The 58,019-nt window shown below is 45.2% G+C and overlaps 2 protein-coding genes across 5 annotated transcripts; one reads left to right on the top strand and one right to left on the bottom strand.

Annotated features, from left to right (window-relative positions):
- Window positions 1-2,266: 2,266 nt before the first annotated feature.
- On the bottom strand, window positions 2,267-17,896 carry PDPN (podoplanin). 4 transcript variants are annotated; one of them, XM_089534487.1, is made up of 5 exons: window positions 17,483-17,896; window positions 10,337-10,413; window positions 8,603-8,687; window positions 5,070-5,230; window positions 2,267-4,081 (listed from the first exon to the last, which is right to left on the bottom strand). In XM_089534487.1, exons 1-4 carry the CDS (start codon window positions 17,550-17,552, stop codon window positions 5,115-5,117), a joined length of 348 nt encoding a protein of 115 aa, XP_089390613.1. In that variant the 5' UTR covers window positions 17,553-17,896; the 3' UTR covers window positions 2,267-4,081; window positions 5,070-5,114. The 4 variants fall into 4 exon arrangements, with proteins under 4 accessions (XP_089390613.1, XP_089390611.1, XP_089390615.1 ...); XM_089534485.1 differs by having other exon boundaries at window positions 2,267-3,444; window positions 5,119-5,230; XM_089534489.1 differs by having other exon boundaries at window positions 5,125-5,230; window positions 17,483-17,895.
- A 10,976-nt stretch (window positions 17,897-28,872) lies between these two features.
- LOC149307840 (leucine-rich repeat-containing protein 38-like) lies at window positions 28,873-52,662 on the top strand. Its single transcript, XM_089534484.1, has 2 exons — window positions 28,873-29,707; window positions 49,685-52,662. Exons 1-2 carry the CDS (start codon window positions 29,080-29,082, stop codon window positions 49,933-49,935), a joined length of 879 nt encoding a protein of 292 aa, XP_089390610.1. The 5' UTR covers window positions 28,873-29,079; the 3' UTR covers window positions 49,936-52,662.
- The last annotated feature ends 5,357 nt before the right edge of the window (window positions 52,663-58,019 follow it).

The raw sequence follows: 58,019 nt of genomic DNA, 5'->3' as shown, positions 1-58,019 counted from the left end.
GTGGACCATTGTGCCAACAACCCTTGAACGGGACGCGCAAGACGTTTACTTTGCAAACTGACTAAATATTGTCAGCGGGGTGACAATAAACACCCAATTTTGGTGCAACCTGTAGTGGGAATGAATCCTAAGGCTGCATCCACACTGCAGAAATAACCCAGTTTGACACCACTTCAGCTGCTAGGGATCCTTGGAACCAGGATTTTGTGAAACGTTTAGCATTTCCTTGGCACAGAGCTCCAGTGCCACGACCCCAGAATCCCACAGCCTTGAGCCATGGCTGTTCAAGTGACGTCAAACCGGATTACTTCTGCAATGTGGAGGCACCCTGAACTATTTGCAATGGTCCCAGTCCATTGAATTCCTTTACAAAGATCAGCATTGGAGCAAACCTTGTGCATCTTTAGTGCGCAGACATATAATTTTTTCACAAACGGCATAAACGTCTCATGAAAAGCGAACGAGGACTCTGTCCGCAGGCTTTGGTGCTTGCAAACTCTGGAGGGAGAGATCTTGAAGCATTGGTAGCATGTGATCCATGGAGCTGCCAAGTGAGAAAGACATTTGCAATGGAAACATCATGTGAGTCTGAGTCGCTTCATCTCTTGATGATCTGGGTACAGATCATAGCAAGGAGAAGGAAGCCAGAGGCATTCCCATTGCTTTCAGATGATGCATGCATTTGTACGGCGAGTATCATTCTTCCATCCGTGAGCCAAATATGACAGCTACCTCTTGAGATTGCAGTCCCCAGCATCCCCAGTCTACTTGTGTTTCGTTGTTGCGGTGAGCCTTCAAGTTGTTTTGGACTTATAACAACCCTAAGGCGAACCTATTGGGGTTTCCTTGGGACTTTTTGCCATGTTCCTCCTCTGAGGCGGAGAGAGTGGGACTTGCCCATTGGCTGAGCTGGGATTTGAACCCAAACCACACACACTCAGCCCCAGAAAACCCCGTTATAGGATAGTTTGAGGATTGCAATAAATTGGAACCAACTTAAAGGCGTGCAACAACTACAAACAACCGGATATGAAGCTGGGCTAGAGATAATAAGGATATATAGTATTAAGGAATATGGAGAAGGTATGGATCTGGGACTCTGGGTTATGAATACAGGATGCCAGCCATTGCTAGGACTCTTTTCCTTCCTTTGCTCTTGAAATGGAGATGTATTTTGTTTTATTTATGGCAATATTTCTATCCTGCCCTTTATCCCGAGATTTCAGTACGATAAAACAAATCTAATACATGTAAAGAGAGCTGGCATGGTGCAGTGGTTTGAGTGTTGGACTAGGACTCTGGAGACCAGGGTTCGAATCCCAGTCTGACTAGGACTCTGGAGACCAGGGTTCGAATCCCAGCCTGACTAGGACTCTGGAGACCAGGGTTCGAATTCCAGCCTAACTAGGGCTCTGGAGACCAGGGTTTGAATCCCAGGCTGACTATGACTCTGGAGACCAGGGTTCGAATCCCAGGCTGACTATGACTCTGGAGACTAGGGTTCGAATTCCAGCCTGTGACTCTGGAGACCAGGGTTCGAATTCCAGCCTGACTATAACTCTGGAGACCAAGGTTCGAATTACAGCCCGACTATAACTCTGGAGACCAAGGTTCGAATCCCAGGCTGACTGTGACTCTGAAGACTAGGGTTCGAATTCCAGCCTGACTATGACTCTGGAGACCAGGGTTCGAATTCCTGCCCGACTATAACTCTGGAGACCAGGGTTCAAATCCCAGGCTGACTGTGACTCTGAAGACTAGGGTTCGAATTCCAGCCTGACTATGACTCTGGAGACCAGGGTTCGAATTCCTGCCCGACTATAACTCTGGAGACCAGGGTTCGAATCCCAATCTAACTATGACTCTAGAGACCAGGGTTTGAATCCCAGCCTATGACTCTGGAGACCAGAGTTCAAATCCCAGGCTGACTATGACTCTGCAGACCAGGGTTTGAATCCCAGCCTGACTATGACTCTGCATAGCCATGTAAACCCACTGGTTGACCATGAGCAAGTCACACTTTTTAATCTTTAGAGGTCACCCAGAGCAAACCCACTCTGAAGGAACTGCCAAGAAAACCCCGTCACCTGGAGCAGATTTAATTTCCCACTGACATAGAAGTCACCGGATGCTACTGAGTTGGGTATTGGTGAACAGTCAGGTTATTGTAGCATTTTATTTTGGGGAATCACTAACAAAGCATCCCTTTTAATTTCATTTAGAGAAAGAAATAAAATAAAAAGAAAGCCAAGCAATGAAAGCCTCTCTATTGTATTTTATTTTTAATAAGGGTAATGTGGCATGAATGCAATCAGCCCAACAAATTAAGTTTGGAATATTCAACCAGAGGATTAACATAAATGGATTTATCTTGGGATCAGCATCCAGGCAGATGTGTTTCCCTTGCAGAGGAACGTTTCCAGGCTCTGGTCCAGAAGAAGGGGAGAGGCAGGCGAATAAGGAGACTGAAGCATTGAAGAAGTGGAGAAGGTCCAGGTGGGTCTCCTGCCGAGGTGTGGTTCCTTGGCCAGGGGTCCAACCATGCTGAACTTTGGGCCTTTCACACTACACAAATCTAGTGCGACAATTCCAATTCAATGACCATGGCTCCATCCTGTGGGATCCTAAGAGTAGCATCCAAGTGAGGATGAGAGACAAGTAAATATGGAGGTTGAAATGTTGAAGAAGTGGAGAAGGTCCAGGTGGGTCTGCTGAGGTGTGTTTTTTTGGCAAGGTGTCCAACCTTATTGAACTTTGTACCTTTCACACTACATAAATATAGTGCGTCGATTCCACTTCAACTCCCATAGCTCCATCCCAAGGGATCCTAAGAATGTTATGCAGGTGAGGATGAGAGGCAGGTGAATAAGGAGGTTGAAGAAGTGGAGAAGGTCCAGGTGGGTCTCCTGTCGAGGTGCGGTTCCTTGGCCAGGTGCCTTTCACGCTACACAAATATAGTGTGACAATTCCAATTCAATGACCATGGCTCCATCCCGTGGGATCCCAAAATTGGCATTTTAGGGATGAGTACTTAGAATTAGAGCTCCAACGTGGCATAGAGATTTGAGCATCCATGGATTTTGATATCCATGGTGGATCCTGGGACCAAACCCAAGTGGATACCAAGGACCCACTGTGTATATAAAACAGAAATGGATATTAAAAGCCTGGCATGACACTTGCAAGCACTGTTTATTCTAGTTGTAGAATCGGAGAGGTCCGAACGTCAGAATTTTTGAATGAGGAATATAATGAAGATGAGCTTTCCCTTTAAAATGGTGGTTGTTTTCGACTCGATTTAATGCATGCTGTCTCTCTCTCTCTCATAGGAAGACTCCTACACTTAGGATGGAGATATGTATTTCTCCCAAACGTAGAAAGCCAGTCCTGTTGGGTTGGAGAGCTCTCTTGTTTCTTTTTTCCTACCTTGACGATGCTGTGACACTGGAAAGAAAGCAGAAAGGACGCTCCAAGTTGTGAAGCCATCTTGCTCTAGGCCAGTGATGGCGAACCTATGGCACGCGTGCCAGAGGTGGCACTCAAAGCCCTCTCTGTGGGCACATGTGCCGTCGCCCCAGCACAGAGTTTGCCAGAGTTTGTTACTAGAAAGCCAGAGAGACATGGCACTTTGCAATAAATAAGTGGGTTTTGGGTTGCAGTTTGGGCACTCGGCCTCGAAAAGGTTCACCATCACTGCTCTAGGCATTTCATGAAGCATCACAAGCCATTGTTTTAAGAAAAGGAAATAAGTTACTTGCACGAAGCACCGCAGAGCTACCCAAAAAAAGAGGCTTTCTTCATTTATTTTCATTTTTCCTAACGTAGACGTTTGTCCACTTAAAATAATAATAATTATTAGCATAAAAATTATCTATTCATAGGTGAGGAAAACGCCACGTTCGGCCCCATTCCTAAATGTCTCACTCCGGGAAACTATGGGTTGGGTCTTCATAGGTTGACCATAAGTCTCAGTATTGTGGCAAATCTTTGGCAAGTCCTTTTTCCCCGCAGGTGGAAGAGATGCTCAAAACGGAGGATCTGAGGATTTTGTCCCCCCACAATGGTTTTTCCTTGTTAGGGCCTGTCAAAAGAAATGGGCGGAAAGAGAGGTTATTTTGCAGAACCAATAAATACATCCATCTGCAAGTCGAGTCTCTGAAATCCTCCAAGATCCATGGAGGGCTGAGAGAGTCCCATCTTTGCTTTCGGATGGTTCGGTCTACACCAACTTTGTTTAACGCACCAATGTTTTAAAAACATTATGCTTAAAATGACCTCCAAGTGATGCTTATCCAAAACAGAATCCTAGAGTTGGAAGAGACCGCAAGGGCCATCCAGTCCAACCCCATTCTGCCATGCAGGAAATTCAAATCAAAGCATCCCCATTGACAGATGGCCATCCAGCCTCTGTTTGAAGACCTCCAGGGAAGGAGGGGGATCATGTTGAGACTTGGGTCCCATCTCCAAGATATCTCATTATGTCTATGAAAACATTCCCAAATCCAGTAAAACCCAAAATCTGAAACACTTCTGGACCCAAAATTTTTGAATCAGGGAGAATCAAACCTGTATCTATCTGTGCCTTTCTATTCCTCATATAAATTCAACTGAATTCTGTACAAAGCCAGCAGTTCCTTTTGCAGAAAAGAGCCATTTCTGGGCAGTTTCTTGCACCGAAAGCAAGATTCTGGCATTTTCTAGGTAGAAATGGTCTTTTCTGTGCAGAACTTGCTGTGCATGGCAAACATTTGTGTGTTCTGTTCTGTGCATGGAAATCCTCATGCACATTTTTTGCAGGCTATACCCTGAAACATGAAGGCTCTCCCTGCCTAACCTTCTTCTTTTCAAGGTTTTCTGACATTCAAAAAAGCAGTTTTTCAAGCACTTCTCCTCCCAAATCCTTGGGAATATTGTTTCCATACTTGCAATTGGGAAAAGAGGAGAAAGGTATGTGCCAGTGTCCCGCTCTGCCTGACCCTGGCATGCCCTTGCGTTCTGGACAGCCTCCGTAATTGGAGAAAACCCACCCAGGCTCAGGTTGCAGAGAAAAGGGAATATGGAGAACTGACCTCATGAGCCTCCTATGCCACCCTAACACCCGCCTTGCCAAGTACTTACGAGTACCTGCCCGACACCTTCTTCACAATGATAATGATGATCCCAGTGGCGACGCCAATTGCGACGATGATGCCAATGATAATCCCAGCCATGGTGGCCGTTTCCAGACCATCTGAAAGGGAATTGGAGAAGCATAAGTTTGGAAGAGACCTCAAGGGCCGTCCAATCCAACCCCATTCTGCCACAATCCAAGCACTGGCCATCCAGCCTCTGTTTGAAAACCTCCAAAGAAAGAGACTCCACCACACTCCAGGGACCTTATCGCACACATTATTTACACCGTTATGGGAATGGGAAGGGGACGCTCAGGGCTGCGCGCAACCGGGAAAAAAGGGATTTTATTGCAAAGCAAATCGTTGTCAAAATGGCCCCGTTTCGTCCCCCGGCACCAAGCCATCCCCATTCAGTGCTGAGGGGTGCCATTTTGCTCGGTTGGAAGACTTCTGAACCGAACATTTAACGCTCATCAGCACTGAATGGGGACGGCTTGGCGCCGTGGAACGGAATGGGGCCATTTTGAGGATGATTTGCTGTGTGGTAAAATCCGTTTCCCCCTAGTCATGTGCGGCCCCAAGAGTCCCATCCCCATAACGGGGAAAATAATGTGTGCGATAAGCTTTGAGGTCACCATCTTCCACCATCAAACAGCTCTTACCATCAGCAAGTTCCTACCAATGTTGAGGCGGAATCTCTTTTCCTGCAGCTTGCATCCATTGCTCTGGGTCCTATTCTCTGGAGCAGCATAAAACAAGCTCACTCCTTCCTCAGTATGACATCCCTTCAAATATTTAAACAGGGCTATCATATCATCTCTTAACCTCCTCTTCTCCAGGCTAAACATCCACAGCTCCCTACGCTGCTCCTCATAGGGATTCATGATTTCCAGACCTTCCACCATTTTGCTCTCCCTCCTCTGGACATGCGCCGGCTTCTCCACAACCCACTTGAATTGTGGTGGCCAAAAATGGATGCGGGTGGTCTATTGACTGTTTTCTCCTCCAGCACATCTGCAGGGCCAGCTTGTCTCTGTTGTGCGCCTTCCGGTCATTTCTCACTTATGGCGACCCTAAGATGATGCTATCATTTGAATTTCTTTGGCAAGTTTGTTCAGAGGAGGTTTGCCATTGCCTTCCCTTGAGTCACAGAGACTTGCCCAAGGTTTTGTGGCTGAGCGGGGAATCGAACCTTGATCTACAGAGTTGTAGTCCAACACTCAAACCACTATCCAATGCTGGTTCTCAACAAGGCATCCTCCCAGATGTATGCTGCAGCTAGATCCATGGAAAGCTATACTTCCCCCCTTACACAGCCACACAATATATATATATATATATATATATATATATGCACAAATATCCCCAAACACTCTCTAGGGAGTGTTGGGGGGCCATTTTTGGGGCATGTTTTAGCCCCTCTGGGGCCACTGCAACAATGGTCCCTCATCCTTAAATGGAGTATTTCAAATGGTGGATAAGGGAGACTCAACCTGTATATGAAAACATCCAAAAATCCAATAAAACAATCCAAAATCTGAAACTCCTCTGGTCCCAAGCCTTTTGGATAAAGGAGGCTCAACCTGTACTTTATTAAAGTCCAGTCATTGCTAAGGAATGTGTTAGGAATGCTTTGGGCAGAAACCGCCAAAAGGTACCAGCTTTCTGCCCTGCAAATAATGAAAAAACATTCCGTTCCAGAGCAACTTTATGCCCAAACCCAGACCTCCAAGAGAAAAAACAACCCACGAATAAACCAGGCATAGCATTGCTCCACATCTGAGCAGACAAAGAGAAGCTCACCGGGGTTTTTGTACTTAAAAGCCACCAGGAAGTTGCTTTGGAAAGAAGAAGTTATGAATTGTGGGATGGTTTGAACTCAGTCTTCTGATGGAATGCCAAAAAGGATGCATTTGGAAACTTAATATGGAAACTAACACTTTCCATCATCTGGTCAGTTATTAGACTTTTTAGCAGCAGAATCGGGGGCAACAATTTGGAACTACCAGACTATAAATTATGGGAAATAGGATTGCAAGGTGGTATAGTGGTTTGAGGATTGGACTATGCCTTTAGAGACCCGGGTTCAAGTCCTGGCTTGGCCATGGAAACCCACTGGGTAACTTAGGACAAGTCACACTCTCTCAGTCTCAGAGGATGGCAATAGCAACACTGCTCTGAAGAAACGTGCCAAAAAAACCCACAATAAGTTTGTCTTAGGGTTGCCACAAGCTGGAAATGATTTGAGGGCACACAACACACCCATACACACCCATACACTATTTTTGCACTTGGAACAACCACAACAGCAACAACAGCAACAACTTAGTTGTTGGAACTCAGTTTGCAGCAACTGAAGTAAGCTAAGGATGAAGGAGGGAGGAGGAGGGAGAAAGTGGGACTTTTTAAGAGCAATGGAAAATATGCCTCCATCCTGCACTGAAATGATACTGTATTTTTGTAGTTTCGTCTTATGGTTGCCATAAGTAGGAAACGACTTGAAGGCACACAACAACAAACATCATGGTGTTAAACAGTCTGCAATGACTTCTCCAAATGACTCCGCATCTGGCTTCTTTCCAGTCCGCACACCAAGAGCTTTTGCCACCTCTGGAACCAAAGTCTCACTCGTTAGCATGCCTATAGGTTCATATAAGGATTTATAGGTAACCCAAGAAAGCGACCTAAGCACTTGCCGCTTCGGTTAAATTCAGACATGACACGCGCCTTGTTTGAAAATCTACCCGGGGCCTTGGGTTTGGGTTGCTTGGAGTTGGACAAGGACCAAGGATGGGCCAAGGAGATGATAGAGCAATTTTAAGGACCTTGCTAGCTAATCCAGGCTGGTAACTGATACGATGGACCTGTTATGTAATTCTTAATTTGGGATAGGCCTGTAAACAAAATCTCAGCCGCAGGAGCCTTGCTCCAAATGCAGGGAAATCTGGCCAGAATGGTGTTTCCCGGGAATGGGAGAGAGGAATTTGCTTGCTGATTTAATTACTTAAAGAAATATCATTGCCTTTTATTAGTTTTGTTTTTACTAGACTTAAGGTGGATCATCTAAACTGTAGCGGGCCATAGCGGTTTGAGCGTTGGATTGTGATTCTGGTGACCAGGGTTCGAATCCCGCCTCGGTGATGAAACCCATTGGGCAAGTCACACACTCTCTCAGCCTCGGAGGATGCAATGGCAAGCCTCTTCTGAAGAAGCTTACCAAGAAAACTCCATGACAGTATCACTATTCACTGGAAATGTCTGGAAGGCACAAACAAACCACAACCAAAGCCTCCCAGTGCATCCCTCCAGTTGTTGTTGGACTGCAAGTCCCAGCAGCCCCCCCAGCCAGCATCACCAGCCATGAGGAATGCTGGGAGGTGCAGTCCAGCACTATGCAAGAGCTATGTGACTCCAGTCCCATGCGGAAGACCTCTCCCAGACTCATGGCATTCAAGCAAAAGATATAAAGCATTAAACAGTGCTGATCATACCATCAGAGGGCTCTGGCACACCCGGGTCAGTCACGTTCTCACTGTCTTCGCTGGTCGACAGGACACTGTCGGTGGTCATCACTCCCTGAATTGGGAAATCATCCGTCATCATAGGCAATTCTACACATTGGATTTGGCCTGGCCATATTGTAACTCAGACGGTGCATGTGGCCCCTGGGATTGTTGGGGCCTCCAAAGACTCACCCCCTTCAGATTTCATACTGTTTGTATTTTACTTTCTGGGAAGACCAACCAAATGGGCTTAAAACCAGCTTGCCAATGCAGTGGGCTACTTCCCCCATCCTTCCGGGCAACTGTAAACTGCACAAATCAGTCTGCAATAAGCCAAAACCAGAACCATGAAGGTATCTAGGAGGTCCCCACAGTTGGTGGCCGCAGTGGTGGGACAGGAGGAGGTCCTGACATTGGGGGCAGCAGTGAGGAGAAAGAAGAGCCTCCACATTTGGTGGCTGCGGTGAGATTAGTAACTTGGCCCTCTTTGCATTTTTGCTGCCAGAGTGTGCATGCTCATGGGAATGTCCTTCTAAGAATCCTAGAATCCTAGAGTTGGAAGAGACCCCAAGGGCCATCCAAGTCAACCCTATTCTGCCATGAAGGAAGACACCATCCAAGCCCTCCTTGGGACAGATGTCCATCCAGCTTCTGTTTAAAGGCCTCCATAGTGTGTTCCACTATAAAATAGCTCTTACTGTCAGGAAGGTCTTCCTAATATTTAAGTGGAGTCTCTTCTCCTCTAGCTAAAAATTAAAAATGAAATGCACAGATATAGGACTGGGGACACCTGGCTGAATGAAACTACGTGTGAAAGAGACCTAGGAGTCAAAGTAGACCACAAGTTGAACATGAGTCAACAGTGTGATGCGGCAGCTAAAAAGGCCAATGCGATTTTAGGCTGCATCAATAGAAGTATAGTGTCTAGATCAAGGGAAGTAATAGTGGCACTCTATTCTGCTTTGGTCAGGCCCCACCTGGAATACTGTGTCCAGTTCTGGGCAAAACAATTAAAAAAGGACATTGAGAAACTGGAGCCATGTGTCCAAAGGAGGGCAACTAAAATGGTGAAGGGTCTGGAAGCCATGCCCTATGAGGAACGCCTTAGGGAGCTGGGGATGTTTAGCCTGGAGAAGAGAAAGTTAAGAGGTGATATGATAGCCCTAAGTATTTGAAGGGATCACATGCAGAGGAGGGAGCAAGCTTGTTTTCTGCTGCTCCAGAGAAAAGGAGACAATGGAGCAATGGATGCAAGCTCCAGCAAAAGGGATTCCAGCTCAACATTAGGAGGAACCTCCTGAGAGTAAGGGCTGTTTGACAGTGGAAGACACTCCTTCCTCTGAGATTTTGGTGGAATCTCCCTCCTTGGAGGTTTTTTAACAGGGGCTGGATGGCCATCTGTCAATGGGGATGCTTTGACTGAGAGTTCCTGCATGGCAGAATGGGGTTGGACTTGATGGCCCTTGCGGTCCCTTCCAACTCTACGAGTCTATGATTCTAGCTTCCATCACTTGCTCCATTGTGTCCTATTCTCTGGAGCAGCAGAAAACAAGCTTCCTTCACCCTCATTATGACACCCCTTAAAATATTTCAACAGGGCCATCATGTCACCTCGTAACCTTAACCTAACTTCATGGTTGGCTTGGGATGCTTAGCATTGTGAGAAAGGCAGCCCAGGCAGCATCCTTTCTTGGGCTAGGCCTGGATCAAAGCAATACTCACCTCCGTTGGTGCTTCTGAAACCAGACTGTCACTGAGATCAGCAGTGGCTGCTTCATCTTCCAGGACAGGTGTGCTTGCTGGAAAAACCACAACAAAATCAGGGTGAGACTCAAATAGGGTTGCCAATCCAGGATTATTCCAGGTCCAGGGGTTTCCAGGGACAGACTCATGAGACCTAAAGACAGCTCTAGGTGGTGACATTAAGCATTATGCGTTTAATACCAACCACAGTTGTTCACGGCGTGTCATTCAGATACAGAGACTGATGGGGACAGTCGCTTTAGCAAAGAGTTCTGTCGTAATTTGCAGACAGGAAAATTATGCTCTGTCTGCAAATTAAGGCAGAACTCTTCGCTAAAGCGACTGTTCCCAGATCAAGGTGAAACTAAGGAATGTTATTCCTTCTTGCTGACTATGGGATACGGGATACGAACATTCAAGCTAGCCTACTTTGCTTCTATACCATAGGATGCAGCCATGGCAATTAAAGCATCATGAGAGCGATTGATCTGGGTAGTGTAGACAACACTCAATGGAGGCTCAATGGTGTGCCCCATGTCAGTGAATACACTCCACGTTTACATCCAGACTTTAGACGAGTTATCCAAGCTGCCGAACCTGGATCAATATAGGTTTAGCACCTGGGATAGTTTCTTTAAAGCAGAGCGGGCAAAGTACCACCTGCAGGACATATGTGCCTGCCAGAGCTGGGTTTATGGCCACCTAAGTATTTCTTTCCAAATAATTTGGGGGGGTTTGCTCTGGAATACCCAAAAATAATAATTTCAAAACAAAATGTTTGGTCCCCAAAGGATCTCTAGTGGCCCAGGAAGGCTCCAAATCATGACCCCCATATCCCCTAAAGTGTGTCTTGGGGCACCTGGAAGCAAAATGAATGGATTTTTGTTTGCGGGAGCAGGCGTGGTCATAGAATCATCAAATCCTGGAATCGGAAGAGATCCCAAGGGTCATCCAATCCAACCCCATTTTGCCATGCAGGAACGCACAACCAAAGCACTCCCAACAGATGGCCATCCAACATCTGTGAAAAAACCTCCAAAGGAGGAGGCTGCCCTAGGCAGCACCTTCCACTGTTGAACAGCTCTTGACGTCAGGAAGGTGGCATCTCTTTTCCTATAGTTTGGATTCATTGCTCTGGGTTCTAGTCTGGAGCCTCAGAAAACAAGGTGACTCCATCTCCGGTGAGAGGCGTGATCCTCCAATGTCTTGCAGCCCTTACTTTCCCACTGCTCTAATGCTAGCCAAAAACCCAGCATGGATTCACTGCGAAAGTAGACATGGGGCCCCGACAGCTTCTGCTGAATGTTCCCCCCCGCCAAAATATAGTCTGAGAAATTCCAGCTCAGTGCTATGACTAAACCCGATAGTCTGGAATTTCCTCCGTCGACCAGGTGTCCTCACCCTATGATTAAAACCTTGCATCATTTCCTTTGCTCATCTCTTTCTTTTCTGTCTCTCTCCACCATCCAAAGGTTACCGAACAGAAGCCTTTCGGCCGGACACCTTTCTTATCCTGAAATGATGCACAGAGTGTTGAGTGATGCATGAATCCAATGAACTCTTGCAGCCCGGAAACCATTTGCAATGGAGCAGACATGACCCAATGGGCCCATTGTGATGCATTATTGAAAGGAAAGGCGCGGACGAAGAGAGGGGCTTTCATATGAAACAGCAGGTCTGCAATCTTTAAAAAGCTGCTTAACACGGTCTGGTTTATTTTGTGCACACCAGAGGTTCTTGTGGCTGACCGCACAAAATTGGCCAGAATTCACATTTTGCTTTCTGTTTGTTTAAGCTGCTTGCAGCGGTGGGCTTTTGCTTTCCTGCGGCTTGAGGAAAGGGGCATTTGGGGACTAGCCGTCTATATATGTGAAATGTGAGGATTTGCTGTGGAAGGGAGTTCCAGAGGCCAGAAGCATCCACCAAGAAGGTCCTTTCTCATGTCCTCCCAAACATGGTGTTTTGAAGCATGGCGCCATGCTTCAAAGATCTTAAAGCTTAGGCATGCTCATATAGGGAGATAGGGCCTGAACAGACAGGACAAAATAAAGTTGTTTTGGGTCACTTTGAAGGTATGCTGTTTAAATGATGCATGCGTCCAAAGAGGCCAGAAGATGCACCAAAGCTGTGTTCTAGTCCTTAGGACTGGAGCATGGCTTTGGCACGGCTTTCGGACTCTTAGGACGCATGCACCATTTAAACAGCAAACCTCAAAAGTGACCCCAAGCAGCTTTATTTTGGCCTGTCTGTTTGGGTCTGTTTCTTTCTTTCTTTTGAAATATTTTTATTAAACATTTTGGTACATAGAAACCCTAACCCAATTCATCCAAATGCATACAGATACATACCAACATCCTCAGACAAATATTAGTATAAAGCAATATACTTACCCTCTGCTCAAACCATAAAAGATCACTATCGACGGTCCCCCAGATTTCAAAATCGCCCTACTATCATTGCATTTCTAACCCAACGATTCTAACACTTGCGATCCAACTCCAAGGAGATGGTCTTCTAAACACACTGGACGCAAGCAATGCGTATGTTTAATCCTTTTAATTATATTTGTTGATTTGATACCGGTGTGTTTTTGCGGTTTATATATCGGTGTTTTATTTATAGAATGTAGACGCTTATGATTGTATGTATTTGGGTTGTAATATTTTTTGTTAAATGAAACTATATGTTTTATTTATTCCTACCCAACCCATAAATTTATTTCTGTCTCCAAGGGGGTTCGGAAGAGGCTTGAGCAGAAGGTCATGCTGCTTCCTCCCAACAGTTAAAGGGAAAGAGATGATCTTACGGCGCACCGCCAGGATTCCCCAGGAGCGGAACCAGATCATGAAATATTGAAGGAAAATCTTCCATCCCGCTTGGAGCATCAAATATTTAATGGACGGGGGGAAAAATCCACCCACTGAAGCTTAGAGACTGACCAAGAAGAAATGCACTTAATTTTTTATCTTTTACGTTGATGAATTTTTGCTGGTGATGCAGATCCTCAAAGAAAGTGCTTTGTGAACTTACTCCGTCGGTACCTCCCAGATTGCTGCAAAGATGTTGCTAATTTTGATAGGTTTTATGCTTGTGCTCAGCACAAAAATATATACTACAGGTGTATCTACATGGTAGAAATAATGCAGTTTTACACGCCACTTTAACTACCATGGCTCCATCCGAAAGAATCATTGGAATTGTAGTTTTGTGAGGCACGGATAGAAAAGGCTGGAGAGCTTGCAAAACTAAAAATCCCTGGAGTCTATAGGATGGAGCTACAGCACTTAAAGTGGTGTCAAAACTGCACTATTTCTACCATGTAGATGCATCCAGAGATACATTTCAAGGCCTAAATTTGACATAATGGTCACAGAGTGCAACCATGCTCTAAGATCTATGGAAGAAGGCTTCTTTCCTGGTCCCAGTTGAGGATACAGGAGAAGACCTTCACAATAGATGTTCCAAAATTGTGGAATTGCCTTTGGACCCATGTCTATGTTGGAAGTAAAAAACCTTTTTTATTTAAGGAGGAAAAGAGAAACAGGACCCAATGGACATCTTCTGGAAGGGAGTTCCATAACCTAGGACACTGGTGGCAAACCTAAGGCACGGGTGTCAGATGGGGCACTCAGAGCCCTCTGTGGGCATTTGTGCCATCGCCTCAGCACAGAGTTCACCAGACTTTGTTACTAGAAATCCAGAGGAATACAGCACTTTCCGATAAATAAGCGGGCGTTGGGTTGCAGTTTGGGCACTTGGTCTCTAAAAGGTTCGCCATCACTGACCTAGGACCATCCACCAAGAAGACCATTAAGTTTATCACACAGGGCTCCTGGCACGCAAATGGAATGGTACAAAGGGGTCCGGGAAGGGAACAGAATGGGCTGGGGACGCATTTTACTGCACACCAGATTGCTGCCAGAAGTCCCCATTCCCCAAATTGCCTCCTCTGGGATGGATGGGAACGGAACGGGGACTTCCAGTATTGACGCCGTTCTGGTGTGTGGTAAAATGCACCCCCCGCCCGTTCTGTTCCCTTCCCGGCCCCTTTTGTACCATTCCATTTGCATGCCAGGAGCCCTGTGCGATAAACATACATCGCTCATATTCTCACCAAAAGTACCTTTGATGCCGGTGGGACTGCAAGAAGCCTTCCCTCAAAGATCTTAAAATCCTCAAAGTAGAGGAAGGGACGGCCTTTCAAACAGACTGATCTCCACTTAATGCCAAAAATGAAAGCGAATCCACAATACCCTGAGGACTATTGGCTCCTCTTTTTTTGGAATAACCTATTAGTCCAAAGTGATCTTGTAGCACCTTTGAGACTATTGCTAGCATGAGCTTTGCTAGTCACCAAAGGAAGCAGACTCAAGTCTAGGAAAGCTCATGCTACCAACGTCTCTTAGTCTCAAAGGGCCTACAAGATTTTGCTCATGGCTTTTGCATATTGATTTTGCAGACTAACACAGCAATGTCTTTTCATTATGACTCTAAGCCATGGTCTGAGCCATTGGATCAACTGGATTTACCTCCCTGTTGACTCACCATTTAAAGAATGGATGCAATGGGTCTACACTAGTAGGGACTAACCAACCAAGAATCCAGTCATACAATTGCACATTCTTGGACGGTGTGTAACTCTTTGCCATTGCACTTGGGTCATACCAGTTGATTCCTTGGAATTGCAGAAACAGCCACTGTGTTTCATCTCCCATTGCACAAGAGACCCAAGGCTGACACAAGGGTCTGATATACCATCAGTTGTGCAAGGTTAGTATGCACCAGGACAGGAGTGTGTAACACGACAGCTGTGCAACTACGTGTTTGCAAATTTCGCACAATGCTTGCAACGCAACGAAAAGGAGGGCGGCGGAGATAACGGCATTCCTGAACACTGAACGTAGCCAGGTTTCCCAACACAGACAGAAGAAGAGAGGAGAATATATTACATTCCTTTCTGAGTCAGTGTGAGGAAGTGTTTGCATGAATGGGCATAGCTACGCAACTATATTTTTGAGAAAGGCAAGGGTAGAAGTTAAAAACGTTGGAAAATACGTCTGTGAGTCCCTTATGAGAGTCTTTGGCTAGACATCTGAGAAACCAGGCTGGAAATCTACCAGGCATTCTCCTTATTGATTTGCATGCCTTCTTCTCCTCCTGTTGGCTTCCTGCCTCCTTCCCTCCTTCTCCTAACAACGCTTTTTATCATGCTGAGAAGAACAAAAACAGAGACAACGGTGAGATTTCCAGCTGGGAGTTAGAGCCACTTTGAACTGGAGATGCGTTCACACCAATGCAAATTCAACACTGCAGATTCCCAGTGGAAAAGGATTTATAAAATCGATATCTTTCCAAATATGGCTATTTATGGGATGATTTGTGATTGCATTTGGATTGCTTTCCATTTGTGTTTGGTATCGTTTGATATTCTTTTGCGAAGTTATGAGAAATATCATGGATGCCCCCCGCATTGGCTTTCGGTTAACTTTCCGATTTTCCCCGTGTGAAAAAGTCCATAGAGTTGGAAGAGATCCCAAGGGTCATCCAGTCCAACCCTCCGCCACACTGGAAGACACAATCACTGTGCTTGGGGAAACTACGTCTTTTGCACTACAGCTCCCAGCGTTCCTCAGCCACGGTCCAAAACAGACAGAGTTAAGGTTGCCATTTCTCAGGAGAGTCTCTAGTTCAGGGATTCCCAAATGTTGGCCCTCCAGGTGTTTTGGATTTCAGGTCCCTGAATGTTGGCCAAGCTGGTTAAGGCTTCTGGGAGCTGAAGTACAAAACATCTCTGGAGGTATAAAGTTTGGGGACCACTTCTCTAGTTTAGGTGGGCCATCTCCGGATGAGAGGCAAGAGTGGAAATACTCCAGCCAAAGGAGAAAAGGGCCGAGAGAAAACCTCCAGCTCAGCTAGCAGAACAGCAGCTTGCTACAATTTGCAAGGCTTCATTGATTTTTGGCTGCAACTTGCAAAGACTGTCCATGGATAGTTTTTTGTGGGTTTTCCGGGCTATGCGGCCATGTTCTAGAAGAGTTTATTCCTGACATGTCACCAGCATCTTCAGATTCTCTGAAGATGCCAGCCACAGATGCTGGCAAAACTCTTCGAAAACATGGCCACATAGCCCCATCCCAAAAAACTATGGATGCCGGCCATGAAAGCCTCCGACTTCACACTGTCTATGGAGTCCAATTATTTACTTAGCTTACTTCTTCCCTTTCACTTGTTGCAGTGCCAGGGCTCACCTTCTGCTCTGCTTTGCATCCATCTACTGGCTAGAAACAAGTCGGCTAGATTAAAAATGCTCCTAATCCCAGCTCCTTAAATAGTTGAGAAGCAACAATCCTCTCATTCCACCTTGATCTGGGAACATCTCCTTTAGCGAAAATGTCCATCTTGATTTTTTGTGTTGGTGGGTGTTGGCACGACAAGTTGTGAGCAGCTGGAGGTAGGACCGGATGAATCATGGTGCCTGATATCAACAGGGACTTTCATCAGGTCTCAGGCTTTGACCCAGAAACCTCAGGGCCTGGGACGATCCTGAACTCGCAACCTTAGACGGAGTAATGTTTCCAAGCTGCAAAAAGGGACCTGGCGATGTGCCACCTGCCCTTTCAGGTGCTCAGGGCATGGTTGACGTCAACCATGCCTCTTGCCCTTTCTTGTACAACAACTGGCACGAAGCACATGGGATGAAAAGGGCTGGGATACTAATGGTTGGCTTGGATCGATCAGGCTGCTTGAAGTGCAAAGGATAAACTTGGGGAGTGGTGTTGCTGTGTGCCTTGTAGTCGTTCCTGACTTACGGTGACTCTAAGGAGAACCTATCCTGGGGTTTTCTTGGCGAGGTTTGTTCCGAGGAGGTTTGCCATTGCCTTTCCCTGAGGCTGAGAGAGTGCCACTTAGTGGGTTGCTATGGCCAAGCTGGCAATCGAACCCTGGTTTCCAGAGTCACTGCCCAACGCTCAAACTGTGACACCAACCTCCTAGAATCACCCTTCAATAATAAAAACAAATCTCCAAATCAACCCATGCAGTTTTTCAAACTAAAACAAGCTGAAGAGAAACCCTTCTCCATTTCCTTTCTGCTCATTCGCAAACCATGGAGAAATTTTCTCTTACCTTCCTCCGCCAACGTGCAGAACGATAAACTCCCTAATAAGAAAAGGAGAAGCGGTGTTTTCATCAACATCTTGAGTTGTTCTTGGCGTCGTTTTCTACTTTAAAAATCCAGACCGGAGTAATCCGGCAATGCCTCCAAAAGTCAGCTTTTGCAAAAGTTTTAGTTTAGCAAAAAGTTTGGTTTTCTGAAACTTTCTGCTTTTGCAAAAGTGTGTTTGGTTTCTTCCAAGTCTCCCTTTCTCCTCTTTGCTGAGGTTGACAGAGGCACTTTGGTTGGGCTCTTCTCTCCCCAAAAGCCTTGACAGCAAATGCAAAAAGTCACCCACAAGAGATTCAGCACTTTCCCCCTTTCGCTGAAGAAGGCTGGGTCGGTATTCAAAGTGGTCCCCAAAGATCCCGCCCCACTCCACTCTTTCTGGCCCACCCATCCAAACAAAAATATGATCGCTCTCGGGTTTAAAGTTACAGGATGTTTTAGAAGATGCCAGAGACCGTTTTATATATAGAGAAGTGTGGAGGAAGGATTAAGGGACGGGAGGCGAAGATGGGACGCCCGCCTTGTAAAGCCAAAGCTGGTGCCGCAGGATAATTTGGGTTATTTCTAGCCGAGCAAAGCGGCCGGTTGATTTATTTGGTGACTTTATTTGGGATTTGCTCTGGTTTCATAAACCAAATGAAGGCTTTTGGGTGGAAGAACAAGGCAGCGAGGGCGGCGACGGGAGGCAAATGTTACCTCTTTTTAGTTAAACACGGAATTTAAAACAACTAAAATGGATGAATGGGGGAACAGTCTATAAAGAAGAAATGGGAGAAAGACTTGTTGATAGAGTTAAACAAAAAAAATTGGGGGATTAGATTAAGATTAAGAGGTTAATGCTTCATCAATGTATAGCATGCTTTATGCTATATTATAAAGTTATTGTAAAATTGAGGACAGAGAAGGGTAAACATTGTACAAACTTGAATTTAAAATGAAGATATACAGAAAGGAAGATGAATGAATGGATCGGCGAAGAGGAAGTCTTTGGAAGTCTTTTAGGAATGCAAGATTTCAGTTGTCTTATTGTGTGTGTTTGTTTGCTTTTGCATGTTATGTACCCAGTTATTTGTACGTTGTGTGTTCACGTATTTTTGTTTTGTCTTGGAAAATAAATAAAAAATGTTATTTTGCTATCCTTGGTCAAAATTCCCGGCATCAACAAGAGAGGATAAAAATCCTCTGAATGCTAAGGAGATTCTTGAACGTTTAGGATTCTACCTGAACGAATTTTCTAACGCTAATGGACCAATTCCCAAATATTTTGGAATATCATTTCCACCCATATAGTCATGAGAGTGAGGTCCAGGCCCTTGAAAATGGCCTTTTGCAATGAAAAGGATGTGGAAATGTGTTAGTGGATTGTGACACTGCATGATATAGGATGCCAGGGTATGAAAATCTATGGAGTTTATCACATGGGAGGAATCTCTCTTAATTTCAAATGAAAAGAAAGTGGGGCCAGAACGCATTCACATGAATTCGCTAGTTTAGTGAATTTATGTGAATGTGAATTGCGTTCGGACTGACTTCCCATTGCCCGAAATTGCGTGTGGTAGTCTATCACGCAATAACATTAAACCCCATGAATGCGTTTGGATTGCCATTGGATTATACCTCCAATTTCCCTTGTCTGATACCATCCTATGAAAACTTCCTTTCTCTTGTTTGGGCTGAATGGTCATTCATGCTCAGCCCCACCGCATCCCCGAAAATGTTTGGGTCAGAAACATGTGAAAACATGGCAACGTGTTTTGTCTCTTCCCCAAACATCTTCCGCTTCCTTCTCCCTTTCCTGGCTCTTGTTTAGCCTCACGGACGCCTTGCCAGGCTGAATAAAAAGGCAAAAAGACTGAACCGTTCAGTTCCTCGGAGATTATACGGCCGAAACAAAACAGTGGCTTCTTTTCAAGGACTCGCCCTCCTTTTCTCCACGCTCCGACTAGGCTAAATTTGAACCTCGTGAAGGAGCGCACGGTGCCAAAAACACACACACATCCACACAGCTTTGGGGAGTTTGCTCTTAGCAACTGGCAGCCTTTTCTTCAGGGACTGGATGATTTCCTCCACCCTGGTCCTTTATTTTTCTCTTGCATGCCCAGCTTTCTGAATCCCATCTTCCTTGGGACAATACTGCAATATTGCAGACTTGGATTTTTATGGGGTTTATGGGGCTCTGTGGCCATGTTCTAGAAGAGTTTATTCCTGACATTTCGCCAGCATCTGTGGCTGGCATGGAAGAGAGCCAGCATGCCAGCATTCTCTGGAGATGCCAGCCACAAATGCTGGCAAAATGTCAGGAATAAACTCTTCTAGAACATGGCCACAGACCCCCCCCAAAACCCACAAAAATCTATGGATGCCAGCCATGATTGCAGACTTGGTTATGGTTATGGTTTTGAGGTCTTCAGGAGAGGATCTTCCCATGGTCCCACCACCAAAACAGACCCATCTGGTGGGAAACTGGGAGAGGGCCTTCTCGGAGTTGGTTTTTCATTGGCAAACTCAGGGAAGCGTATCGCACCCATTTCTCCCCCCGTTTTGGGAAAGGGAAGGGGACACTTGGGGCCGCGTGTCACTGAGAAAATGGATTTTACCGCACACCAAAGTGTCCTTAAAATGATCCCATTCCGTTCCCCGGCCCCAAGCCAACCCCATTCATTGCTGAGGGGTGCCATTTTCCTCAGCCAGAAGACTTCCAACCCGAACATTTGATGCCCCTCAGAACTGAATGGGGTCGGCTTGGGGCCGGGGAAAGGAATGGGACCATTTTAAGGACACTTTGGTGTGCGGTAAAATCCGTTTTCTCAGTGACACGTGGCCCCGTGTCCCCTTTCCGTTCCCATAATGGGGGGAAAAATGGGTGTGATAAGCTTGAGAAATTGACCTTGTCCGAGTTGGATTTTTCTCTAACTTGGGGTTTAGGAGGAAGCAGAGATAACATTGCATTAGAAGTAGCAGGAGCTGGTGAAAGTATCCATCCGAGTCTTGCCTGTACTTTTTAATTTCCTAGGAGAGCAAGTTACAATGTGTTGGTTTTTTTGTGGGTTTTTTGGGGCTATGTGGCCGTGTTCTGGAAGAGTTTATTCCTGATGTTTCGCCAGCATCTGTGGCTTTGGCATCTTGAGAGAAAGGTTCTCTGAAGATGGCAGCCACAGATACAGGTGGCCATGATATATGTACAGAACCTTGCACACATGGCAACGTTGCTTCAAATACGAAACCTGTGTGCTTTTCAGGTCAACCCCGTCAACTAAAAAGTCCTTCGATAAAGGTTTAGTCAATGGCAGCGCTTCCTATTAAGCCAATTAAGCTTTGCCTCCCGCCGCTACAGTTTCCTGGTGAAATTGTTTCATGGAGGACTCTTTCTTCTGGTCGGCTGCAGCTGCCTGTTCAGCATCAAAAGACAATCGGCATTGACTGAAGTACGTGGCGCTCACCATGAACATCATCCCCCTGAACTCCTGGAAACGTGGCCGAATCCAAAACCGCAGCTGTTATCAACTGAAAGAAGAGCTTTGTGCCTCTGCCTTGTCCCATAATGTCCTTCTACATTGCCTCACGAAGGGGTCTGTGGCATGTCAATATGCGAAAAGAACAGATGCGGCATTATGTGAAGGTAATGGACAGATTTCCCCATCCCAAAGAAGAACAACCGAGCAACCCCATTAAATGCCTGTGAGTTGCTATTAGGTTCCTCGTATCTTTTACTGGAGAATCTGAAGACGGCCCTGCATACTCTGGTAATTTCAAGGTTGGACTTCTGCTATACATTGGGTTGCCTTCGTACCAAGTTTGGAAACTTGGGCCTGTTACAGACTGCCAAAATAAAGCTGCTTCTGATCTCTTTGGAGGTATGCTGTTTAAATGACGCATGGATCCTAAGAGTCCGGAGGGCGCGCCAAAGCCACACTCCATTCCTAAGCACTGGAGTGCAGCTTTGGGGCAGCTTCCGGATTCTTAGGATGCATGCATCTTTTAAACAGCATACCTCCAAAGAGATCAGAAGCAGCTTTATTTTGACAGTCTGTAACAGGCCTTAGTTCAAAACACAACAACCAGACTAGGAGCGATTGTGGAATAATAGAACCATAGAGTCCTAGTAGTATTGCACACTTAATAAATCATCAAATCATAGAGTTGGAAGCACCTTCGACAGATGGCCATCCAGCCTCCATTGAAAAATCTCCAAAGAAGGACACTCCAAAACCATCCAAGGGAACGCCTTCCATTGTTAAACATCTTACCATTAGGAAGTTGATGTTTAGGTGGAATCTCTTTTCCTATAGTTTGAATCCATTGCTCCGAGTCTTAGTTTCTGGAGCAGCAGAAAACAAGCTTGCTTCATCCTCAATAGGACATCGCTTCAAATATTTAAACATGGCTATCATGTCCCCCACTTAACCATCTCTTCTCCAGGGTAAACATACACAGCTCCCTAACTCACTCCTCATAGCATTTGGTCCTTACCAGACCTTCTACCATTTTGATCACCAGGATCTATCTTGTCTATGTCCTTCTTGAATTGTGGTGCCCAGAACTGGACACGGGATTAACTGGACCCAAAATTAATATCACTCCAGTGGCTGCCAGTTTGTTTCTGGGCAAGGTACAAAGTGGCAGTGGTTACCTTTAAAGTCCTATACTAGTCAGAAAGATCAAAATGCGTACCTTCCAACTGTCCCTATTTGGCAGCAACAGCCCCATTAATCCCCTGTGATCCCACTTTTTCAGCTGCTTTTAAAACGTCCCAGTTTTGCTCTCATTATCCCACTTTCCCCCTTTTTCTTCAGCTGACTTGCATTGCTGCAAACTGAGTTCAAACCCCCCCAAATGCCCCCAGTTAACTCACTAAGAAAAGGAGGGCGTAAAATCTTGCCCTCCCCAAAAGGCTCACCTTTAAAGCAATATAAACCATTTCTTCTCGGACAAAAGCTTCAAACCATTTTGATCTGGGTGGGACATATGCATGCATTGCCAGGATTCGGCCAGAAGGCTATGGAGGGAGCTGAAAAGAGGGAAGCAGCAAAGCAAAAAGGATTTGTTCTTCTCACTATCACCCTCACAGAATTTCAAAGCTTTGGGCTTTTTATTTTGCCTCCTAATAACAGGCCTTTGGTGGCTTATCCCTACAGAAGCACTGGCGACCCAGTCAGCATTCAAACAAAGGAGGCCAGTCCTAGCCTTTTTATGCAACCAAAGTCCTCCCCACTTTGTGCCAAAAGTGCTCAAGAAATAAGAGCATTTCATGTTTCCTTGCACCAAAGCAAAGAAAAGCCTCCATTGACTGCTGCATGTCAGGGTTCGCTTAAGTGCATTGAAAGCACATCGGAGAAGAGCAAATGGCATTCAATGCCCCTCGGGCCAAGAATAAACCCATGTGGCTTTTCTGTACAACCCACTTTCTAACTGCTGGACATGCGCTTCGAGATGAATTCGCACAGTTGACACAAGAGGGAGCCCCGATTTCACAGATCCACGTGGCTTAATTCATAAGCTGCATGGAAGTTGAGTGGGAAGAGCAACAGTCATAATGCAAGTCAATGGGATGCAGATGATGGGAAAAAAGGACAGTGCAGTGAGGAAGAAGAAGAGGAAGACAAAGAAGAGGAGGAGAAAGAAGAAGATGATAAAGATAAATAAGGAATAGAAGAGGAAGACGAAGACGAAGGCAAATAAGATACAGAAGAAAGAAGAAGAAGGAGAACTAGTAGTAGTGGAGGATGAGGAGGGAAGAAGTGGAAGAAGTGGAAGAAGAGGAGAGAAGGAGAAGGAAGAAGATGGCAAATGAGGAAAGGGAGAAAGAGGAAGAAGATGACAATTACGGAGGAGGTGAAGAAGAACAAGAAGAACAAGAACAAGAAATCAAGTTTCATATTCTCTTTTCACACATTTCAATCTCTTGCAAGCTCCAAAATAAATAAATAAATAAATAAATAAATAAATAAATAAATAATAATAATAATAAATTGAAAAATGTCCAGTTTTTTGGTGTTCTCACCGAACAGGGAGAAAATGGTTTTCTTTCCATGCTTTTCTAAAGGAGAGAAGACATACCCAGCACCAACTCATGGGCTGACTACAACTCTGCAATCCCCTTGGAAGATTGTAATGATCACTAGTAAATTTCCTGCACATAAAAACTGCGTAGTAAATGCTCTGAATGTTGTTGGCATGCGTCTCTTCTGTGTGTGTGTCTCTGTCTATATGCATGCATTTTAAACGAAGTGCTGTAACATCCTCTCCGCTCTTGGCCTTGCGGGGGGATTGGTGCACACGCTGACTTAATCCATCCCGACATTTCACCCATCTTATTAACAAGACAAGTGAAACGTCAAAAAACATCACGTCAGAAACACGCGGCTTTCTTGTCCTGAGGGGCGCATGCGGAGCACAATCCTGCACTTTTCCGCTAGCCAGCAAAATCCATTTTTTGAGAGCGAAGCCAAGCCGTAGCCTTTGCATGGGAACTGTGAATCCGCCGGATCAATTAGAACAGAATTTCGGGTCCAGAGAGAGAAGTGTATCAGTTTCAGGATAACTCAAAGAGCTGTAAAACAATTAACAAATTGGCTTGGATGGATCTTGTTGAGAGAAAATAAAACTTGAATGCTTTCTTTTCAGGGGAGAGTGGTGAGCGGATGAACAACAGCCAACTACAGGTTATCCGAAATGCTTGAGACCAAAAGCATTTGGGATTTCAGACTTTTTCGGATTTTGGAATATTTGCATATACAGTGTGTGTCCGCATTATACGCGCATGCACTATACATGGCTTTGAGCTCACGCGCAAAGCTGCGTAGAGCTGTGCAGGAGTGTGCGGGGTGAAAGGGGTGGCGTGTCCTATTTGAATGAATGGGGTGTGCGCCTGTGGTGCATGTGCGCTGCCGTGCTGCTGTGTTCACTTGAATGGGGCTCGAGTATACGCGCTATTTGGCTTATGCGGGGTGGTGGTGGTGGTCCGGAATGGATCCCCCACGTAAGCCAAGGGCGCACTGGACAGTCGACCCTCCACACCTGCAGCTTTGACTTTAGCAAATTTGGTTATTTGTGGATTTGAGTAATGTATGTTCTCTCCAGGAATCTCTAAGTCCTCCAGCGCAAGTGCTAGTGCCTCTCAAAACTATATATCCCAGGATTCGGTTGGATGGAGCCACAGCAGTTAAAGTGGTGCCAAACAGCATTATTTCTATAGTGCAGATGTGCCCTTGGAGGAGCAGAGAACAAACCTGCCGGCTCCTCTCTGTGACAGCCCTTTAAATGTTTAAAGAGTGAAATAATGTCACCTTCCAGTCTTCTCTTGGCTGCATGTGTTATCTGCATCTATATTTCTCCCTTGGTATCCATTGTGGATACAAAAATCCATGGATGCTCAAGTCCCATTAAATACAATGTTGTAAAATGGTGCCCCCTATATAAAATGGCAAAATCAAGGTTTGCGGCTTTGACTTTTGTGGATTTGATTATTTGCGGTTTAGATTAATATATTCTCTCTAGGAATTTCTAGGTCCTCCAACCCAACTCTGCCAGACGTTGACCATAGAGTAGTGCTGGAGAACCTAGACGTTCCTAAAGAAAATACTTCTCTAGGCAATTTTAGGTCCTCCAGCATAATTCCATGATCAACCTCTGGCAGATGTTGACCATAGAGGTGCACTGGAGAACCTGGAGATTCCTAGAAAGGCCCCAGTGAATATGGAAGGACCACAATGTGTGTGTGTGTGTGTGTGTGTGTGTGTGTGTGTGTGAGAGAGAGAGAGAGAGAGAGAGAGAGAGAGAGAGAGTGTGTGTGTGTGTGTATGTATATATATATATATATATATATATATATATATATATATATAATACAGTGCACTCTTGGCTTACGTGGGGATCCGTTCTGGACCCCCCCGTGTAAGCTAACTACCGCACATGCTCAAGCCTCATTCAAGTGAATGGGCCTCGTGCATGTGGCGGTGTGGTGGCACCCTGCATGCTCAAAGCCGCATATAGCGCAGCCGTGTATAACGCAGGCGCACTATATTTTCAAGCTGGGAGTGGTTCAATCCTTAGATAAGGAATCCATGGCTACGAAGGTCCAACTGTGTTTTAAAATAGAACTAGGAAGACCAAGTGAGTGGCTATAATACCAGCAAGGGGATAGTAGCTTATCTAAATTCGGTCCTACAAGGACCAATGCTTTCCTAGTATTGCCGACTGAATCTACCCTAGACATAAATAAATCAGTGCAAGCAGTTCATTATAGCAGCATCTTATGTACTGACCAAAAAACCCTCATGATGTGTCTGAGAAGACAATGCAAATGGCAGAAACTGTGCCCGGATGAGCTGTTGGATCCACTCCTGGACTTGAAGCCTCTGTTAGCCCCAGGGGGCTTGCAAGAAGCTGTGTGGTTTCGTTCTGAATTGACAAACCTCTCTTGGCAGTGGTTTTCTTGCAAAGTTAGCGGCTTGTCAGAGAGCATCAATAACGTCATTTGGGCTTTCTTGATTTCACTCCCTTTGGCAGTTTCTCTTTACTCAGCCTTCTGTGGATAAGTAGATGGTGAGGCTTTCATTTGGGCAAGGCAACCAATAGATTCGGATCGGGGAGGTCCCCTCTTTTGTATTCTACCTCCCCTTGGCTGAATATAAAATGGGGAACCTCCCCAATCTGAATTTATTGGTTGCCTTGCCCTAATGAAAGCCTTACCAACTTATCCACAGAAGGCTTTGACTGCATGGACCACAATAAGCTAGGGAATGCTCTCAAACAAATGGGAGTGCCATTACATCTGATATTCCTGATGAAGAATCTATACTTAGGATAAGAAGCTACTGTATTGTAAGAACAGGATATGGAGAAACAGAATGGTTCCCAATGGGCAAAGAGAGTCAGTCAAGGCTGCATTTTATCTCCCTTCTTGTTCAATTTGTCTACAGAAAATATCATGCAAAGAGTAGGTTTAGACTCAGAAGACGGAGTGAAGAAAGGAGGAAGGGACATCAACAATCTATGCAGACGATATGATAAGATATGCAGACGATAGCATATTACTAGCAGAAATCATCATAGGCTTGGAGCAATGATTAAAGAAAGTCAAAGATGCATGCGCAAAGGCAGACCAACTGGTGAACATTAAGAAAACAATAATAATGACCACGAATGATAAATATACATTCAACCTAGATAATGAGGAAATTGAAATAGGTAAAGATTTCACATATTTTGGCTCAAACATCGATCAGAGCGGAGACTGCAGTCAAGAAATCAGAAAAGGATTAGGATTAGATGATGTTGGATCAGAAATATTTAATGTAGCCTAGATGCAGAGCAGAGTGAAGGGAAGAAGAACGTTAAGTAAATACACAGACCCTCTTGGAGAGCCTTTGCAAATAGCAGCAACAGACCAGACTATGGTTCTCAGCTGATTTGAATTAGATTTGGATAACAAATCGGGCCTTCCTTCCTTCCTTCCTTCCTTCCTTCCTTCCTTCCTTCCTTCCCTCCCTTTAAAAATATTCTTGAAAGAGAGCCCAAAGACCTAAGAACTGATGTGTTCCTTCTTTCCATTCTAAATATAACCCGGTGTGATAAGACCTTATCAGATCGAGACTTTGAGCTGTCTACCTGCTGCAGGTTTCTAAAAGTTCCCTTTTAAAAGTGAGCTTCGGCATCAAATGGCTTTTTCTCTCTCTGAAGCAGACGTTTTCACCCTGGTCTCCTTTGAATGCACTCCACTCTCTCCCTGACCTTGCTTCTCAAATTGGCAGGAGCTCTTTTGGAGAGGAATGGCAAAACGTAACAAAGGTGTCCTCATTGAAGGGATCCTAAAGCACAGCATGTCGGTCAAACGGGGATCCAAAGCAGGTGGAACATGAACTGACCCTTTGGTGGCTTCTTAGAAGGGCTGGAGTCAGGGATGATCAGAGCCTTGCCTCCTCTTTGATAAAATTCCTCTGCAAAGTCCATTTGACTATCTTGGGCAGGTGTACCTGGGAAAATACGGCCGCTATCTTTTTGGTTGATCCCAACCAGAGCAGATCGAGGGTGCATTTGCACTGCAGAAACCATGCGTTTTGGCACCACTTTAGCATCCATGGATTCATCCTACAGAATCGTCCAGGTTCATAGTCCAGGGTTCAAGCCACTCCGGCTCTAACGTCCCACTATTTAGTCCCAACCAGGGACTAGTATTCTATTACCATAATTGTGAGGCATGAAAGAGTCTAGTGCACTGATTCCCAAATTTTGATCCTCCAGATGTTTTGGACTTCAGGTCTTGGCATTCCTGACTGTTGGCCAAGCCGGCCAGGGCATCTGGGAGTTGAAGTCCAAAACACCTGGAAGACCAAAGTTTGGGCATGAAGAAGAAGAAGAAGAAGAAGAAGAAGAAGAAGAAGAAGAAGAGGAGGAGGAGGAAGAAATAATACTGGGAGCCAGCACCAGGCACCAAAGAGGATAAAAGAAACCTGCTGCCATTTATTCACAAGCTCCCGCTTATCGAGGAGCTCCACATCACTTTCCCACCTTGCAAAAGTGTTGGATACAAAAAGGATGGCATGTAATTAGTTTCCTCTTTGCTGTGACTTATGGTAGCTTGTAACTCCAGACTCTGGTTAAGGGCAGAGCTCAGGTTTCAAAGGGAATTAAGGTAAGGATGAGTCCAAAGGGTGATCAGCTTTTAAATGTAACATAATTTATGTAATGTGTGTAATGTAATGTTTGCATTGTATGAGTTTGGGTGGATATATTTGATAGTGGATGTCATCTGCTTTGCGTTATGCATTAATCATCAATAAAATATTTGGCACCGTGTCTGTTATTTTTGTAATGTTGGTAACGTAAGTAGCGTATGTGATGTAATATAAGTAATATATGTAATCTGTGTAACGTAATGTTTGCTTCGCATGGATTTGGGTGGATATATTTGATAGCGAATGTCCCAAGCTTTGTGTTACATGTCAATGATCAATAAAATATTATTCTAAAACAGGATATGTTTTTGATTTTTGTACTATTGTAATTGCTCGCGTTTGTTCTTGCATTCTGGAGGCCTTGGGGGCTGGGAGGCGAGACAGAAATATCCTAAATACATCAATAGATAATAAAAGGGTTGACTATGGCACGGGTAAGCGGCTGGCGTACCAGGCAAGGGAAAGGCAGATCCTGTTGCTGGAAGGCTCCTTTCGGGCAGAAATCTCTCCTTTCCTTTGGAGCAGACCCTTTCAGAGGCTGATCTCTTTCCTCTGAATTTTCTGCCGCGCAGAAACACACACACTCTCAGCCCGCCTAAATCCTCTCATCCGCCGCCCTCCCTCTTTCCCTCACTTGTCGGCTATGTCTCTCTGTGCGTGTTTTCTCTCTTTCCCCGCCTCTTCTTTCGCCTGCTGCTATCTGATCTATGATATGTGATCTCTTGGATAAAACAACACACTTCCCCAAGCAGGGACACACAAAGCGCTCCATCTCTCTCTCTTTCTTGCACAGACGCGGCAGTGCCAGGTCCTCTCTGCCGCACAAAATGCCTTTTTCCTAGCTGCTGGAACAGCTTTTTCCCTTGGCCGGCCGAAGCCTGACAATGTGGCCATGTTTCTCCATCTGCTGCCTGTCTCCTTGGCTTCTCCTTGGCTTGGTCTTCTTGCCCTTAGGCCAACTCTGCCCTGCCATGTGTAGCTGCATGGACTATCACACCATTGATTGTCGGGACCAAGGACTTCCCCGTGTCCCCAGCCCCTTCCCCTTGGACGTCCGGAAGCTTCTCATCGCTGACAACCGCATCCGGAGGATCCCGGCCGATTTCTTCATTTTTTACAATGACCTGGTCTACCTGGACTTCAGGAACAACTCCATCACCGCATTGGAAGGGGGCACCTTCAGCAGCTCCAGCAAGCTGGTCTATTTGGACCTGAGCTACAACAACTTGACCCAGCTGGAGGCCGGGGTCTTCAAGTCGGCGGAGAAGTTGATCAAGCTGAGCCTGGGGAACAACAACTTGGCCGCCGTGGACGAAGCTGCCTTTGAGAGCTTGGAGCAGCTCCAGGTCCTGGAGCTGAACGACAACAACTTGCAGACGTTGAATGTAGCCATCCTGGAGGCCCTGCCCAACCTCCGGACCGTCCGCTTGGAGGGCAACCCTTGGCTTTGCGACTGCGACTTTGCAAGCCTGTTCATCTGGCTGGAAGAAAACGCGTCCAAGCTCCCGAAAGGTAACACACTGTACACTCGCAAGGGTGTTACTATGCCAGCTTGTTGTTTTGTCTGCCCGTTTATCTTTCTGTTATGTGTACATGCTGTTCTTTCTGGACAGATGGTTTCTTTGCCTGGGTGTGTTGATAAACTGAGTCTCCCAGCAGGAATGGCAGGGCTGAATCAAAGCTAAGTCCAATGCAGTTTGGCACCACTTTCATTTATATTGATTGATTGATTGATTGATTTGATATGCTACCTTTCCCCTAAATCGGACCCAACACATAGACCCAACAAGGGAGTTAAAAAGGGAGGGCGACGGATGAGAGGATCGCAGGGTATTTCTCCATACCCTCCAACTTCCCATAGATGCAAACTGGGACCTATGTGCAAAGCAACATCGGAGTGTAGTTATGATGGGGAATGTTTTAGCAAGGAAGGATCCAAAGGCTAGGAGGTGCTGCAGCAGTTTGCTTTTGCCTCGCTTGACTGAGAAGGGCATGATTCTGCCTCCTCTTCTCCTCTCTCCTGTCTGTTTTTTATACTTTGAACTCAATTTGCAGCAATGTAGGCAAGCTGAGGACAATGGGGAAAAAGGAGAGAGAACCTGGGACATTTTAAAAGGAGCTGAAAAAGTGGGACGGCAGAGGCTTAATCGGGATGGCCCTTGCCAATCTGGGATATGAGGGAAGGGAAGATGGTCCAAAAGGATAACCCAACACCGAGTCTCTTGCTGGCTATATACATAAAATGGGGAGGAATTTTGCCTGCACTAATAACCCCTCCATGTATTCTTAATGGTTTTTGACAATGTGTCAGGAGTAACTCCATGTTTGCATCACCTCCTTGCACATAATGTGCATGGATTTCTCTCCTTCTCCCATTACAAATTTGCTATGACCAGGAAAGCCCAGTCTTGGGTACCAGTATGGCTTGGGCAAATGACGTGACGTTGTATGGCTGTGCTCCAGTGGACGGCTTGAAAGGTTTGTGTTTATTGGGGTGCAGCCTTTCTAAAGTAATAATAATAATGTGGAGCCTGAAGCTGGATCTCAAAGTAAAGGGAAACAGGCTGGAGATGGAGATTGGGGAACCCAATGTGGAAGAACCGATAGCCAAGGAGAAGGAAAGTCCCATTCCAGACAGTTAGAAGTTCAGTCTGGGTTGTCCATTTGGGCACAAAGAAGAGAGCAGAAGGTAAGAAATAAACTTGAATCGTCACTCCAGTTTTTGCCTGCAGCCATATTAGAGAGGCATTTGCCAAGCTGCTGCTGTTCCAGGGGAAGATCCCTGGGAATTCTGGGTTGAGTTTAAAAGAGGTTGGCAAGAGCATTAGCAAAAGCTGTGCGTATGCGCACATGCACGCACGCAGAGACATTAATGCAGAAATCCGCACATCTCCAGAACTACACTGGATCCAAGGATGGAGAGCAGAACTTTAGGGCAGTATGCTGTCTCTCCAAGGCTGCTGCATCACTTTCATATGTATTTTGGCATCACTTTCATATGTATTTATTTATTTGGTATGCAACCTTTCTCCTAAACTGCACCCAAGGCAGCTCCCAAAAGAGACTTAAAAACAGTACAACTATTTTAAACTCTTGGGGCTAATGTCTATAAGTCTCCCATCATTCAGCTTCCTCTCTCTCTCTCTCTCTGTTCCTCATGCAGACTTTCTGTATCATCTGTCCATCCATCCTATTGTCAGTTTCTTCCATCTTTCCTTCCCTAGACTGGGGAAACTGAGAAGGTCATGGAAAGCACTGGACGATTCTTCTTTATCTCCTTTAGCGGTGTACAGTAACATATTAATATCTCTTCTGGGGCTGGTGGCCTTACCTGAACTTCTGAAATGGGAGCAAAGAGTTGTCAGAGAAAATGACCCGTATCTATTTTTCATGCAATACATTTCTATCTAGACTCCTTGAACTGTTGTGTCTCCAGAGTATAGAATCCTGGGATTTGTTGTTTGGGGAGGCACTAGAGCTCTCTGGCAAAAATTTCTATGTACGGTGGTGTCTACACAGAGGAAAAGCAATGTTCGTGCCTCGTTCCCACGTGTGCGTGTGTGTGTTGTGCACTTTCAAGTCATTGCTGACTTATGGCGACCATAAGGTCAGCCTATCCTGGGGTTTCCTTGACAAGGTTTGTTCAGAGGAGGTTTGCCTTTGCCGCCTTCTGAGGCTGAGAGAGTGTGACTTGTCCAAAGTCACCCATTGGGTTTCATGGCCTTGTGGGACTTGAACCCTGGATCATGAACATGAGGAAGACATGCCCAATTTTTGCTCCAGGGTGATTCCCTGTAGTAAAGAGTCCCCTTTTTTGTTCTGGATCAGGGCAGAAACTCCAGAAAGCTTTCTGAGTGTGTGGACTGCATGCTGGTGTGGGGATAATAATGATAATAATAATAATTTATTTTTAGCCCCCCCTCTCCAAATATGATCGAGGCAGGATGAAGCGAGGAGCATTGGAGGATGCGCAGCCACTGACCTCATCCCTATCCAAAACTTCCAAATCGATGCTGCTGAATGCTCATTTCCAAATTCGCATGGTTCCAGCACCATTGCTTTTGCAGATTTGCAAATTGCGCAAGTGCATGCTAGCATGAAAATACTCTCAGTGCAGTGCACCAATGCTCAACCGCAGGGCCATTGCCTGGGGAGTGTGTGGGCAGTGCTGTTGGCATTGGCCCTTTGTGGTTCAGCATGGCTTGGAGTCGCCTTCTCTGGATGTCTCCGCAAAGACATCTCCCTGCTGGAGATGCTTTCGCTGGAGCTCCTGCATTGAGAGGAGGGTCAGACTTGACAGCCAAGGGGTCCCTTCCAATGCTAGGATTCTATGTACAGTGTTGCATAACACAATTTGGGTATAATTCAAGTGATGCCACACAACCCCGATGTTGGCTTATGACCAACACTTTATGTGGGAATTTTCTTTTGAAGGAGACAGAGTGCCCCAAAGATGCGCTCTTGCTCAGATGATGGTCAAACCCAAAGCATATCTTTGGTGAACATTTCATTTCAAACCAGGAGTGGGTGCTTCCACTCTTTTCCTGTTAGGTGCACCAGAACTGGAGGGTTGAGGAGGCGCCGATCTCTCATAGCGCATTCCCATGGCACTAAATGATGGCCCGGTGCTATTTCTGAACAGGGTGCCATTGTGTGCCATGCCATCCCTGTGCCCGGATTCTAATTGCGGCTTCGGAGGTCTCGGCTAACATGATAAGTGCATTTGCTGAGTCAAAAATATGCTCTGCTAATCCACCCGCAGCCTCTCCTAATACTCTGGGCCCAGGGCAAGGGAGCTCAGGATTAGTCCCTAGATCTGTTCATATTTCTTGACTGGTTCCCAGAGCAAAGGCTGGGGCAGAACTGCAGCACCATCTAACTTAGAAGGTACACCAGCTGTGGAAAGTGTGCCTCCCAAAGTTATGTTAAGGTCTCCAGAGCGTCCCCATTCTTCAAAAACAAACCTCTCCATAACATTTCCCACTTTGCCACCGCTCCCACTCTCTCACACACAAATGCCCCCCGACATTTTCCAAATGCAAACTGGGACACATCTGGCTGAGCAGCATCAAGAATGTGTTCAAGGATGCAAAAGTTGTTCATGAGGGCAAACACACAAGCGTTTGTCTGCATTTATGCAAAAGGGTGAGACTTTACCCGCTTCTCTCTTCTCCCTTTTGTGCGGACTCCTTTTGCACTTTGAACTCAGTTTGTAGCAACTGGGGAAAGTGGGAGGAGGAGAGAGAAACTGGGACATTTTAAGAGTCAAGGAGAAATGGGACAACAGAGGATTAGCTGGGACTGTCCCTGCCAAATTGGGACATCTCTCAGACACCCTTTTCCTAAAACAATACGGACTCTCACACTCTCTCTGCCCACTTTTTCCACTTTACCTCCTCTCTGCACAGATGCACATATCCCCTCCAACATTTTGCAGATGAATACAGAGTCACCTGCAGCCAAATAACATGTTCGGGGGCCTGATTCCCACCCTCAACTTTGATGAACAAAGATGTCAGATTGCCTTTTAATTAAATTCAATTTTTCCCCACCCAAAGCCCTTTCCATCAAAGAGAAGGAAAAAAACCATCTGAGAATTCTGGAAAGCAATAATTAAAAATAAATCAATAATGAAACTAATTCCCCCCATCAGTCTTTAATTTATTCTGACTGACAGAGGCTCATTTTCAGAATGATTTGGAAAGACCAAGAATTGAACTGGGGACCATTTGCATGCAAAGCAGTTGCTCTACCTTGCCCTCCAACTGTTCCAGTTTGGCAGGGACAGTCCCAGCTAACCCACTTTTTAAGGCTGCTTTTAAAATATCCTAGTTTGTGTCTCCTTTCCCCAGAGCTCTCCTTTAACATGGCTTACTTCAAATGCTGCAATCGAAAGGTGCATCTCCACTATAGAAGTAATGCAGTTTGACAACACTTCAACAGCCGTGGCTCCATCCTAGAGCATCCAGGGATGTGTAGTTTTGCGAGGCACCGGCATGCTTTTACCAGAGAAAACTAAAGACCTTGTAAAACTGCAGATCCCAGGATTCCAGAGGCTGGAACTACATCACTTACAGTACTGTCAAATGGCATTATTTCTACAGTGAAGATGCACCTGGGCTCCACGGATGAAAGTAGTTGATGGCCGCATTCCCACTTACAAATTGATGGATCGGTTTGGCAGCAGAGCATGGTTTGCACTACATTTGCCCCGATCACATTTTCTTGCTGCAAAGGAAAATAAAATAACCCACTTGTGGTTCACATTGACAAATGAACCGATTCAATTTAAACTGTTTCCTGCGGGAGTCTCTCAAAATAACCCACTTGTAGTTCACATTGGCAAATGAACTGGTTAAATTTGAAGTATTTCTGGTGGGATTTTTCTGCCCATCACTGCAATCGCATTTACGCACTTTCATACACGCGTCAAAGAATGGCAAACACAGGTTGTTAATTCCTGCTTCCCCACCCAGCGACCCCTTATCACATCATAGCAAATCCATTGTGATCTGCATCTCGTTCACACTGATACTGAATCAATTTGTGAATTCAATTCTTCAAATAGATTCTGGAAATCGATTCCGATCTGCATCTGATTCACACTTGTGCGGAATCGATTTGTCCAAAAAGACGCAGAAAAAATCAGCATCAAAAAGATGCGGACTAAGTGGGTCTAGACCAGTGGTTCTCAACCTTCCTAATGCTGCGACCCTTTAATACAGTTCCTCATGTTGTGGTGATCCCCAACTATAACATTATTTTCATTGCTACATGCAAATATGTGTTTTCCAATGGTCTTAGGTGACCCCCATGAAAGGGCCATTCGACCATCAAAGGGGTCCCAACCCACAGGTTGGGAACCACTGGTCCAGCACATGACTCCCGTCTCCAAATCGCTTCAACAATTCGTTTCAAGTGTGAACCAGGGTCATTTAAACAGCTACAAACCGATTTGCAAACCGGTTTAAAACATAGTGGGAATGAGGCCTGTATTGCCTTAAATGATCAGGAAAGAAGGAAGGGGCAGAGTTGGCTTTCCAGTTGGCTTAGGCACAAACAAACCGCAGCCTCTCCTTGCTTCTGCATTCTTCCTCATTAATAACATTTGCTATCTTAAACCACATTCTGGGGCTGCTTGGCCACACAGTGAAATGTGGGATGCTATACTCTACTGCTGAACTCTGACCCTTCCCCAAAGTGCTGCTCTATGGGTCTTTTATTCCCCTTTAGCCATCCAGGTGATACCTAACCCTTCCCCCTCACGCAATGATGTTTAACCATATTGAAATGGTTCCTGCAATACTATCTCTATTGGCAAGGAGTCCTTTTGCTCAACTCGGCTTCCCGTTTTGCAAAAGTTCACTCGATCTTTCTCTCTGACATCGATGTTCTGCCACTGCCTCTATCAACCCGTCGTTTGGTTTGTCAAAGGGGAAGGAAGGCGTGAAATCCATCCCCGTCATGTTTATGCACTGCTTCTCCCCTTTGTGGGTTTTTAATGTGTTTGAAAGTGGTGCTAAGTGCCGCACACCTGACCTCGATACAACCTTCAGTTTTCTAAGGTTACATACATTCAGGTCAACGGGAATCAGCCGACGGTGGCTTCATTGCTGTTACCAAAGTTGAGAACCTTGGATGTTTGCTTTTCTCTCCCTCCCCGATAGTTTTGGAATTATTCTTATATGTTTTGGAATCAGAATAAATACCAGCATTTTGCAACAGGAATCATAAAAATGCACAAAGCAGGGTTTTTCAACCAGGGTTTTCAGGAACCATACAGTTTTTGCAAGAGGTGTACATAGTATCAGAAACTTCTGATCGCATTCGACACTTTTTGTGGGCATCAGGTGGTCCTTATGCCCATCAAACCTTTTCGTGCTTCTCATTGGGAAATTGTGTTGCAGACTGGGCACTTCTGATGTGCACCGGACACTTCTTATGTGCATTGAAACTTCTCATGTTGTGATGCACACTGGGCACTTGCGATATGCATCAGGTACTTCTTATGCACATAAAGGGCTCATTCACACTACAAAATAACCCGCTTTGGAAATCAGGTTATTTCACTGTTGTTCAGGCTTGCACCAGTTGTACTCTGTGCAGTTTAGGGGGAACACCAAAAAGCCCATTGAAACTGGTGCATTTGGCACCGGATCCCTTAGCGGTTCTTTTTTTAAGAACCGCAACAATCTGCATCTCCGATAGTGTGAATGCGCTATCAGATCAATTTGGATCACACAGTGGTGCCTCCATTTTGATCCAGAACAGTGGGAAACGGAAACTTCAAACCAGATTTAAATGCCATGGGAGATTTGATGCTTAAAACGTAGTGGGAATGGTGAATCAATTTTGAATTGATTCACAGATGTGAATTTCTCTGTGCAAATTTTTTTAGTGTGACTAACCCCTAAAACTTTGGGCACGTGTGATGCATGCTGGGCACTTCTGATGTGCACCAGGCTCTTCCTATGCACATCAAAATGTCTCATACTCATTGGGCACTTGTGATGTGCACTGGATACTTCTGATGCACATTAGACACTTCTGATACATTTCTGATGCACATTGGGCACTTCTGTTGCACCCCGGCATTTTTCTGGCCAGTGTCCATACATACATTAGGGGTATCTTAACGCACATTGGTGCTCATTGCACATCAGGAATGTGGTGCATCAGTCAGGCCATTGGCTACCCTTGCAGAATGGATACCTTTACGTTGCAGTTTTTAAAGACTTTCTCAGAATGGGAGTGAAATGGCTAGAAATTTCTCATAGCTTCCTTTGCGAATGAAGTATCTGAAGTAGTAGTAGGCTTAAGTCCATGAAAATCTGCACTACCAACGTCTTTCTTTCACTCAAAGGTTTCAAAGGTGTTACACGTTCCCTTTGCATATTGATTCAGACTGACACAGCTACTTTGCTGATTTTGCAAATGAAATGTGCAAATAATGGCATTCCCCTTCCTTCCTTCCTTCCTTCCTTCCTTCCTTCCTTCCTTCCTTTGCTGGCGGGAGATGCAGATCCATACTGGCATGAAAGCCCTTTACTCCTCTGCATGCTGTTAAAGGAGAGCAACAACTAAGAGCCAGATGTCTAGCAGGATGAAAAATGCCAGCCATCCAGTTCATGCTGGTTATTTTCATATGGGATTTCCTGCCCTCCAGCAGCTCACATGGCTTCCAACAGCCTTGGTACAGAACCAGGGAGTCAGCATGACTCTCTTTCTGCTGGGAGGCAAGACTCTGGAGGGGGAAATTCCTCTGTCCTTGCTGGGGAGGTCACACAATGCAGCTTCTTATTATTATTATTATTATTATTATTATTATTATTATTTCCAGCCAGGAAAGAATTAGACTGCATCTACACTGCAGAAATAATGCGCCTTGACACTGCTTTAACCACCATGGCTCCATCTCATGGAACCGTGGGGCTTGCAGTTCGTTGTGGCACCAGAACTCTCCGACAGAGAAGGCGAAATGTCCCACAGGACTAAAAATCCCAGAATTCCATAGCATGGTGCCATGGCAATTCAAGTGGTGTCAATCGGTATAATTCTGCAATATGGACGAGTCTGTCTCCCTTCCTCAAAACCAAGGGGGGCTTTCCAGTTTGATCCCCATTTGGGATCAGCTGCGGGCGGACCTGTTCTAGCCAGGTTCTGATCCAGATGGATAAAGTTTTATTCATTAGTTGATATCCTTTTTATTGGTGTTCTTATAGGCCTTGTATGCCTCAGCTGGAAACAAAAATCTCCTGAAACACCATAAGGAGGAAAGGATGGTTGAAAGGAGGTCAAGGATGAGCGAAAGGGGACACTAGAGTCACACTCCAAGGACTACTTAAAACTCTAATTAAAAGTCATGTTAAAAATGCATTAGCCATTAGTAAACAAGGTCAGGCTTACAAGCTACTCAAGCCATGGCCATACAAGGTCTAAGAAATGGTCACTTCTACAAAACACTTAAATAACGTTGGCTAGCTTCAAGGTCCATAACTGCCCTTAGTTATGTTTCAGTGTCTCAACGGATCTGTTCCTTGTTTACAAGAAGAGGGTGATCCTATAAGAAAATTCAGACACTCAGAACAATGCAAAATGGAGACAAACTCCAGGAGAAGCGATTCCACCTGAACTTTAGGAAGAACTTCCTAATGGTAAGAGCTGTGTGATAATGGAAGCCTCCAAGTGTTTTTGGACAGAGTCTCCTTCTTTGGAGGTTTTTAAAGAGAGGCTGGATGGCCATCTGTCCCAGGGAGTCCTTGGATCGTGCCTTCTTGCATGGTGACACCTTTGCTTTTGGACGTTTCAGCGCACAAAAACTTTGGCCTGTTACAGACTGCCAAAATAAAGCTGCTTTGGGTCTCTTTGCAGGTATGCTGTTTAAATTATGCATGCACCCTAAGAATCCGGAAGCTGCACCAAAGCTGCGCTCCAGTGCTTAGGAATGGAGTGTGGCTTTGGTGCGACCTCCGGACTCTTAGGACCCATACATCATTTAAATAGCATACCTCCAAAGAGACCCGAAGCAGCTTTATTTTGGCAGTCTGTAACAGGCCTTTGTTTCATGCACAAAATTATTTCAAATATTGTATAAAATTACCTTCAGATGCTGTTTAGGTAAAACATACCTAGGCCTCATTCCCGCTACCTTTGAAACTGGGTTGCAATTCGGTTTGAACAGGTTCAAATGACCCTGGTTCCCACTTAAATCGAATAGCTGAAGCGATTCGGTGACGGCGGCCATACATCAGACCCATTCAACCCACGTCTTTTTCGATAAATCGATTCCTTGCAAGTGTGAACCAGATGTGGATCAGAATCGAATTAAATTTGCGCTTTGGCCAGCTGGAATGGGTCCATTTTGAATTGATTCATGTATGAATGTGAACCCCAAGTGGATTATTTTAGAGGGGAAAATGCGATTGGGGCAAATGTAGCGGGAACCACGCTCCGCTGTTGAATTGATCCATCGATTTGGATCGCACACCGATTTATCTGTAAGTGGGAATGAGGCCCAAATTGTGTTGAAATGTTAATGCTGCAGAAATAGAGGCTCACCCAATAGGGAAATGGAACACATTCCCAAATGTCCATGTGCAATGGCACATGGACATTTGGGAATGCGTTCCATTTCACCGTTGCACATGTAGGCACCGTCTGCATGCACCGTTGCACATGTAGGCACTGCCAGCATGCTCCATTAAAATGCATGCACTCCCAAAACCCTGAACTGAATGTGTGGACAAAACTGTCCAACAACTTCTGTGGAGGAAGTGATACATGTGCAACATACCAACAGGATTCTGATTGAATTTAGAACTTCCCAAAGAGAAGAGGCTTCTGGCGAGTGGAATTTCGGAAGCTTCTCCATGTCAAAGGAACTAATTGGAGTGGGCACCCGCCATATTATTCTTCCTGTTATCCAATTAGTCCCACAATTTGAGTCTCCTGCCTCCTGATTCTTGGCACGGTCCCCAGCCTTGTCCTCCGATAGCGTCGGCTGCGCCATTGCATTGCAACCCTAGCAAGGTTGAGACAATCTAATAACTGCGTCAAGCAGCTGAGACATGAAGGATAAGCTGGTGCAGAGACAACATGTTTGGAGACCCTTTCAAGGGGAGCCAAGTTGTCCTGGAGGCAACAATGCCATTTCCTAAATTGGAAAGATCCCAAGAAACATCATCGGACACAATGTGTCATCTGCTTCCTGAAAACAGTAGAAGAAAAGAGATTCCCAGGACAAAAGAATAATGGAGAATTAAAATAGGAAGTCAAAGAGATGTCACCAAGTTGGAAAAAGGATGCTGTTTTGTCTCCAAAGGATGAGCAGAGAAAGGGTCACCATTAGATCAATGGTTGATGGAGGTAGTTTCAGGTTCTGGACTTATGGCCTTATAGGTCACCAACTTTTCAATGATCAAGGCAGATAATATCAGGTTCTGGACTCATTGTCTTACAGGCCACCAACTTTTCAATGTTCAAGGAGGATAAATGGTTTTATAGATTTTGGCTCCAAAGTCGGGTTAGGGAAATCTGCCCATGTCCTGTTCTCCTCCTTTTCCTTGTCAGATTGTGTGTAGTGTGCTTTGCGTGCACCATCTGCTACACTTTGCCGTTCCTCCAGCTCCTTTGGACCTCCCCTTTCCGCTTGCAAAAGCAATCTCATCATGATGAAATGCTGCAGAATAAGTCATCTCCCTGTAATTGCGCACCTGGATATGTTCAACTGAGAGGCAGTGACTGGTCAAAGGTCGATAGGTGAGGGTTCGAGAGAGCCTGCATGGTGTAATGGGTTGAGGGTCGGACTATGACTCTGCAAACCAGGGTTCGATTCCCAGTTCAGCCATGAAAGCCGCTGGGTGACCTTGCATAAGTCACACACTCTCAGCCTCATGGGAAGGCAATGGCAAACCTCCTTGGCACAAAACAAATAAGATGCCATAACAGATTTGCCTGAGGGTCACCATAAGGAGGAAATCACTTGATAGTGCACAACAACAACAAAGTAGTAGTAGTAGTGAGACCCTTGAAACCTCCCAGAAGCTTCTTATGTTCAGGTGACTTTTTGGGCCCAAGGTAGCCAAAATGTGCCCAAACCTCAGGTTTGTTTCCTCTAAACCTCCAAAGCCTTCCAAATCTCCCCAAAAATATGCTTAAAAAGAAGAGGATAAAATTGCCTGCAAACCAGACAAAATGGTGGCCAGAAGTGATCTTGTATTGCTTTGGGTCCACTAAGAAGTGCCAGTGTGTCCAGTTGGCTACCTGGGTTCAAAATAGCCCCTATCCTCTATGTAGTTGTCCACTCCTGGACCAGGTAGACCTTGGCTTCCCTTTCAATGCAACGGTTCTATGGTGCTACACTTCCCTTTAACTTTTCAGGCTCCACAAAGGAGGCAAGAGGCAAACCGATCCGGGGCAAGCATGTTATTCTGCCATACCGACAGCTGGAGTCATTAGATAATGTGTGACCTTGACCGAAATAACAGACATGACATGTCTCCAGTGCTCTCACACTTGTTATTTCATTTACGGGTTTGGTTTCAGCACCCCCCAAAAAAGAGAGAGGCAAGCGCCTCGGAAAACCTGGAGGGCACCGACTCAAGCTTTCATGTTAATTTGATGCAGTGGAAGATCTGAAGCGCAGATCCCTTCCCCTGAAGGAATGGAATTTCTCCAGGAGGAGAAAAAGGAAAAGAGAGATGAGAATAAAGTTGGAGCTGCTTAAAAGAAAGAAAAGAAGTGAGCGAAACTTTGCAAAGAAAATGTCAAGGTCTGGAATGAAAGAAGCAGGTGATCAGGTAGTAGAGCTCCAAGGAGGAGGAAGAAGAATAAGGAGAAGGAGAAGGAAAGGCCTTTCAGGTTAAACCAGGTTAAGAGGACCCTCAAAGCAACCAGCCTCCACCTTATGGGGGTTGCCAAGTAACTCACTGTGTTGGAGTTGCTACCACCATCCTCCCCATCACAAGGAAGAAGGCCCATCTGGGAGGAAAAACATGGAGAGGAGAAAGGCACTCCATCCTTGTGGTGGTATCCATGCACAAGGATGTTCGGTCTTGTCTGTTGGACTGAGGCCTTCTCCTGCTTTTTTACTATTGTGAGTCTCTCTGAGTCCTAGGTTTGGGGAAAGAGGGTGCTACAAACAGATATAATAATAATAATTGTCCAACCGACGGTAGTGCATGTGTTGGTAACCTCAAGGCTGGGATTCTGCAATGCGCTCTACATAGGGCCACCTCTGTACCAGGCTTGGAAACTTCAATTAGTTCAAGACATGGCTGTCCTGCTTACCTCTACTGAGGGCAGCACAGCAGGGGAATATGCCAAGGAGTAGTCCAGAGTCCAGTCCAAGGGTCACACAATACCAGTTGGTCAGTCCCAGCAAAGAGCAGAGACAAGAATGTTGTCACAAGGCAAGTCCAGAGGTCAGGTAACCAGAGTCATGAATCAAAGAGCCAGGAACAACGAGGCTGCAAAACTGGATGTCGGCTGCAAAGATCCTCTGCAGCTGGAGGTCTTTGAAAAGGCCTCTGCTTCTCTCAGCTGAAACCTATTAGCTCTCCTCTTGGCTTCTAGCACTCAGCATCTCTCACCTGGAAGAACACCAACCTCAAAGGCTCCTTGACCTGCCTTTGCTCCACAGGTCCTAGCACCTCCAGCTTAGAGTCCATAGAGTCTGTTTCTCCCTCTGTGGCTTCTGAAGCCTCCTCTGGGACTGGAGATCCAGATAACCCCAGATCTGCCCCGTCTCAGCCTCCTCCGTGTCTTCAGGGCCTGAGTCCTCTGACTGTGCCTCTATGTCAGGCCCAGAGCAGTCCATGGCACTGGTAGCTAGACTGGTTACTGGGACACCTAGGAGTGATCATATCATACCAATATCAAAATCGCTCCACTGGGTGCCAGTTGGTTTTCAGGCAAGTTACAAAGTGGTTGGGTCCAGCTTACCTATGGTTTGGGTCCATCTTACTTATGGGACCACCTGTTCCTATACAATCTGACTCCTATGCTCAGGTCCTCTGTGGGACATTAACTCTGGTCAGTTAGGACTGGACTGGCAACTGTCACCCAGAGGATTTTTTCTTTAGCCACCCCTAGATTGTGGAATGACCTGCCAGAAGAGATCTGATAGCTGAATATATTGTGTCTGAATTTAAAACACCGTTAAAGATCAGTCTCTTCCAGCCACCATATTCCAATGGTTTTCAAATTGTAAATTTTAAACGATGAATGTTCAGTATGGATCATCTACTTACATGTCCCTTTTATTTGTCTTTTTAAATTGATGCTTAATTGATGCATTTTAACTGATGCCATGTATTTGTGATTACTGTGGTTCCATTGGATGGAGCAACAGCACTTAAAGTGGTGTCAAACTATTATTTCTGCAGCGTAGACCAGTGGTTCCCAAACTTTGGCCTTCAGGTTCCAAGAATTCCTGACTGTTGGCCAAGTTGGCTGGACCTTCTGGGAATGGAAGTCCAAAACACCTGGAGGGCTAATGTTTGAGAACCAGTAATGCACAGAAGGAAACGTAAAAGATGCAGTTTTCTTCCTTTTGCACTTTCAGCTGGGTTCATCTTGAGTGCTTTTATCTGTTTTTTTTGGGGGGATGACATTCATGTCAGATCAGGATGCCCCAGAACTAGTCAAAAAACAGACTGCATGGTAGCTGTCATGTTGCCAACTGTCCTCCTCTCCCAAGGACAACCGCAGGGATCAAGCGAACATAAGGCAGATGCTGTCTCGGCTTAGTTGCCTACTTGCTGACAGATGTTGGTGGCATTTATTGGGGTTTCAGCTCCGCTCTTCCGTCCTGTGGCAATAATCAGATTGGCACATTGCCTTCCGTGAAACTGTAATGAATGCAATGGGGTGGGGGGAATGGCTCAGCTAAGAGCAGCAGGTGAAGGATCTATCCTTCAGCTTGCTTTGGGAAAGTCACAGATAGCTGGAGATTTTATCTTCCAGGGGACTGCATTCTTTTCCTCCTTCTTGATCCATCTCTCTTCATCCTGGGCTGCATTTGCACTGCTGGAACAATCCAAATTGGCACCACCGTAACTGCCACGGCTCAAAGCTAAGGCATCTTGGGAGTTGCAATTTTCTGAGCCCCTTTTGCCTTCTCTGTTGGAGAGCTCCTGGGCCACAACAAATAACAAATCCCAGAATTCCATAGCATTGATCCATGACAGTGAAAGTGATGTCAACCTGGATTATTTCTGCAGTGTGGACACATCCACCATGTCTCTGGAGCACAAAGCTCGCTCCATTTTCTATGGATGTCTCAAGATGGCTGGGATGTTTAAAGTTGGGGTTGAGTGGATGACCCTTGACGTCTCTTCCAACTTTTCTTTGATTCTATGGCTTTCATATCCCCTCTCCATCTTCTCTTTTCCAGTCTAAATATACTCAGTCCCTTCACTTTTCAAACTCTTTACCATCTTGGCCGCCATCTTCTGCACCATTTCTATCTTGTCACTATTCTTCTTGATCTGTTGTGCCCGGTTGGCCACTATTTCATGGCTTTGTTTCTCTTCCATTTCTTTTTATTGTCAGTCTCTGGCACTTTCTATGCAGCGATCCTGTTGGAGAGGCGGGATATGAGTACAGTTTTTACTGTTGTTATTATTATATGATTCCCTCCTGCCCTCGTATGGTTAATTTTAGCCAATGGATTAGATCAAGAGATCTCACCAGGGAATGTTTCAAATGGGTCAAAATATCCCAGCCAGATGCTCAGCTTTGGACCAGACACTGAGAGCATATATATGCATGTATATGTGTGCGTTTTAAAGGATTGCACTGGCTTCCGGTCTGCCAGATGTCGATGCTGGAATAAATCATGCTCTGCAAATCGCAATACCAACTGATCCGATCTGCACCACTCGGACTGATGTGCGGATCAGAACCTGGCTACTCAGGGCTGTTTGCACTTTGCAAAAGTTCAATGTCATCCATGATACCATGAAAAGTATTTTTGAAATGCACATTTGCAGGGGAGAATGGCTTTGAAATGTGTACTTTGAGAGCAAATACATGGAGGAATGTGTGCTTCAAAGGGGAGAAACACCCCTATTTAAAACTGTATTTTAAGATTAAGAGTGAGGCAGATTTTCTGGAGATTAATGCCCAAACAGGACAGCATGGACTTATGGAAGAACACATGGATGCACACACCAAAAATAGTTTGATTCGTTCCTAGATACACACACACGCACACCATGGCAAGTCTCCTAGGGGATATAATAATAATAATAATAATAATAATAATAATAATAATGTTTAATTTATATCTCGCCTCTCCAGAAACAGTGGCACCTATGTCCAGAAAAGCAGACGCATGTCCAAAAAAGCCAAGTAAAGCCAGACTACGCAGCATTGTAGTAAACTGTATCTTGGACAGATCACTGAGAAAGACACTTTTGTGAAGTCAAAGGCATTCATGGCCAGCGTCCATAGTTTTTTGTGGGTTTTTGGGGCTCTGTGGCCATGTTCTAGAAGGGTTTCTTCCTGACGTTTCGCCAGCATCGGTGGCTGGCATCTTCAGAGAAGACACTTTTCTCTCTCCAAAGGAAAACTGGAGTGTATCCATACCATTCACTCGCACGCTCCAAGATTTAACATTGAGAGAACCAGGGAGGGTCTTAAAACTTAAAGGACAGTATCTATGGCAGAAACGGAGACTAAATAAATCTGGAAATGACATCCCAAAAGGGCAGAGAAGGGGCAACTCTGGGACAGTGTTTTACCAGCGACAGATGCTAGGTACTCAGGACAGTTGGAGCGTGTGAGAGAACATTTGGTCGATTTTCCAGGCTGGTAGACTGAGGCATGCAAAAATTACTGGTGCGAGCAACTCAGAGCCATGTGGACACATGTGCCAAAGCAGGGAAGGAATGGCTCCAAAGGTGTACATGGAGATACCCATGCATTTTTTTGGAGGAGATAGAGGTCTACCCGTGGCTTTTCTCATCATTTCATAGGACTTTATCACACGGGACGGATCCTGTTCAGAAATGGTTTAAAGTGAAAACAACCCACAAAAGTGGCTTGTTTTTCACACGACGTTTGGGGTTAACCTGAACAGAAAGTAAAAACAATGGGTTTTTCGGACGACATTGGCATCCATGACGTCACATTAATCCGGATGGAAAGTCAACAAAAACCGATCCTTTTTTTACTTTCAGGTAACTTCTGAAAGTAAAAAGGAGGGGGGTTTTTTGTTCACCTTTCCATTCGGATTGATGTCACATCATTTCTCATTGACATCAACCCATCTGAAAAACAGCCCGCTTTTGCGGGTGTTTCACAGACTTTTAAATGCCGTTTCGGCACAGGATTTAACCAGTTTGCCCCCAGATTGCCTGTGTGTGATAAAGTCCATATAATCCTAGAGTTGGAACAGACCTCAAGGGCTATCTAGTCCAACCCCATTCTGCCATGCAGGAAGACACCATCAAACCACTCCATCCAGCCTCTGTGTAAAAACCTCCAAAGAAGGAGACCACCGCACTCCAAAGCAACGTCTGCCGGTGTTGAGCAGCTCTTACCATCAAGACGTTCCTCCTAATGTTGAGGTGGAATCTCTTTTCCTGTAGCTTACATCCATTGCTCCATTGGGTCCTGTTCTCTGGAGCAGCAGAAAACAAGCTTGCTCCATCCCTTCAGATATTTAGATATGGCTCTCATGTTACTCCTTAACCTTCTCTTCTCCAGCTCCCTAATGGTTTATCATGGTTTCCAGGTTGGACACAATAGCTTCCAACATCTGGATTCTCTGATTCTATGCAAAGCCAAGGCCTAATGTTTTGGGATTGCTTCATGGAGACTCCATGGGGAAAACAGCCTGGCAAGTGAGCTGGGTAGAAGATCTGTGAAGAAACACCGAAAGCAAGGGATAGGCAGAGAAAATTCAATCTCACTGAGTCTGACCTAGATTTGGGGATGGAGGGTTGCCCGCAAAGCCCTCCCCTTGTTCTCTGTCTCCAAATGGAAAGACAGGGAGAAGGCCAGTCTCTCAGAGCAAGGCTGCCGCCGCCGCCGCCTTCTCCCGCTCCACAGCTTTGCTGCAACAAATGTTCACTCCACTTCCATTTAGACTCAGGGTGACGGAAACCACAAATGACACCGGCAGACCAAGAAAAAGGCACCAGCCCCTTCAATATTGCAGGTGCCTTCAGCTTTACATAAGGATGGAGGGATTTCCTGGCTGGGGCTGCGTCCCCACTGCAGAATTAATGTGGCGTGACACCGCTTTAACCACCGTGGCTCCATGATACGGAATCCTGGGATTTGCGGTTTGTTGTGGCACCCGAGCTCTCTGACAGAGAAGACTAAATAGCTCACGAAACTATAGATCCCGCAATTCCATGGCACTGATCCGTGGCAGTTAAAGTGGTGTCAGGCTGCATCCATTCTGCAGTGCAGATGCAGCCTGGATTTAATGATGTTTGACTGGGAAGGTGGAAAGGACAGAAATAATGGATGGGCCATGGGATTGGGTGCACCATGCTTACTTTTCATCCTTTTATGAAGGAACGAGAAAATCTGATGGAATGAGTTTTTCTTCAGCCCTTGTATGTATGTTCAAAGTACTGGTTTGGGCCTTGCACTGAGCTTTGCTCCCAGGGAACATAAAAATCGGGGTGCTTTCCTCCAAGATGTGTGGATTTTTGCCATCTCCCTTGTGTCCTCTTTCCTCCCAGCTGCACGATACTGGAACATTTCCAGGACGCTGTCTCCCTCCCGGAGCAAACTGTTCTGCAACTAATCCTGTGGCGATCCATCTCCTCCCTTGCTGTAATTCTGGGCTTCCTGATCATTTTAATCTGCAATATGTTGCAATGATTCACTTCTGGCTTATCTCTAATTATATGCCCCTCTCTCTCCTCCTCTTTCACTTTCCCATGCCTCCGCCAGTCTCTTGAACACAAAGCTTGCTTTTCAGGCACTGTTCTTAAACATTTTTGCCCTCCTTATGTGACTTTGGACTGTATATAACAGGGGTGATCAGTGATGTTGATGTCCAAAATATCTGGGGATTCAAGGTTGGGGAAGCTTATGTCAGGCACAACTACTTGGTGGTAGTAGTAGTAGTATTAGTAATGTGCCTTCAAGTCATTTCTGACTCATGGCAACCCTAAGGCGAACCTATCCTGGTTCAAGATTTGTTCAGAGGAGGTTTGCCATTGCCATCCACTGAGGCTGAGAGAATGTGGCTTGCCTAAGGTCACCAAGTGGGTTTCCTGGCTGAGCTGGGATTCAAACCCGGGTCTCCAGAGTCACAGTCTAACACTCAGACCACGACACGATGCTGGTTCTCTTGGTAGTTAGCCCTGTTGAATGTATTCATTTATACGTTTATTTTATACCCTGCCATTGTCCCACATTGGGACCCAAAATTGGCTCAACGATTACAATCATGAGATTGATCAACTATATTGTTAACAACAGATAGTTTAAAACAATTTCAAAGCCATAATTAAGAACTTGCAGGATAAAAACATATCTGTTAAACATCACTATAAGCACCATTATTTTAAGACACCCTTATGATTGTAAAAGAACCCATCAAAGGCCAGCCTAAATAAGATGGGCTTACCCTCCTGGCAGAAAAAGAGCAAGGCTGGAACTAAAAGGGCCTCTTATGGACAAGAGTCCCACAACTTGGCCTTTATGCGCTCTTCCAACTCTATGGTTCTATGGTTCCATGACATGGGAGTCCTTCATTCCTCTTGCTGTGGAAGACGGTAGCAAAAGTGGGCCTTTTGTTGAATGGGTTTTCCCAGCTAGGAAAAAGACATGCTTTTATGACCATCTCCTATGGGAAGAGCACTGAAGAACTACAATGTCATGCAGTAAGGCATGGAGAAAGGCGCTACTCTCCGTTTCCATATTGTTTTCTCATGCAACAAGGCTCAGGGTTTCATTGTGTTTCTATAACTAAGGGCCCATGTGGACAGGGCAAAATAAAGCTGCTTTGGAGGTATGCTGTTTAAATGATGCATGTATTCTGAGTCCAGAAGTCGCGCCAAAGCCATGCTCCAGTCCTTAGCAATGGAGCATGGCTTTGGCATGGCTTCTGGACTTTTGGATGCATGCATCATTTAAACAACATACCTCCAAAGTGACCTGAAGCAGCTTTATTTTGGCCTGTCTGTACGGGGTCATAGTTATGGATTCATAGAGTTGTGAAACATAAATTCTAATGTATGATTTACAGGAAAAGACGCTCCGTCTCAACATAAGGATGATCTTCCTGATGGTAAGATCTGCTTGAAAACGAAGACGCTGTGATGGAAAGTGGTGGAGTCTCCTTCTTCGGAGGCTTTGAAATAGACGCCGGATGGCCATCTGTCGGAGGTGTTTTGACTGCATATTCCTGCATGTCAGGAGGTTGGACTTGATAGCCCTTGGGGTCTCATCCAACTCTATGGAGTTTATCACACTAGCAAGATCCTGTGGGAAAACGGGACTTAAACGAGAGCTAAGTTAAATTCGAATTTAAACAGAACTTGCAAATTTGGAAAGTTTATCACACAGCGTCGCAGTTAACATGAAATAACACAAAGTTAATCCGCAGTTAAAGCGGAGAAAACCAGCAGCTTGTTCAATTCGCTTTGTTCGGAATTTAAAAGTTTCCTCCGCTTTGTGTTTGGATTAACTGCGGCGCTGTGTGATAAACTTTGGGCATTTCCAGGTTATTTTTGTGTTAGATCACATTTAACCCTTGTTTTCCCACAGGATCTCACTAGCGTGATAAACTCCTATGATTCCATGATCTTTTTAAAACAGATGCTGGATGTCCATCTCTTAGGAGTGCTCTGAGAGTGTGTTTCTGCAAGCTAAGGGGCCGAAGTGGATGGCCCTTGGGGGTCTCTTCCAATTCTATGATTCTATGATTTGGACAATATTGCTAAAAATAAACGAATGACGCTCCTTTTCCCCCTCTCCTCCACCCCCTTTGCCCCTCTCTCTCTGTTTTCCCCATAGGCCTTGATGAAATCCAGTGCACTGTCCCCGTGGAGGATATAACCATCTTTCTCAGCGAATTAACAGAGGCTAGTTTTCGGGACTGCAAATTCAGCTTGTCGCTCACAGACCTGATTATCATCATCTTCTCTGGTGTCGCCGTCTCCATCGCTGCGATTGCCTCCAGCTTCGTTTTGGCCCTGATTGTCAACTGCTTCCAAAAATGCGCGCCCAGCAAAGACGACGACGAGGACGAGGACGAGGATGACTGAAGACCTTTCCGTCGACGCTTCGCTGGCTCTTGCGCCAACCTCCAAAAGTGCATCACGACGCAACTCGAGAAAGCTCTAAGGGCTGAACACCGCTTCCAGAAGCTTGGATGTTTTCATCCATATCTGCAGAGAAGCTCACAAGATTTATAGACAGAAGGCAACTTTTCCTTGGTCAAATCTAGCAGTTAAACTAATAATAACTCAGGAAAAAAAAGGGACATTGTGGAGAGAAGAACGGAGGCATCAATTTGGGTGACTGGCATTTTGATGCCCACTTTGTAGTTTATATTATATTTTTAGTACTTTTTTTTTTTTTAAATCAATACGTTGTTAATGGAACAAAACATTGCATTGAATACATTTATGAGAGGTAAAATTTGGAATGACTAGATTAAAAAGTATATAGATTCAGGAAAATAGTCCAAATAATCAGCTTTGCTGTGATGTAAAAGACAGGGATTTGGGGCATCTGGAAGAAACCAGCCTTCTTCAATGCTTTGCTCTTCATGACTGGTGATGGTTGATCCATCCCACACTTGTTTAGACTTTTCTAGATGCTGATAAATATGACATACCTTGGTCTTGGGATAAGGACAGCCCTATGGACCCAACAGAACCACAGTCTCCAAACTAGGCAAGGTGGCACCATTTGGTCTTTTATGGAACCGAGATCCTTTTGCAACAAGGACACATCCATTTCCCAGTTTGGAGATGCACTTGGATGGACAACCCAAAGGCTTTCTGGATCCACCGATGCTTTCAACATCAGGTTGCATCCCCAGTCAGTTTTAAAATGGAAGAAATCACATAGAAGTGGGTGCCATGGGATGCGGTCACCTAGGTGCCACTTTGGGAAAGGACCTTCTCCATCCCAAAGACAGGTTCGAGTCCAGTTCTACGGCGTGAGCTTTCTTGAGGAAACTGTGCAAATTTGGAACAAAACTAACCTTTTCTCAGCATGCATGAACACTTGAAGTTTTGAGATAGGAGGGGGCACCCATGTTTGAATTTTGCTGCCAAGATCTAAGGTTTCTGAGAATGTAATTGAAGGACCCAATGGCTTTCACCGAGGAACAGGTGAACTTCAGTTAGATTTTTCACCTTACTTTTTAAATGTGCAAATATTAATTTGCAAGTATCTTCAGAATCACAAGAACTTTATGGGGTTTTAAGAAGTCCATATAGTCCCAGTTGTGCAGAAAAGTAGACATTACAGTATGGGAAAGCAGTTTTATTGCTTATGTTTTAATGTCCTTTATCCACCTCAAGGAGAAGTAGGTCTAGCTATATCCATCTATAGATACATCAATTTTTTAAAAAATTGAATTTCTATTTTAGTAAGAGAAATATAATTTAGGACATGTGAAATAGCTAGAGTTTAAAATAATATCTAGCAAAAGAAGAAGAAGAAGAAGAGTAAGGTTATAATTTGAGAAACAGAGGAGAGATCCAATTAGCTTTATTTGTGAGCCATCTCCACCCTTAAACCCTTTTTTATGCATGGCAGGTTTGGAACTTGCTCATGTTTTATAATTGTGCGTTGGTCAATTTGATGGCAAGTTCTTGACATGGCTCATTAGAGGACAACCGTGTGGTTCCTCGGAGGGACTTCTACGGTCCATAGGATATTCTTCTAATGAACTACTAGATGCAAGATGTTTTGCATTCTTGGCTCTCCCGGAGCCAGACAACTTGACATTTTTTGGGAAAGTGATATTCTGCCTCTGTGCCTTTTGAGGATCTCAAGGATGTATCTCAATAAAAAGGGCTAGTTGTGAAAGACTAGTTCTCTCTTCCAGAGTTTCACCCAAAACTGTGTACCCACCAACTCATGGGTTGGTGATAAAGTGTACTCTAGGGCACCCATCCCTGCCCTCCTTCACATTTTGCTTGGGAGAACTTCTCTTTTTAGAGCAAGCTATTGGACGTTATCAGACAAGGGAAACTGGATCTAATGGCAATCGAACGCAATCATGGGGTTTAACATTATTGCATGATAGACTACCACACGCAATTTTGGGCAATGGGAAGTCAGTCCGAACGCAATCATGGAGTTTAATGTTATTGCATGATAGACTACCACATACAATAACGTGAAACCCCATGATTGCGTTCGGACTGACTTCCCATTGCCTGAAATTGCATGTGGTGGTCTATCACGCAATAACGTTAAACCCCATGATTGAGTTCAGATTGCCATTGGATTATACTTCCAATTTTCCTTGTCTGATAAGCTCCTATGTGTTCTTTTTGGCAGAGTTTGGACATTTTACTTGTTTTGGCCAACAAGACGTACAATCCACCCAATGGCCATGCTGCTTGGAAAGTCTAAGGAACGGTGGTCAAAACAAGTAACTTTTCCAAGATCCTTGTTTTTCAGCCAGCCCTTTCTTCTGAACAAGGTTTGTCACGACAGCCGCTTGATACCCGCTTCTGAAAAGTCCATGTCCAATTAAAAATATACATCCTTCAGCTTCTTTTGAATGCCATTCTTTGCCCTTGGTTTATTTAGCCAAATATGATCTATTTCACCATCATATTCTTACCGCTAGAAGAGTGACATGGAAAATCTCAGATGATAGCGAATGGTGGAGATGGAGGGTTTGGGGTTTTTTTTTGGCTCGGTCCAGATTCAACCGATTGGTTATTATTATTTTTCCTCTTCGGCGAAATGACTTTTTCACAATGTAGTGCCATGATGACAGAGAATAAACATATATTTCTAATGATTTCAAAAAGCAATTCTGTGTTGTACAACTAACTGCACAGTAGGAGAGCTTGTTCTTTTTCTCTTGGGGAAACAAACCGCCTTAGGGTCGCCGTACGTCAGAAATGGCACACAACAACAATCTTGTGGCTAGATCGAGGGTAGTAATAGTGTCTGGTTCTGGGCACCACAATTCAAAAAGGTATTGAGAAGCTGGAGCGTGTCCAAAATGGTGGAAGGTCTGGAAACCACCAAGGCCTATGAGGAGTGACTTAGGAAGCTGAGGACGTTTAGTCTTGGAAAGAGAACCCAGGACAGGTTGAGTCTCCTTTATCCAAAATGGGACCAGAAGTATTTTGGATGTTAGGGTCCCCCCCCCCCCCGATTTTGGAGTACCTTTATCTAGCCTTCTCTGTCAGAGAGCTCTGGTGGCACAACAAACAACACATCCCAAGATTCCATAGCATCAAACTGCATTAATGTTGCAGTGTGGATTCATCCAGAGAAAATGAGCCCTCTGAAATTTCCTCTGTATTTGGAGCAATCTGGTTTCAGCTGCAGTTATTGTTTTAAAACAAAGGCCCCATTCCCACTTACAGGTAAATCGGTGTGCGATCCGAATCGATGGATCGATTTGACAGTGGAGTGTGGTTCCCACTACAATTCCACTGATGACAGTTTCCCCTCCAAAATAATCCACTTGTGGTTCCCATTCACAAATGAATCGATTCAAAATGATTCGGTTCAGCCGCCCAGCGGGGAAATTTAAATTGATTCCGATCCGCATGTGGTTTACAGTTGTGCAGAATCGATATATCAAAAAAGAAGCGGAAAACATCAGCTTTAAAAAGACGCTGGTTAAATGGGTCCAGCACATGGCCCCCTCCAAGAATCGCTTCAGCGATTCAGATTAAGTGGGAACCAGGGTCGTTTGAATCAGTTCAAACCGATTCACAACCCGGTTTAAAAGGTAGTGGGAATGAGGCCAAAGTTATCTGGAGGAGGGTTTCTTTTTCTCATCTTAAATGAGTGTCTAGTCCTGGGTTTATTTTATCTTCATCTTCTTCGTACCTTAAAGGTAACACTGGCTTGGTGGAAAATGCTATTTCGGCTTCTCATTATTAGCAGCTGTGGGTGGGAAAGGAGGGGGTTGTTACAAAATCCGCATCCATGCACATCTTTTTTTCCGGTCCTAACTGGAAGAGTGTGTCACCTCCAGCAACTTGCTGATTTGAGACAGACACCCGCTAGCTCTTTGACACTTGGCCTATAAATAAAAATTGATGATCCGGCCGGCATGAGATCCCAGGAAAAGAAGCTTCTTAATCAGTGTAAAAGGGACGTGAGGCTGCTTTGAGGACACAACAGTTGTTCCTTTTTGAAATCCTTGGCTGGCTCCTTTTGCAGCTGACAGCAAGCGAAAGTCCAATAGGCATCACTTTCATTGCCAAAAAAGTCACACCAAAAGGTTCACCTTGAGCACGGGAAAACCAAGAGAATCAGATGCCTTCGGTGGATTGTTCCTTCCAACCAAATCTGGAAATGAATGAGGACTTGTTCTCTTTCTTTGCTGTTAAGCCATCTTTGACCTTGGTGGCCCAGGTCCTGTCTACAGTGGCCACAATACTCTGAGGGCATCTTGGAGTATCCTGACCCTGGAACTGCCCCAACTTCCACCATCACCTGCGGTCCGCCTTTCCAACGTAAGGTGGTTGCTTGCATTTGTGTCCCACTATGCTGCCTGGTGTGTCCACCACCGCGACCCGTCATAGAACCATAGAAATGGAAGAGATCCCAAGGGCCAGCAAGTGCAACTTCCTTCAACCATGCAGGAAGACACAATTCAAGCCTTCCTGACTGATGACCATCCAACCTCTGTTTGAAAACCTCATAGACGGAGTCTCCATCACTCTCAAAGGCAGTATCTTCCACCATCGAACAGCTCTCACCACCAAGATGTTCCTCCTAATATTGAGGTGGACTCTCTTTTCCTGTAGCTTGAATCCATTGATCCATGTCCTGTTTTCTGGAGCTGCAGAAAACAAGCTTGCTCCATCCTCAACATGACATCCCTTCAAATGTTTAAACAAGTCTATCATGACACCTGTTAAGCTTCTCTTCTCCAGGCTAAACATCCCCAACTCCCAAAGTCGCTCTTCATGGGGCATGGTTTCCAGCCTGTTCACCATCTTGGTGGTCCTTCTTTTGACATGCTGCAGCTTATCTTCACTCTGAGGTCAGAACAAGGATCCCAGTGATGATCACCTAGATGGGCACCTTGTTCTGACCTCAGAGCAGGTGGCCCATGGTTTGGTGGCAGATGTACCAAGTGTCACAATGGGATTCATTTCAGATGCCTGGAATCAAAACAGAGGGATCCAGATCTTCTGGAAAGATTCAGAGCAAACAGTTACCCCTGCAAAACTGGTTGGCAGCAGTACCCCAACCCATTATTGTTGTTGTTGTTATTGTTGTTGTTGTTGTTGTGTGCCTTCAAGTCCTTTTCAACTTTTGGGGACCCTAAGGTGAACTTATCATAGGGTTATTTTGGCATGTTTCTTCAAAGGGAGGTTGTCAATACCATCCTTGGAGGCTGAAAGAGTGGACTTGCCCAAGGGAACCCAGTGGTTTATGTGGCCAAGCCAGTATTCGAACCCTGGTTTCCGGAGTCATAGGACCTTATCGCACGTGGCTGTAGGAACCCAGCTGGCACAGAATGAAAGCGGGCGTGATGGGAACGGAATGGGGAAAGGATGTATTTTACTACATGCCAGAACGCTGCTGCCGCAGGAAGTCCCCGGACTCTAGAAACCAGGGTTCAAATATTGGCATGGCCATGTAAACCCACTGGGTTACCTTGGGCAAGTCCACTCTTTCAGCCTCCAAGGATGGCAATGACAACCCTCATTTGAAGAAACTTGCCAAGACAGTTCTTGAAAATCGCCTCCTCTGGGATGGATGGGGAACGCAATAGGGACTTCCGGCGGCATCGGTGGCATTCCGGCATGTAGTAAAATAGTCCTTTCCCTGTTCCGTTCCCATCATGCTCCCTTTCTTTCCATGCCAGCTGCGTTCCTGCATCCCCATGCTATGATCTCCATAGTCCGACACTCAAACACTACACCATACTTGGTCTTACCCCCAATCCTAAGGCTCTCCTTTTCTGAGAAAACAAAGGCAAATGAAGTTGGCACAGCACTTCTCCAACAGCTTTGTGTGTTATCTTACTTCTGCCTGCTCCCCGGGATGTATACAAAGCCAAAGCCAAGGGTGTATTAAGGTCTGTTGAAGCCAAGGGCACCGAAAGGTTTGTTTGCATGCCAAACTGAGAGCGAGTGGGAGGAGTGCTGTTGTCACCTTAGTTCCCCTCGCATTCATTCTGTTTTCAAGTTCACTCGTCGTAATATAATAGCATGGCCTCCAACAATTTTGCAAATGAAATCCAAGACATGTGGCTGATCCACCTCGGAGTGTGGTCAAAAAGGTGTGGCCGGGCCACAAGACCACAAGAATTATTAATGAAGAATGATGCACAAAATCACTATCTTAAGAAAGAGCAAAGCTGCAATCCTCCTTTGCCTCCAGCTGAGCTAACTGAGTGCAAAGGATTTGCGCACTTTGAACTCAGTTTGCAGCAATTTATGGAAGCCAAGGTTGAAGGGGGAAAGTAGGAAAATATTGTCATTGCTTTATACTGTTGGGGTTGGTTTTTTTTGTGTGCATTATACCTGGATAATTTGTGTTGCAGTTGTATTATAAATTTTTACATTTGCATTAACACTTGCATTAATACTCAGTCACCTCCTGCAGCCCAGAGAGTCCTCCAGCTGACTTTGCGGCCATCATTTGCAACCCAAACAGGGACGACCTGCAATTTGTTGGAGGCAAAATTACCCTGAATCTGAACCTGTTACCGCTGCGGCTAACCCAATAGTCGAAATAATTGCTCTGGCATGGTTCCCCCATTTAGATGAGCCAAACTCATTATAAAATGTCAACAGATTACTTCCTATCTGGGTCATGCTGGGCGGAGAGCTTATTTTCAGTCCAGTGCACTTTTGTTATCATCCCACTTCATTCTAAAGTCTCTTCGGCAGTGTCTTCCTCCATGAGCAGAATGGAAATTGCAGCAATGCAATTACGAATACACTGCAGGCATTATACATATACACACACAACAACACCTGCATATCTGCTTCAATGGTGAGGGATCTGAACTTCCAAGGAGCCATCTAAGGTGCCGAACCTATTTGGACAGTTCCTTTGAAATGGAGTCATGGCATTGCGGTGTTGTGTGTGCCAATTCCGCTTGGAATCTGTCTCATGAGATGTGAATGCATCTTGCTTTAGTTCAGTCCAAGCTTACAGAGCATGTGAGTTGTGGTCTGAAGGAAGCCAAGTTTTGATTCGGGGTAGTCTGTGCTATCAGTAACAAGAGATATAGGAAAATGTCACACCCATGGGGTAAGCGCTGGTAAAACATCAGAGAAGTGCATACGTGTGAAAGCCTGGCGTGCTTCTGAAACATCAGGGAATCGTCCCCTTGCCTCTAGCGTCCTTGAATCATTCATGGAGCAGCAATTTCCTATGAATGGAAACTTTGTGTTCATAGGAAATTGCTGCTCCATGAACTATTCAGGGCTGCTAGAAGCGAGGGGACAATTCCATGATGTTTCAGAAGCGCATCAGGCTTTCACACACGCATGCATGCTTCCCTGATGTTTTACCAGCACTTCTTAGCACTTCTCTCCTTCTCTGGAGGTCTTTAGGCAGAGGCTGGATGGCCATCTTTCGGGGATGCTTTGACTGAGAGTTCCTGCATGGCAGAGGGTTGGACTGGATGGCCCTTGCAGCCTCTTCCAACTCTACGATTGTATGATTCTATGACTTACCCCATGGTAAGCGCTGGTGTGTAAATCTTCAAAAACAGGTCAAGAACACCATGGACAAAACCAGAGGTAGAGTCATTAAGTAACCCAAGAAGTAACCCATTAAGTAACCCATTAAGTAAAGCCACTGCGAACAAGAAATCACGCCAAGAGAGCCAGGAATTGTGTTGCTCTCAACAATAAACTGGTGTTCTTATCAGCCATTTAGAGACACAGATGTCCAGCCAAAACCCTAGTTGCTGCCACACTGCAGGATTAATGCAGTTTGATACCACTTTAACTACCATGGCTCCATCGTACGGAATTGTGGGGTTTGCTTTTTGTTGTGGCACCAGAGCTCTCTGGCGGAGAAGGTGAAATAGCTCTTAAGGACTACCAATCCCCGAATTCCATAGCATTGAGCCATCTAATTAAAAATAATAATACTTGTAAGCCGCTCTGAGAGCCATTAGGGCTGAAGGGCGGGGTATAAATACTGCAAATAAGTA

This window comes from Sceloporus occidentalis, unplaced genomic scaffold (genome assembly GCF_023333645.1).
Source record: "Sceloporus occidentalis isolate IW3139 unplaced genomic scaffold, rSceOcc1.0.p SCAF_8, whole genome shotgun sequence".
In the NCBI taxonomy this organism is placed as follows: Eukaryota; Metazoa; Chordata; class Lepidosauria; order Squamata; family Phrynosomatidae; genus Sceloporus; species Sceloporus occidentalis.
This window is presented reverse-complemented; position numbering and strand designations above follow the sequence as displayed.

Bases quoted from the DNA above. Each gene is read 5' to 3' on its own strand.
- PDPN (XM_089534485.1), bottom strand. From the start codon at position 17,552: ATGTTGATGAAAACACCGCTTCTCCTTTTCTTATTAGGGAGTTTATCG. The intron at 10,414-17,482 runs GTAAGAGAAAAT...TGGTTTTTCCAG, and splicing joins CTGCACGTTGGCGGAGGAAG to CAAGCACACCTGTCCTGGAA. The intron at 5,231-8,602 runs GTATGATCAGCA...ATTCCCTTTCAG, and splicing joins TGTGCCAGAGCCCTCTGATG to ATGGTCTGGAAACGGCCACC.
- LOC149307840 (XM_089534484.1), top strand. From the start codon at position 29,080: ATGTGGCCATGTTTCTCCATCTGCTGCCTGTCTCCTTGGCTTCTCCTT. The intron at 29,708-49,684 runs GTAACACACTGT...TTTTCCCCATAG, and splicing joins CGCGTCCAAGCTCCCGAAAG to GCCTTGATGAAATCCAGTGC.